Raw genomic sequence first — 72,089 nt, 5'->3', positions numbered from 1 at the left:
AGCTCTGAGCTCTGTGGCTTAGATATTTGGCAAAGCTCAACTGGGCTTCCTGCTTAGGGTCTCACAAGGCTGAGATCACGGCGCCAGCTGGGGAAAGCCCTTATCCGAGGCTTAAGGAAAGGATTTGCTCCCAATCTCGTTTAGGTTGTTGGTCAAATCAAGTTCCTTGTGGCTGTAGGTGGGAAGTCCCGTTTGGCCACTCAGAGTAGTTAGAGGCCACCTGCTTTCCTTCTCACGTGGTCCCTGCCACCTCCGAGCCAGAGGTGAGTGCTGAGTCTTTCTCAGGCTTTCAACACCTCTCTGCCTTCGGCCTCAGCCAGAGGAGTATTCGGGTCAGGATCACCCAAATAATCCCTCCATCTTAAAGGCACCACGGATGTTGTTATAAGGGAGAGATGACACTATTTTCACAGGTTCTGGGGATTTGAGCAAGACATCTTTGGGGATGCGTTTTAGAAATTCTGACCTCATCTGGGTGCGATGGCTCATGCCTGTAATCCCAGCACTTTGGGAGGCCAAGGCAGGCGGATCACGAAGTCAGGAGTTCGAGACCGGCCTGTCAATGTGGTGAAACCCTGTCTCTACTAAAAAAAAAAAAAATACAGAAATGGTGGCACATGCCTGTAGTCCCAGCTACTTAGGAGGCTGAGGCAGAAGAATCGCTTGAATCCGGGAGGCGGAGGTTGTGGTGAGCTGAGATTGTGCCACTGCACTCCAGCCTGGGCAACAGAGCGAGACACTGTCTTGAAGAAATTCCAACCTCCACCCACCGGGGATGTTTGCATGCTTTCAGTGCACAGGCTCCAGTGCCTCCACTGGTCAGGCCCTGTGCTGTGCACCACGAGTGCCAGGAGGCAGGGGACATTACCCTGAGCCCTGCCCCGAGGCCCACCGTCCAGTGGCATCCAAGAGGCTCCCGACAGCAAATGGGTGCTTCACCTTAGAGCAGCTGAGGCCCAGCCAGGGGAGGAAATCATTAGCCTGGGCCTGGAAAGCAGCCCTGGGGCTAGGCCTTGAGGGTGTTTGTCTGTACTGCACTGGAGCTAGAGTGGGCACACTTGGATGCCACGTGGGTGTGTGCAGCCAGCAGAGGGTGGGAGTTGAGGCTGGGAGCCCGCAGAGGCCAGAGTGTGAAGGCCTGGGGGCCAGGTGAGGGAGAGCAGGGGACCACAAGGAGGCTCAAGCATTCCCTGCTTGACACATAGCTGTGCAAAAGTACATCTGCACTGGAGGTTCCTACAGGCATCCTCCTACTTCACAGCTACGATCTGGAGGCCCTGAAACCCCAGCCCCCTTCCAAACCTCACTGGCAGAATGGGCTCTCGCTTCCCAGATCTGAGGAGTCCCTCTCTCAGCTTTTGTAGAACTTTGGTCTCCAAAGATGTCCACGTCCTAATCACAGAAGCTGTGGCCTCACATGGCTAAACAGACTTCGGATGTGGTTCACTTACAGATCTAGAGATGGGGAGACCCTTAGATGAAGGGGGGTGCCCAGTGTCATCAAAGGGGCCTTATAAGAGGGTCAGAGGGAGCTCAGGCTTTAGAAGAGAAGAAGGCCACGTGACATTAGAAGCGGGGAGAAACATGGAGACGCACGTGGTGGGCTTTGAGATGGGGATGGGGCTGGGAGCCAAAGAGTGCGAGAGCGCGGGTGCCTCTGGGAGCTGAAGGCAGGAAACGGGTGCTCCCTGGGAGCCTCCAGAAGGAGCCAGGGCTGCAAGCACCATGACTTCAGCCTGGTGAGACCAATTCTGGCTTCTGACCTCCAAAATCAGGAAGAGAATAAATGAGACTCACTAAAGCTACGAGGCTTATCCTTTGTGACAGCGGCCACAGGAAGCTCACATAGACCCCATTGCTTGCGGCGCCGGGGTGGAGCGAAGCCATCCTGGTGGATTTGGGATCCTAATTCTTGCTCTGCCCGTAGGAGAATGGCCTGATGCTGAGACAGACAATTCTGCAGAGGAGCAGAGGTGAAGGGTGTGTGGGCTGCGGGGTCACCTGGGGAGTCTGCACGAGGTGGTGGGAGATGCTCAGCCTCCCAGTGTGTGATCAGGAAGCCAGGAGGGTGGAAATGGGGAGAGTCACAGAGGAGGCACAGGCCAGAGGTGGGCAGGGGCTGGGGCAGGGAGAGTAAGGCTCTCGGGGCCACTGACCGGGCTGGAGAAAGGCCAGGCTGTACATGTATGCATGCGTGTATGGGCACGGCCCTGGAAGCTGAGTGTGAGGCATGTACTTGAGGGTTTGTCTATTCACCTAGCAAGTGTGTGTTTTGTCCAGGCCCTGGGCTGGTGCTGGGCTCAGAGATGAGCCCTGGGACACCCTCGCTTCCAATGGTTCAGGGGCCCTGGGGTGAGGTCGACTAACAGGGAGACCTTTGGGATCATGAGTCCTATGCTGTGGAAACTGAAGGTCAAGGGCGTCAGAATCTGTCTACACCTCTGTGCGCATACCTGTCCTCCTGCAAGCACACACTTGAGTGCACGAGCGTGACTGCAGGCTCTGGCTGGACATGCACAGGTGCAAGCTGAGTGTCAGGGGCCTTGGTGAAGGGCCTCCCACTGGTCTACCAGCCCCTCCTGCGATGAAGAACTGCTTTCATCTTACTGGAGGACTTCACATCAGCTAGAACCCCATTATAGAGATGGGGAAACTGAGGCTCAGAGAGGTGGCACAGCTTTGGCTGTGGTGGTTCGTCTCTCAGGGCTGGAGTCGGGAGCTGGAACCGAGGTCTGTGTGATGGCATGTCCAGGCGCCACAGTCCTCTCCTACCATCCAGGAAACATTCCCAGAAATCCCGTCTAGAGGCAAGCTGCACAAATGAATGCTCCATTTTTTGGGGTCAGATTTTCCAATAATCAACCACGTAAACAGACTAATGCATTAAACAAAAATCAATGTACTTCTGCCCCACAAAGAATGCTTAATGCCCTGCCATAACTCGCGCTATCTGTTTGGGCCAGGAGAGAGATGGCTGTATTTCCCCCATAACTCTTGATAGCACAATTCCGTTGTTTACTTTGTGACACAATGGGCCGTCATTAATCACCAGGGGAGAGGGATGGGAGTCTCTGGCTGGCTTGAAAAGCGGGCTGGGAACTCACTTGGGGCCTGGGCAGGGTGACGTTCCTGCAGCTGCATCTTGCTTTGTGGAGAGTTTGAGGACTTGGGGGATTTCCTGCGTCTGTTGCCTTTCTACCCCAGGCTTGGCGGTTTTCCAGGTCTCTCCAGCCCATGAGGAGTGTTCTGCAAACTTCTGACGGTCAGCTCAGAGCTACCCAGTCCTAACTCTAACCTTTGCCATGCTTGTCCTAGAAAACTAGAGACCATCAATTTGCAGTCGTCTCAAGTGTGGTGGAGACATTACTGCTAATTGGCAATAAGAAATGGTAAATGGAGCACAGTTTCATATTAATGAGCCATTTATCAATACTAAACGGGCCGGCTGCCTCCTTCGATCCCTTGATTGGCGTTGGCTTTGTTTACAGCGCAGATGTTTTCCAGCATATCGAGCGGTCCTCTGCTCTCAGCTGTCCTCGCCGTGGCCCTGGGCTCCCTTCCCCCTCTCCCTTGTTTCTGTTTGAAATCTCTGGCAATGACACAGGCTGCACATTGAGCATCTACTGCCTGTTAGGAGCAGTGTTAGCACTTTCAACTCCTAATCATGTTTAGGCCTCACAAAGCCCGTGTTCTGGGTTAGAGAGGTCAAAGGACTTGCTCAAGGTCAAAGAACCTGGCAAGGCAGGAACCAGGCCCTGTCCCCAGCTGCTTTTCTGCAGAGCCCCCAGCACTCAGGACATTGGGAAGGGCCGATGTTCTTGCACTGGCTTCTGGGAAGGCCCAGGCCAGCCAGTTTCTAGCTGGGGATGACTTCAAGCATCCCAGTGGCCCTGGGACGTTTGAGATGCTATATCAGCTTCCCACAACTGCCATAATAACTTACACAAATTGGGTGGCTTTCAACAGCTGAGATTCATTCTCCAACAGTTCTTGAGGCTGGAAGTCCTAACTTAAGGTATCATCAGAAGCTCACGCTCTCTGCAGGCTCTAGGGGGGGACTTCTTCCTGCCTCTCCCATCTCCTCGCCTTTCCCTGCATTCCTTGGCTTGTGGCTTGGCTGCATCTCTACTCCTGTGGTCACCTGGCCTCCTCCTCGGAGCCTGTCTTCTCCTCCTCTGTCTGTTATGAGGACACTTACCATTGGCTTTAGGCCCACCTGGAGAATACAGAATGATCTCATCTCAAGATCCTTAACTTCATTACATCTGCAAAGTCCCATTTTCCAAATAAGGTTACATCCACAGGTTCTGGGGCATGGACATAGCTTTTTTGGGGTCACCATCCAACCCGCTCCAGGTGGGGAAGGCAGGTTGACGCCCTGTGTCCCTCCCTGCTGGATAGTTGAGTCCAGGTGTCATGGCAGCAGGTGGTCCTTTCGGTGAGGCTTTCAGGAGGCCCATGACCTGATCTATATCCATTCAATTGCCATCTATTCAAGCAATGAACATTTACGAGGAGCTTTCTAGGACTTCCACAACCACAGCTGGCAGTGTCTGTCCCCCCCATGCCCGAGGGAGGGAGAGAGGATGAAGCCGGCAATTACAGATGTGGCTCTTTGCTGCCCCAATGCCAGGGGCTCCACCATGGGCAGCTTGCCAGCCTGATTTGCTTGACCCTTACATGAAATGAAGCCCCTTGCTTCTCCCCAGTCTCAACAAAGGAAGGATGCCAGGGACAGCCTGGAGAGAGTGTGGCTGTGTGGCAGCATGTTGGGGTCTAGAGAAACAAACACGGGTCTTAGAGAAGCCGCCCAGCTGGGCTTTCAGGACCAGATAGAGCTGCACACCCAGCCTGGCCTCTTGGTGACTGTCATTGACCTGTCGAGGCTTTGTGATTTGGATGTGATTTCCACATCTATTAAGTGAGAATCATGGCCTCTACTTGCTCCTGCCAGAGCCTGGTGGAGAGGCATGAGTTGGAGAACTGTGCCTACGGGGAGCCTGGAACATATATGGCAGGTGCCTGAGAGGTGCGACCTGTCTCCTTGGACAGAGGAGGGGTGGGGGTTGGGGGCAATTCCATCCTTGGAGGGGCTGCTCTGACTTTGGGAAGGGGTATGGATTGACAGCGGATTGGTGGATGGAAGATGCCACAGGTCCCTGACACGTCTCCCGAGGAGAGGGGCTCATTCCTCCCGGTGCGTGAGTCTGGGCTGGCCTCGGCCACTCTGTGCAGTGGGGACGGCAGGTGAGATGCTGAGCAGGTCCTGCACCTCATCTGTGAGTGGACTGGTGGCTCGGCCTTGGTCTCTTGGAGCCTTGCGAGCTGAAGCTGCCTGACACTGCCATGCTGTGAGGAGCCCAGGGTGGCTACACGCAGAGGCTGCTGTGGAATGGAGGCACCCCACTGATGGTGGAATGCAGCCCCAGCCCCAAGGCAAGAGTCCATGATGCCCCCATGCCTTCCACCTCCAGCTGTTCTTACCCCTCGGCTGAGGCTGCAGAGTGCTGGGCCCTGCTCCAGCCCCTGGTGCACAGGGTGATGAGCAATTAAACAGTTTTGCTTTGTGCTACTGAGTTGGGGTGGTTTATTTCACAGCAATGGGTACCCAGAGCCAAGGGGAAGGTGTTTGCAGGTCTCTGGCTCAGGACTGAGTGTGATCCCCCTGCTTTTCTGCCTGTCACCTGTGGTCCTGGCTCAGTCTCAGTCAGCATGGCTTGTGCTCATGTGAGCTACTGTCCTGGCTGGCATGCAACAGCCCACAGCTGCAACTGCAGCAGCAGCAATGCCAGCAGGTGTGTGTGAGAGTCCTGGGGCCAGGCCACAGAGGGCACCGGACACCCAGGAGCCCACCAGTCTCCCCACAGCCCGGGTACAGGCACACACTCCTCCCACTTACAGAGGAGGCTGGGGGCTGCCCGGTCACGGGCTCCATGTAGCCCACTGCAGAGCTTGAGCGCTGCACCCTGACCTGACGCTGACTCCCAGTGGACGGTTTCCCTCCCGGGGTCTGTCCCAGGAGGGAGCCAGTACCATGACCCTCACTGATGTCCCTAACCTGAGCCCCTCTCTGGAGGTGCTGCCTCGGGGGCCTACAGAGCACATGCACAAAGGGAGTGTGTGGTGTGTGTGATACCTGTGTATCGTGTGTGTGGGGGGGGGGTGTATGATGTGTTTGTGTGTGATTGTGTATGAGTGGCGTATACACACGTGTGTGGGGTACCTGTGTATCCTGTGTGTGTGGTGTATGATGTGTGTGATTGTGTATGTGAATGGTGTGTACACACGTGTGTGGTGTGCATATGTGTGCAGTGCTTATTGTGTGTGCATGTGTGGCCTGTGCTGTGTGCAGTGGGTGTGTGTCCAAGCCCCCATTCATGTGTGTGCAGTGTGTGTTGTGTGGTATGTAGAAGATGTGTTTGTGTGTGTGCATGTATGGTGTGGAGTGCGTGCGTGCGTGTTGTGGAGTGCGTGCGTGCGTGGTGTGGAGTGCGTGCGTGGTGTGGAGTGCGTGCGTGCGTGGTGTGGAGTGCATATGTGTGTTTGGCAGATTTGCAGGCAGGCCTGCACTTGTGCTGCAGGGCAGGGAGGAGAGAGGAAGGTAAGTCGGGTATTGATGAAGGAGGTGTCTGGGTTAATGGAGTTGGGGAGGTCAGGCCTGGGAATGAGTTGGGCCTTCTCCAGAAAGAGGAGAGCTCTCCTGCTCTCCTGCTTTCCTGCTTGTTGGCTGCCCCTGAGAAGCCTGTGACTGTGCCGTCTACACCAGCAGGCTGCCTGCTGCTCCTGCCCCAGTTGGGCAGAGCTGCCCCACCCACCCACATTGCACCACCCACCCCTGACAAGCCCTGGGCAGTGCTGAGGGTCACAGGTCACCCATGCAGGCAGCCCTGTATCTAGGTGCCACATTTCGGCCACTGTGAGATGGAGGAGCTGGCGAACAAAGCTGACCTGTTTGTTGCTCCGGTGTTTGGGAAGGTCGCCATGGCACAGTGTCACCATCGCCAACAGGGCCACAGGGGATCTGTCAGCATAGCCCAAGGCAGCTTTGCCTGGGTCATGGTGCAGAGACCCAGGTGTCCCCAGCACCCCAGCCCACAGTACCATTCAGGGTGGGAGCACCTGGCAGTGTACAGGTGGGGACATGAGGCTTCAAGAGAGGAAGAGCCCTCCCCTAAATCCCACAGTTGGTGTGGGCAGAGGTGGGCCAGAACCTGGGCTTCCCTAGCTCTCAGCCTCACACATGGTCCTCCGTCCTGCAGGGGTGGATGCAGCTGAGAGTCCCAGGCAGGCTGGGGTTCCGTGATCTTAAGCCAGCCCTTGTGAGATGGGTTTGTGACGAGCGTGTGTCCATGCCAGAAAGCCACGCGGATGGACTGGGACTGGCTCACTGCCCGCCTGGTGGTCAGTGGGTGTGTGTGGAGCTGGGTCCTCCGGGGGGAGGTGGCTGCACTTTACTCATCTTGGTGCACAGGACGCCCCGTGCAGGAAGATGGAGGTCGGCGTGGTGAAGCATATTTGATTGACAGCTGCATGTGTCCACCTTATCTTCCAAATGTTTCTCATCTCTGGATGTTGTATCGTGTTTGAGATTTTTTTATCTGGAGCTTACAAATTCATTTACTTGGGTGCTTACAAATTCGCTTACTTTGGGCTGTAATTAACAGCATTCTCCATTATTGTCAGGCATAGTACAGAATTTCTAGTAAATACTCAGTATATGAAGAATCGTTCCCACAAAACACCTGGTGAGGTTTCCATGCTGTTTCCCAGAGATAGGATGGATAGGGGATGCCTTAATGAAGTCTTCTGACCCTGTCACCCCAACTCTGTCCCAGGCCATGTGGTGAATTGGCTGCCCCGGGCCATGGGAGTGTCCCAAGGGCGTCTGCACACCTGGATTTCTAACTCTGGCCTGGAGCGTGACCTGCCTCCTCCCGCCTCCCGCTGCTTTCGTTCAGTTTGGTTCCATCTCATGGCCACTGCGTTGACCTGCTGAGCAGCAGGTGGAGGGAATGCGGCGCAGAGCGGGGCGCAGAGGGGGGTGCAGAGAAGGAGCAGGGAGAAGCCACCCAGGAGCAAGCCGGCATTGAAGAATCTGGAGGAGGAGGCGAGTTTAAGACTAGGTGGATGTTCAGGAAACGAGGAAAACAAAAATCATCAGGGCAGGCGAGTTGCATTTTTAATAAACCACTGACGCTGAGAAACGACGGAACGGCGTGTGGAGAGGCACATCCGCCCGCAGCGCCCTCTGCAGATCCCTCTGGGCCTTCATTACACCATTTGGAGGCGGGGATGCCCTCCAAGCTATTGAGCTTTGAACTATTCTTTGCTTGGCCTCACATTTATGGCAGAGGTGGAGGCAGCCCCCTAGCCCATCGCCCAAGGCATGCAGGCTGGACCACGCGGTACGGCCTGGCTTACGGCCCATCCCTCAGCGGTGTCCTTGAACCTCAGCCCAAGACTTGCCTGCATCCCTGCCGAGGGTGAAGAGGAGCCCGCCTCCACTAAGGGCCAGGCCCACGCATGGGAGGCTCCCCTGCTCCCTGGGGCCTTTACTGCCCCATTTTCCAGATGAGAAGGCCGAGGCTCGGTGAGGGGAAGGGCCTGCCTGCTGAATTTAGGACTCACGGTGAAGCCTTAGGCCTGCATCGTCCTCTTCTCCAGGATGCTGTCTTCTGCCTTGGGACTGGCTGCCTGCCCCCCCGGGCAGTCAGTGGGTGTGCGTGGAGCTGGGTCCTCCTGGGGTAGGTGGCTGTACTTTACTCATCTTGGTGCACAGGATGCCCGGTGCAGGAAGATGGAGGTCAACAGGGTGAAGAATATTTGATTGACAGCTGCAATCACGGGCCAGATGTAAACCTGGGGAAACAAAGCCCGTCCCTCCCGGAGCTGCTGGGAGGGTTCTGTGGGATCAGCCCAGCCTCTGCTCTTCCCTTCCCTACCCCTCCTGCCAGGCTTGGGCTGGGACAGTCACACTTCCCTTCCCCAGTGGCAACTCTGGGGTCTTCCTTCCACAGGCCTTGTCCTGGGTGGGGGAGGGGAGGGGGGAACGGCCTCAGGAAGGGACAGAGAAGGAGGCACACAGGCCCGTTGTTGCCCACTTAGCTCCAAGGGTCTGGGGATGGGAGTGGGGACTGCTGGTGTCTCTGGGGCGTCAGCATCCCCTTGGTTGCCCTGGCATCTCTGACGTTTCTCCAGGTGAGCTGGTGACTCCCCATCCCCAGATCCATTCCTGCCCTGCTCTGAGCCCCAGAAGCCTGGGCCCCGTGGGCAGCATCTCCCAGTTGGTGCAGCCCATGGAAACTTCTGGCAGGAGATGGAGGCAGGAGCAGAACGTGGCTGGTCTTCTTGCCCTTCCGTGGGCACCGGTTCTTGTGTATCCCTCCCTCGAGCTCCTGGGGCTCCTAGGGTCTCCCCTACTTGCCCCTACTCTCCGGGGGTGGCTGTGGCTGCTGCTAGCACGGTGGTCCTGTCTCCAGGGTGTTCCTCCGCCCTGCCCTTGCCGCTGGAAATAGCCTTCATTAATTCTCCGGCTCAGCCTCTGAGTGAAAATCTGGTTCCTGCTGGCAAACTGATTTTCCCAAAGTGGCATCATGATTAATTTGGTGCATTTAATTACTAAAAGGACATTGTCTCTCTTCCATTCTGCTCACCAGCCCTTCTGTCCTGGCCTGGTTTTGGATGCTCCTTCTGCAGAAAGTGTTTTTCCCACACCCATCCACACCCAGCCTTCCCAGGGCTCCCAAGCCACTGGCGGATGCCACACCGTGAGCCTCCCCAGGGCCCATCCCTCAGTGGGGGTCCTTGAGCCCCGGGCCTGCTGCCCTGGGGGCTCACCACCTGGCCTCACCTCAGTGTCAACCCTGGGTGCACTGGCCCTGCCCTAGATGGGATCATTGGAATGAAACCATTCTCTAACTTGGCATTGGAGTCATTAAGCCCAGTGTCTTATTAGCTTAAAGCTATAAAATCATCAGGACAATTGCTGGCCTGTGGGTCAGTATCTGGGAGCAGCAGCATCTGGGAGGGTTTCTGGGGGGTATTCACCATGGACCCCTTGGCTGAATGCCACGCTGTTGACCTTCTGACCTCCTGAATCCCTCTCCTCCCGAGATTTCCAACACATTTTCTCCTTTCACCCAGAATAGCAGGCTCTTAGGGGTGGATGGGAACCCTGAGGCTACCTCCCCTACTCCCGTCTCAGTGCCCACCCTGTCTGCATGCAGGAGTCCCATACACAGGGAGCTCATCCATGCTGAGCAGCCAACAGCTGCTTCTTCACATGGGGTCAAATTAAACTCTCTCCAAGTGGTGTTAGTGCCAAGTATTACAAGTCTGCCTTCCAAAATCACGAGACACCTTGTGGGGAGGGTGGGCAGGTCCTGGGCACCTTTGTCTTCTTTCTACCAGCCACAGGCTGTGGGGATGCTCAGCTGATGTGAAGCCCTGGGTCAGCGGCTGGTTCCATCTGTGAGGCTGACATTTCCACCTCCCTGATTTCTCTGCGCTGGAAAGAAACCCCCAGCAGGCTGCTCACTCATGGAAGGCAACCTTTCCTGGGTTGTTCAACACACAGGGCACCGCACCCTCTGCCATGCACTCAGGATGCAGAGGCAAGGGACCGTTGCTGGCCTTTGGAGACAGGAAAGAGGCTGACAAAAAGGCTCAGAGAATTCCCTTTCCAGCTTTTGAGCCCACACCTGAGGCTCAGCAGAGAGCTGAGGGCTTCGGCTCTCCATCCTCCCTTCCTGCAATGTGACAAGGTGGCACCATCGTCACTCCTACTTTATAGATGAGATAGGAGGCTCAAGGGGGTCTTATGCCCAGTAAGAGGAGAGGTAGAGATTGGAAACGTTTTTCTGCAAGCCCCAGGGCCCAGCCACAATGCTCTTCCAACCTCCACTACAGGACACAGAGGGACACAGCACTTCTGTCATGTAAGCGGCTGTGCACATGTGCATGTCAGGGCCCCACAGAGAACAGGGCTGCTCCATTAGAATAGACAACAAGAGGTGGATGAATTAGTGCCCACTTCCAAGTTAGAATTAATGTCTCTCTATTCTGGTTCTCCCAGAAAGTGGATCAGAGTCCTGATTATAGTTTATCCTGATAGATTGTCAGCCCTGGGTGGGGACAAATCTCCACCCCCTTCCTTCTGGTCCCCACGCCACATCCCAGCCCCAAACGGGGCTCCGTCCCTACTGGCTGGCGAGGATGCCTTGAGCAGCCCCTCCTTCGGAGTACATCCTACTGGCCAGGGCATGGCAATCGCTGCTTATTGCCTGAATTTTGGAGCATTGTGTGAGGCGCTTACAATGTATTGAGGAAATCTCATTCCCCAGTTCGAGCTCTCTGAGCAGAAGCACTGAGTGGAGCCCAGTGGTTCCCAAGTTTCTTCTGTAGCCTCGAGGGCCCATGGGATCGACTGGTCGTGGCTGTCCCCACCCAGGTCCCTGAGACGGGGGCTCCACAAGGATCTCCCTTCAACGTCACCTCCCCTTCCAGTGCAGTGACCTGGGAGCTTATTAAAACCACCAAATGCACCAGCCGGACATGCCCCTGGCTTTTGATTGAGCAGGATGCCTGGAACCCACATTTTCAGCCCTGTCCGTGGAAGATGCTGGGGGCACTGGACTCCTGCTGGCAACACAGTGTTGCTATTTCCAGCATGGCCTGGGAGCTCAGTGTTTGTGGGGTGGCTGTGCCCGCAGGGAGGGCTGTTTTGAGTCACACATATCCTGACTCCGTGGGCTTCAGTTCAATGAGAGAGAGTGGCTGTGAGTCCCTGGGGGAGGCCTCCCGCCCGGCAGAGTCCCTTGCCTGGCTCTGGCCCGTTTTTCTTCTGGCATCTGCGGTCATATGCCGCCTTCTTTCCAGGCAAACCGCAACAGAGAGTCTTGCAGAATGGAGAATCAATTTTAATAATAAGCTAAATGGGTTTTCTTTTGTTTCCAGAAAAACTCCCACTGGGAGAGGGATTTTTTTAAAAGACTACTGGGCTGCGTTTTACTTCTGAAGCTGGGTCTCCAGCTGCTTCTGAGCAAATTGAGTAGAGAGTGTGAATAAGGAGGGACGGGTGCCACTTCTTCACACCCACTGAACGAGCAGGGTTAGCAGCAGGTCAGAGGCTGCCTGGGAGCCACAGCACAGGCCCTAGTAGGTGCCTCCGGGGCCAGTGCTGCCCAGGACACACCGCAGCCTCAGTATCTCTCTGCCATGTGGGATCAAAAGTCATTTCAGAACCAGGCTGCGTGGCCTAGAAGAATCTTGCATAGCTTTTGAGACGTGGGGATGGTGTTTGTCAAACATGCTACAACACCATGAACCCCAAACACGCCAGACCATAGCCCCCCATGAGTGTTGCAAAGCCAAGCCCAGAAATGTACATCTGTGTGGCGCTGATTATGAGGTTGGTCGGCCAGCCTCTCCTGCTGCCAGCATGCATCTTGTTTATCTCTGCATCTCCAGGCTTAGAACAGGACACGGTATACAGTGTCCAATAGGTGTTTACTGGATGAATAAATGAAGGCATGAAGGAAGGAGGAAGGGAGTCATATCTGGGTCATTCCACTCTCCAGCTTGAGGATGTATTTCTCTGGGGAAGGCGGTGAGATCTTGGAGGGCGAGAGCACACTCTACACCCAGGTGCCATGATTTCATCAGCACCCTCACTCTGTGCCACACACACTCAATAAACACTGGCAGAGAGAAGATCAATCATACGCTGTAGTCAAGGTGCTTCTCAGGCGGGGTTTAAATTCTTTATGATGACAGAAGTCCTGAAAAAGCCACTTTTCCTTTGATAATTCCTCAAAGCGCCTATAAACATCTTTGCGGTGTGATCTCTCAGAGGGTTCACAGCATTGGAACGGGTGGATATTTCTTTGGTTGAAAACTAGATAAAGACATCGGCTTGCATTGAGGAGCCGTTTTGTGTTAAAACACAGTTTTAAAACATTGGTCTCACACGTGGCTGGCAAGGTGCTTGCACTGTAAGGACTGGAAGTGAGTGGGGAAAAAGGCCATTTTTGTCCTCTGTGTCTTGCTCACCAGTTGAGTGGAAAGGCAGGAAAAATAAACTACACTGCTTAAATTATTTTTTTTCTCTTTTGTACTAGAAAATAGAGTTGAATTGATATGAAATTCATCTAGGATAGGATTCCATCAGCAGTGCTCAATTTAGATCTAATTGGTACAGAAAAAGTTTTCTGTTGGCTGCAAGGAGCAACATTTTATCATTTAGGGAGAAGGCCGATGAACCAACTCACCCATCCACCCACCAACCAATCAACTGACCCACTAACCAACCAGCCAACCGACCAACGAAACAGTCCCCACGGCCTGACCTTGTCTGGAGAGGCTGACCCAGCTCCTCCATGCAGAGTCATGAAGAGGGAAGGCCATTTTGCAAATGGCAAGTGCCGTGGGTGAGCTGATGATAGCACATGACCTTAAAGAAGGGTCTGCGGCATTCGGAGCTGCCCACACCCTTGCTTCTTCTCCACCCTTGGCTTCTGTGATGGCATGTCCTCGCTTCCTTCTTAGTCCCCTGGGGCTGCTCCTCTTGTACACGCCCCATGGTGATAGCCACATCTCATGACAATTTGATTCATTTCTTTGGAGGCTGTAGCTTTTGCAGTGGAAGTGTTGCCATTGTCTGGCATGACAAGAATACAGGACAGGTAGGCTGAGGGGAACATTGATTCACTCAGGTAGGGGGATGGTGAACTTGCCGTGTCCTAGACACCCATGTGGGAATCCATGCCTGGACTGCCTGGTCCTCAGGGGTGACCACCATGATCTAGAACCAAGTAGACCTGGGTCTGAGTCCCAGAGGAAGACACACACGGTAGATGTGTGTGTCATTTTGGACATTTTCTTTGTCTTGGCTTCCTCATCTGTAAAAGAGGAATCATAATGCATACATTAAAGAGCATTATTTTGTAGATTCAATGAAAGTTTCATTTGGAAAGCACCAGAGGTGGTCATATGCCTGCCGATGGTCATCATTCCTGGCTCCTTCTCTTCACAATGCTCTGTTGAGTCTGCCCCTGTTTCAGTTCACTGACCTTTTGCATTTATTGAGCATCAAGCATACTCCTAGAATGTGCTAGGTGCTGCGGATATAGAGAAGAATGGGACACTTTCCCTAACAGGCAGACTGACAGATGGAAAATGTTCAGGAGACATGGCAAATAATAAGCCTCCTCCTCCTTCCTCCATCCCACTGTCTTTAACGCGCCCCATGCGTTCCTTGCTCTTATGGGGATGTTGCAATCTTCCCCAAACACCGAGACCCCCTCCTGTCTCGTAGGTCTACAGTTGACCGTGTTTGATGTTTTCCCATACAGTCGGCTTCCTTACCTGAGTGGACTAACTCTCCATGCTGCTCTCTACTCTCAGGTCACGCCCTGCTTGAACCACAATTAACCTCTCAGCATTATTTGGCTGCCCTCGAGTCTTCTGGGTCCATACATGCATAAACCATTCCTCTGCCTGGAATTCTCTTCTTACCACTCGTCTTTCCAGCCCTAGTTAGGTTGCTACCTCCTCCTGGAAGGCGTCTGGATGTCCACATGCAGTCAGCCTCCTGCTTCCTTCGTAAAACATGGAGATTCCTGCATATTTCTAAATCAGCTGTCTGTGACTCCTCTAAGGCAGGGACCACGTTTATTCATCTTTGGCAAATGTGGGAGGTCCAGGGAGGCTGGAGCCAATAATGCCTGAGGTTTCTGCCTGGATGGCCAGGTAGCTGGTGTCTGTCTTCTCCAGCTGTGTGTGAGTCCTTCAAGGACAAGGATGCGGTGCTGTACATTTCATGTTCTTGCCTAACACAAACCTTGTACAGGGAGGCTCAGGAACCACATGCCACATAATATATTCATCTGAATGACTGATCAAAATATTTTTTTCTTTTAACCATATTTGTCCCCCAACTTTTTTTTCATTTGAGTGCTGAAAATCTTTTCTACCTCTTGTGTGGCTCAGATGGCCAAGGGCAGACAGAAACATTCTCTCCAAAGGACCAGTTCCTGACCTTCTGCCATATCCTTCCACTAGTATCACTTTGTGGGCTTCTTGGAACAGCTTGGTAGGCACAATCCATTCTTGGCCGCCTTCTCCAGGTAGCACATGAGTTCCCCACCCTGAAAGATTTCAGCTGTTCCCATAGCCTTGGCGTATTAGTCTGTTCTCATGCTACTATGAAGAAAAATACCCAAGACTGGGCAATTTGTAAAGAAAAGAGGTTTAATTGACTCACAATTCCACATGGCTGGGGAGGCTCCAGGAAACTTACAATCATGGCAGAAGGCACCTCTTCACAGGGCGGCAAGAGAGAATGAGTGCCAGTAGCGGAAATGCCAGGTGTTTATAAAATCATCAGATCTCATGAGACTTATTATCACGAGAACAGCATGGGGGAAACCACTCCCATGATTCAGTGACCTTCCACTGGATCCCTCCCATGACATGTGGGGACTATGGGAACTATAATTCAAGATGAGATTTGGGTGGGGACACAGCCACATCATTACTCAGCTCTCCTGCAGATGGCTTACACATCTCTAGCTTCGACTTCTCTTGTAACTTTCACTTTATTCAGTAATCACATTACCTTCTGGGTATCCTGTAAACCCCTGGGTTAGTCAGGGGTCTTAGTTGCATGCAATGGAGGATCTGCTCAGGCCTTTTTAAACAGCAAGGGGACCATGAGCTGTGCTGCCCTGAGCTCTGCCCATTTGGGGTTTTCATTTCCTACTTCCTTTGGTGCTGCCTTGGAGGGGGCCGGCCATACTCCCAAAGTATTCTCTGGTCTTGTGAGGTGTGGGCTCAGAGCCAATGTGGGCTGGACTGGCACTGTCCGCCAGCCTGCTGCCAGGGACACCTGGTGAGGGTGCACTTCCCAGTCAAGAAATCCAGAGCATCCCTCCATGTCCTTCCTTGCACATCTGCTTCTGCACTCATTCAGCAGGGGCATGTTGGCCACTGCCAGGATCATGAGCTTGTCTTCTTAATGCTCAGCATAGAGAGGGGGGTGTCAAAGGTGTGGTCCCAGCCCTGGAGGAGCTAGAAAAAAAGACAATAAAAAAAAAAAGCACAGCTTTGTTTTTGTGATAGCTAAGGAGGTGGAGAGTGCAGGCTGCCCAAGCTGGTGAGTGGCCCCCTCTGCCCCTAGGATGTAAGGCCTTGGCCCCAGGTCCTCCTTCCTGTGCACCAGAGTCTGGCCACTCCCCAAGGTCACTGGTGCATGTGCTTCGCCTCTTCGACCATCCCTACCACCATGTCTGCGCTTTGGAGCCCAGCATGTCTCCCTAGACCATCAAAGCTGCTAATGTGTATCTCTGCTTCAAGTCTTGCCCTTTCAATAATTTTCTTTACCAGGCGGCCATAAAAATGTTTAAGGAATGCAAATCTGGTCACCCCCTTGCTCCCTCAGAAGCCTTCTGTTTCTCCGTGTGCCTCTGGAGGGGGCTGTCTGAACTCCTTGGCATGGCTGCATGGGGTTCTGCCTGCCCTCCTCTCCCACGGCTCTGCGCACACTTAATGTTCCATAAATACCGAGCCACCTCTGGTCCTGGCCACCCCTCGCAGCTTCCTGTTGGTGCTTTCAAAACTCTGTCCTTGGCCTGCAATGCATTCTCCTCCATTTCATTACCTAAAAAGCTTCTTTTCAGTTTTAAAACTCTATTCAGACCTCATCTTCTGTCTGAAGTCTCCCCTGAAAGCCCCAAACAGAGATAATCACCCCTCTTTATATTTCTTCTCTGCCTCCAACATCCTGTTGTCACCGATGTGTCATCCTGGTCAGTAATTACTTGTTTACAGTGGAGTTGTATCTTGTATAGAGTTTGGTTCTAAAGTCACCTAGGAGGTGAAAATTGCTAGCAATCAAAATTACCCCTGAAATTCCCTTAAATTCCCCATAAAGAGCAGTACATGAGGCTTTATGTCAATAACTGTGGACGGTTCAACAGTCGCTCTGACCTGGGTTGGTGAGTTGTTTGCTAAGACCCTAGAATATTTTTCTGTCTCCTTGTGGATGTTGAGGAAGCTACGGCGTGCCTCCTCCACGAAGGCATTTGTCCCCCTGCTGGGTCACTGGTCAGGGGACACTGGAGAGCCCAGGGGTCTTGCTGGTGGCCTCGGCCATCTCAGGCTTGCCTGTGCCATGTTCTGTGGCACGCACTCTTCATGTGCATGGCGGATGGGGCTTCTCTCTCCCTGGCTCCCCACCTCTCCTCGGCTCCCCCTCTCTCCCCGGCTCCCCCTCTCTCCCCGGCTCCCCCTCTCTCCCCGGCTCCCCCTCTCTCCCTCGCTCCCCCTCTCTCCCTGGCTCCCCACCTCTCCCCGGCTCCCCCTCTCTCCCCGGCTCCCCCCCTCTCCCTGGCTCACCCTGTCTCCCTGACTCCCTCTCTGCAGCAAATAGAATTGAATTCACATACACTAGATGAGCATCTCTGCGCTTCGCTTCCCCATCAGAGTGTATGTTTCACAGAGTAGAGACAACACACCACTTATTTCCAGTGACCTTTGCTGTTGGGAAAACAATTTCAAAGTCCAGGCTTGTCTTCCACCGGACAGCAACACATGGCGGCCCTGGCAAGTCATCGCTGCATCTCCCGTCCGCAGAGCTGCTGCAGAACTGTCCAGGATGCTGACCTGGAGCAAGGCAGGGCTTCTCTCCCTTTCCATCCACTCTTGACAGCAGTGTTCTATTCCTCTAGGCAGTTATGATTGGCATGCACTGTCTTTATTACCCCAAAGTCTAACTTTTTTGTTTTTGTTTTCAGACAGGGTCTGGCTCTACCTCCCAGGCTGGAGTGCAGTGGTGGGATCTCGGCTTACTGTGGTCTGTGCCTCCCAGACTCAAGTGATCCTCTCACCTCAGCCTCTGGATTAGTTGGGACTACAGGTGCACACCACCACATCCAGCTAACTTTTGAATTTTTTTATGTAGAGAAGGCGTTTTGCCATGTTGCCTAGCCTCGTCCCAAACTCCTAGCCTCAAGTGACCTGCCTGCCTCAGCCTCCCAAAGTGCTGGAATTACAGGTATGGGCCACCACGCCTGGCCTCCAAAGTTTAACTTGTAAAAGACCACGTGCTGCTCAGGGATTAAACAGTAAATTTCATCATAGTAACCTTCTTTAATTTTGTTATAAATTAATATTTCCTGATACATGTTTGAAGACATGTGCTTAAATATTTTTTTTTTTTTTTACATTTTCAATCCAGTCTCCTGGGCCTCTTAGAAAATGATCCTAAAACCCTGGGGAAAATGATCTTGACCCAGGGAACAGTAGGAGGGAAGGGTCTGCCGAGTCCTTAGTAACCGGGGTGTTAGCTCCAAAGGCAATAATCTCCTAAAGTGCTGGAATTGCAGGTATGAGCCACCGTGCCCCACTTCCAAAATCTAACTTGCAGAAGATGTGCACTGCTCCGGGGTTAAATAATACATTTTCACCATAGTACCCTTATTTACTTTTTGTTATAATTGGTATTTCCTGATAAATGTTTGAGGACATGTGCTATAAACATTCTTTTTATACAGACTTCTATTCAGCACTTTATTGTTAGTAATGGCAGCCGCTAAAATAGAGGGAGCCATTTTGCTTTCATGGTTCCAGTGCTAGGAGAAAAGCTGCTCCTGGACTCACAGATGTATTAGCCTGCCCACATTTTATTATATTTTATTTTTGAGTCAGAATCTCACTCCATAGCCCAGGCTGGAGTGCAGTGGTGTGATCTTGGCTCACTGCAACCTCCCCCTTCCAGGTTCAAGCGATTCTCCTCCCTCAGCTGCCCAAGTAGCTGGGATTACAGGTGCCTGCCACCACACCTGGCTAATTTTTGTATTTTTGGTAGAGATGGGGTTTCACCATGTTGGTCAGGCTGGTCTTGAACTCCTGACCTCTAGTGATCTGCCCGCCTCCAACTCCCAAAGTGCTGGGATTACAGGCGTGAGCCACCGTGCCCGGCTGGCTGCCCACATTTTTATCCATTCAACAGAACCATCTTGTCATAACTTGTGCTCCGTTTCTCTGAATTTCTTGCATTAGACTTAAAGGGTGTTCATTGGTTTTAGTTTGGTAGAGGATTCTAGCCTTCATTATTTTCCTTCAGAAGTCTGAGGATATTACAAAGCTGGCTTTCAGCCAGTTATTGTTGCTATTGTCAGGCCGCCGCCGCCGCCTCCTCCTCCTCCTCCTCCTCCTCCTCCTCCTCCTCCGCCTCCGCCTCCTCCTCCTCCTCCTCCGCCTCCGCCTCCGCCTCCGCCGCCTCCGCCTCCGCCTCCGCCGCCTCCGCCTCCGCCTCCTCCGCCTCCTCCGCCTCCTCCTCCTCCTCCTCCTCCTCCGCCTCCTCCTCCTCCTCCTCCTCCTCCTCCTCCTCCGCCACCTCCTCCTCCGCCACCTCCTCCTCCGCCACCTCCTCCTCCGCCACCTCCTCCTCTGCTGCTGCCTCTGCCGCCGCCTCCCCCGCCTCGCCCGCCTCCCCCGCCTCCCCCGCCTCCCCCTCCTCCCCCTCCCGCGCCTCTGCCCCCGCCTCCTCCTCCGCCTTCTCCTCCTCTGCCTCCTCCTCTTGTTCTGCTCCCTCCTCTTTTTCCTCCTCCTCTTCCTTTTCTTCTTCCTCCTCTTCCTTTGCTTCCTCCTCATCCTCTTCCTTCTTCTCTTCTTCCTCCTCCTCTTAAATTTTTTCTTCCTTCTCTTCCTATTCTTCCTTCCTGCCCCCTTTCTTTATTGTAGTACTTTGTATTTCCTCTGTGTTTGCTTTAAAAATGCTTTGCCTTTTTGTTGTCCAACATTGGGCCCAGGTGTGCATTTCTATTTAATGATCCTATTTAGGACTCAGTGAACATCTTCAGCTGGAGAACTTGGGCCTTTCTTCAATTCTGGAAATCACTTAGCCATTACTGTCTGCCTCATTCTCTTTATTCTTGCCATCTGGAATTCAAAATTGACCTATGTTCAGGATTATGTGAGCCTATTCTCAGTTTTCTTGAACTCTTTGTGGACGTATAAAGACTCTGTCTAAGATGATGCCCCCAGATTCTAGCCTGCAGCTCTCGCCCCAAGTCTTGGTATGTGCCAGTCCCCATCAGGGATGCTCTTCCACTCCCTCCCCCTCCCTGGGTCCACCTGATAAACTCTCATAGTCTCACTCTAGTCTCCACTCAGGTCAAAGTGCCACCTCCTCCAGGAAGCCTTCCTGGGCTTACCCTACCTCACTCCCTCTAACTTTCCTGCCCTGCCCATCACAGAGTGGGGAGGCTGTGACTGCCTGTCTACATATCCCTTATCCACAGCACCATGAGCTCCCACGGGGAGGGGCCACACCTTGCTCTGGCTGCCATGGAAACAAAGGAAAGGAAAGCCCCAGGCCAGCTCCCAAAATGTGCACCCGAACAGAGCCTCACAGCAAAGAGCAGCCCTCCTCCCCTCGAGGCACTTTCCAATCCTCCATCATTCCATGCTGTGAATCCCAAACATTTGAGACAGGTCTCAGTCAATTTAGAAAGTTTATTTTGCCAAAGATAAGGGTACCTGCCCGTGACACAGCCTCAGGAGGTCCTGACCACATGTGCCCAGTGTGGTTGGGGCACAGCTTGGTTTTATGTATTTTAGGGAGACATGAGACATCAATCAATATATGTAAAATGTACATTGCTTCTGTCCAGAAAGGTGGGACAACTAGAAGCGGGGAGGGGCTTCCAGGTCATAGGTAGATAAGACACAAATGGTCGCATTCTTTTCCGTTTCTGATAAGCCTCTCCAAAGGAGGCAGATATGCATTCATCTCAGTGAACAGAGGGATGACTTTGAGTTCTGTCTGTCCTTGGTCCACAAGGAAATTTCTTGTGAGGGAGGTATGTGGCTTTTTATCTTAGTAGCCATCTTTTTTAGGACTACAATGGGAGGCAGGTTTGCTCTAAGCAGTTCCCAGCTTGACTTTTCCCTTTGTGGACCTTAGTGATTTTAGGGTCCCAAGACTGATTTTCCTTTCACACTGCACAAACCAATTCTGTAAGAGCCCAGGTGTCCAGGAGGGGATGAAGAAACAGAATCAGGAAGCAGAGAAGCCACCAGCCCCTTGCATGGATCCTCTCCTACCTTCTTCTTTAAATTTTGATTGATTCATTCAATTCCTCCATATTTGTGGAGCACCTCTGTGTTCCAGGCACCGTTTTGTGCACTGAGGAATGATGCAACATAGGAGGGCGTGAGACCCTATCTCAAAAAATAAATATTCTCTTTTCAGAAGCAGCACATTCACCCAGCGTGTAGGAAGAGAGAGTGACTTATCAAGCAGCCACTGGAGAGGGATGAGGAACTCCTCTCTTGGGAGACAGGTGGACTCCAGATGTCCCTAGAACTTTCCAGGCTCACTGACTCAGGCTGCCCCCACACACACCAGCAGTGGAGCCTTTTGGGAAAGTGGTCCTCAGGGTCTGGGAAACGGAGGCTGGCTCTGGGCAGACATGGGCTTCAGCCTCATGGAGCTCTGTGGCCGCGGTGCCCTCACTAGACTGGAACCGAGGTGCCTTCCCTCCCAGGGGGCTCTTTTAATGGCCATAGAGCACTGGACGTGCTTAGTGATCAACGGTGCTCAGAGCCCTGGTGGTTGTTACTGTTGATAACATCTTGAGCCAGATTCCTCCTTTTTTATTCTGAACTAATCCATCCATGTTTTATTTATTTTACCCAAACCCATCTGTGAGGAGGCAGGCAGAGGCCACGGGCTCCCTGAAGGGGCTCCCGGGGGCAGGGATGCCGCTCTCAGGTTTGGGAGAGAGGTCCTTGCAGACTAAGCTTCAAAGTCCACTGAGATTCCCCCTCAACCCCAGGAGATGAGCCACGGGGTCTCACAGGCTGGGAAGGAGGTCGGAAGGAGCTTGGAATCATCGAGTGCATACTCAATTTATTAACTTTGACTTGTAAATTAAAACCCCCAGTGGTACAAATCAGGAATAAGCCAAGTGAAAATGAGAATCTGCCTTTCCTTTCTGCAGCCTGGAATCAGAACTCTAACAACTCAAAAAAAAATTGGAAAAACATTTCAATTACTATGCAAATGGGTTTTCGGTGTCTCGCCTTTCTGTCTTCTTGGTTCTACATCTGGCGCGAGGAGCCTCAGCTGCTTCCCTGCGGATGGACCCTGCCGGTGGCTGGGTACCCCAACGGGAAAAAAGGCAAAGATGCTGAAAGAAAAAGATTTTCCTTGATGAGCTCAGGGGCCATGCACACCTTCCTCCCGAGAGATGACAGTCCCTGGGCTGCAGGGCAGGGGCTGGTCAGGGAGACCCCTGCCCTCTCAGACCTGACTCCATGTTCCATGGTTTGTAACTCAGAGCCTGGCCCCTGGGATGAGCCACAGCCATGCTCCTGAGCCAGGCTCGCCAAACACTCACAGGCAGGGTTGCACGCGGGGGCTGAGGTTCACCAGCAACCCAGAGTAGCCGAGGGGTGCAGTGGGAAGCCCAGGCTGCTCGGGCTGGGAGCCCACCCTCAGGTGGGCATGCCAAGACCAGACAGTAGGCGCCGAGAAGGTTCTGGGGTCGGCCTGGGGCTACTGAGGTCCCTCCCATCTCTATCACATGTTGAGGTGCTCCACGTTGTGTGTGTATGTGTGTGTGTGTGTGTGTGCACATGTGTGTTTGGGGAGTCCATTTTGCAGGTGGCTAACTTCGTTTACTGTGATTTCAGAGCTTCTTCCTCCACTGGCCGATCCTGTGCTGTGAGGAACAGGTTCAGGATGAATCTAAGACCCCTCTGTAAGCAGCGCCCCCGGCCCCTTGGGCACTTCAGTCCTCCCCATCTGTGAGTGTCTTAGGATCCAGATAGGATGTGACGCTCCTAGGTCAGTCTCTGCCATTCCTCCAAAATAGGCGCTAAGATTTTAAATGAGACTTCCCCACAGGACTGGTCGCATTGATTAGGATCACAGTGGCCCGGAGAACCACAACCTCCAGGGAGCACCCTCTGTTCTTTCCCTAAAGGGTTCCAGTGTGGTGGGGGGTGCTGAGCAAAGTCCGTTCAGGGGACTGGCATGTGGCTCTGCTGGCGTTTAGTACGCGTGCTCCCCTGCTGCTAGGTAGCCACGACCCGGACAGTGGGTGGGCTTTGTCCAGGTGTGTTTGGGGCACAGAGCCCAGGGTGACAAAAGTCTGAAGTCCTGCAGAGGACTGGGCTGCTGGTGGCCTGGCTGCTGGGGCTTTATTAGCGGGCAAGCTCTCTGAGGGTGGAAACTGCCTCTTTATCACTCTCCCAGGGGTTCCCTGCCAGGTGCCCCTGATAAAGTTAAATCACACCAAACAATGCTGGCCACTCTGGCCCCAGGGCGAGGCACAAGAAAAAAGGTGACGAGTCCTGTCCACGCTGCTCCGGGGCCTCTGTGGGGCCGTCTTTACCCTTGACTGCCATGGCCTGGTCTCTGGTTGGGTCAGAGCCCAGATGCCTGGAGGGGGCTTCCCTGTATCCCAGCGTTGTGGCCGGGGCTGGGGTGGGTGCAGTGGGGTCTCTGCAGCCTGAAGGTCGTTCACCTGCTTCAGAAACAGGACAGAGGGCTGGACTGGGTGTAAGAGGATAGCACTTTGAGCCAGATTTGCTCCTTTATAAGCAGGGGGTGAGGCGAGCCTAGGGTGGGCCTCAGTTTCCCCAGTCATCCCCCATTCCCACCTAGCTCTAGGAGACCAGACACACACCTGGTCTCTGCATCCCATATCAAATGCTCTGGGTGCCCTGGTCCCACTATTGCACTGCCCTGTTCCTACAGAGGGTGGAGGAGCCAGGCCTGCATCATGTTCCGTGCAGGCTTGAGGACAGGCCTTCCCATTCCACGCATGCAGCAGGTATCCACTGAGCACCTGCTCTGCGCTGACTTGGGTCTCAGGAGTCTGGGATGTAGGGAAGCTTCTGTCTGTGGGGAGGTACAGGATGGACGTGAACGCGTTGAAGGAGTGGTGTGTGTTCAGAGAGAACCAAGAGTGAGCGAGAAGGTGCTGAGGAGGCCCCTGCCAGGGCTGCAGGCACCAAGGGCTGGAGCTCTGAGGAGGCGGGGGCTGAGGGAGGGCATCCCGCCGGGGGAAGATGCAGCCTCTGCTGCGCAGCTTTCTGTTCACTGATTCATTCATTTCATTAACATGGAACGAGTGTCCTTCAAATGTCCCAAACTCCCTGGTGCCTCAGAACATCCAGCAGAAAGGCCCCAGCTCTGCACTCACCCTCTAGGCAGGAGACAGTGCAGGGCAACGCACTTTGTGTGTGCGTGTGTGGAGGGGGTTGGGGGTCTCTAACCCAGAGAGGTGGGGACCAGCAGCTCTTGAAATTGGAGCAGGGGCTTGATGAAAAGTTGGGGGGCATCTCAGAGAGCAGACACCAGGTAGACGGACGAAGACCCAGGAGGAGGGTGTCGCCAGGAATGGCTGCATGGGGCCAGGGGGTGGCAGGTGCAGGCAGAGGCAGGTGGGGCATGAGGGGCTTAGTGCTTTGACCACCAGAAACCCTGAGTCTGTCTGCATTGAGACACTGGCCATGTATCCAAAGCAGTGGGAGGCGATTAAGAGTTTTCCAGAAGGCTCACTGCAATAGCCACTCGAGTGGGACAGACGGCAGGGGATGGGGTGATGCCCAGACTGGAAGGGGAGTGCACCGCATTTGTGAAGGGCACACGTGGGGAGGTCCTGAGGGCATAGGAAGGGCCATGGGCGCCATGGCCCAGGGCAGGACTGTGGGGCCCAGGGCTTCCCATTCATTGTTGAGACCCCCCCCAACCCTGGGCCACACCCCTGCCCACACCCCTGCCCACACGGAGATTGTGCCCTCATTGTGGGTAACAGATCACCAAGAGGTCAAAGCAAAGAAAAAGGGGGAGTGTCCCTCCTCCAGGAAGCTCCCAGCCTAGCTGGCGAGCATGGCCTCCCTTCTCCTCCTGGCCTCCCTTCCTTCTCCTCCTGGCTCCACGCCTTCTCTTTGCTTCCTCCCATTGCCGTTTCTCCTGACGATCTAGGAAAGAGCAGAAGCCTGAAATTGGGACCTGGGGGGACGTCTCTAATCAATGTGAGCCTGAGGTTTAAGTGGCTTGGACTTATTCACCCCAAATGGCAGCGATGTGTAAACTGAAATGTCACCAGTGGAACCAGAACTGGGGGCTCATTAGCACCCAACTGGTAGCAGTGATTAGGAAAATAAAATCATTTCCCCGCATGCTGCAACACTCCACAATGAGGCTGGCACCCCTGCTGCTGGGGGGTCAGACCATGGACTTGGTGGCTGTCACATCACTGTCCCCTCCATACCGAGGTCTCCTCTCTACTCGGGGGCACATGCTCAGCCGTGGGTGCCGGGTGCTGCGTGCTGGTGGTCTGAGTCCTGGCTGAGAGGCATCTCCTGCTCTCTTTCATCTGGGGCGGGGGGGGGGTCAGTGGGCCGGGCTCACACAGGCCACCTCACAGTGACACTTGCACTCAGCTTTGTCCTGGACGTGGGGATGCCGGCGCTGTGGTGCCTGCCCAGCACATTCTGGGATGACGCCACTGCTCCTCTTTGGCCCTGCTGAACTGTGTTCCATGCTGGCTGTCTTTTTCCTGCATGTATGTTAAAGAGATTGAAAAGTGAAGATACCAGTGGGGTGATGTAAGTGGCAAGATTGATCGGGGCTGGGCTTCATGATTCTGGGGAGAGGAATAAAGGAGGTGTTCAAGGGAAATGGACCGATCCCTGCAAATGACTGCAGAGACCGTTTCGGTGGAGATGGAGTCGCAAAGCGGGCAGGTGTCTTTCGACAACAGAACGTGAGGCCGGTGGGGTCTGGGTGGCGAGGATGGCCTTTCCTGTCACAGCCCCACTGCTGCCTGCCTTGGCCACCTGGCAAAATTTAGATCTATTTCAGAAAGTCTGGGCACAGTCCCATCCTTCTCTGGTACTTTGCGGCCGCAGCAGTTATTTATTTGCTCAATCAATCGACGTGCGTTCAGCATCCATGATGCATCTGGAGGTTATGGTTACGTGCCTTCTGCCCCATGACGCCAGGTCTCACGAGAGTCCTTGAGGCTCAGCCTGGCAGCAGGTGAGGAACTGGGGGGACTTCGGGTCAAGGCGACAGCTGTGAGGGCGGCTGGCTGTGTCAGGGAACACACCCACCCACAGGTGACATTCACGGCCCGGCTCCACTGAGCTCAGCAAGGATTTGTGCTCCCCCAGAAGCTTTCCACTTGCAGCCCCCACGTCCTCCTCAGGGCTTCCCAGGTGCTCCACAGGCCCACGAGCCCTGGCTCTGTCCCCCGGGAGCTCCACCTCCTGGCCTCCTGGGCCTTTTCTGGGGACACCGGGAGGATGTCTCAGTAAACCCTGAGGGTGTGTGGGATTGTGTGTGCAGCCACAAGGCCTGGCACGCAGCTCACAGCAGGGCCCCGTCAATGGCAGTTGCCTCTTCTGGCACCAGGGTCTCCAGTGTGCGAGGCCACTCACATGCCTGTTTGGGGCTCCACACACTAATCTAGTTTCATTCCCGCTTGCTGGGACCCCCCGTCATATCTTTGCCAGCTCAGCTTCTCATTCACCTAGAAATGCCCTTTCTGCTGTGTCCTCCCTGCCGGGTGCCTGCCCATTAGCTAAGATCTGGGCCAGGGCCAAGCCCCGCATCCCCTGGCCCCTTTCTCCCCTCCCTGTGCCACATGGTGCTTGATGTTCCAGCACGCATGCACTTTCTCCTGTCCCCCCCGACTGTGGGGAGGGCGTGTCCTGGCCTCTGGGGGCTCCTGGGAGCATGAGTTCAGCTTGAGTGTGTAGCTTTCTGGTTGAACACAGATCTTGAACCTATCATGTGCTCTCTATGCAATGTGATAAACCAAGTGTTTGGAGGAAGGCTTGATTCCTACCGGTGGGGTGGACACTTTGGGGCTCAGAACTCCTGTAGGCCTGCAGCAAGCTGACTGCAGTGACCGGACCCTACGCCGCGGAGGGACCTGCTTTGAGGTTCCATTACAGCTGTAGATTTCTGTGGACCAGGCTTCCTCAGAAGCCAGAGTCCTGGGAGGGTGCAGTGCTGGGGCCAGCTAGTACTGCTCCAGAGAGCCTGTTGTTAAATATCCTGGAATCCTGCAACAGTTGATGTCACATTTGTAGCTTGGAATCAGCCATGGTGGGAGCAATTGCACCAGGGCTATTGGTGACGACTGCACGACCATCCACCCCTCACCACAGGAGCTGGTTGTTAGCCATGTCTCAGCACACTGTGGCCTGGCCCACGGCTGGCTCCCTGTGTTCTCTCCCAGACTCTAGAGATCCTCTTTCCTAATAGTCTTCAGCGAGTCATTTTCTCAGCACTTGGTGTCCTAAGAAGCTTGCCCCCTGTGGCCACACCTCCATTCACACTGGCCCTAGCCAGTGGACAGAGGGCGGAAGGCACAGTCATCTTGCTCTGTGGTGGCCCTGTGAGGGACAGTAGGTGAGTGGGTGGAGGCGGCCTTGTCATCCTATGAAAGGCAGGCACAAGGTTTAGCCCCACAGCGAGTTCTGAGCCCCTGTTGTGACTTCCCAGAGAGTCGGCTCCTGAGTGTCTGGGGAGCTCCAGGGCAGATGCCCCTCGGCTGAACACACCCTTCTGTTTCCAGGCACCATGTTGTTTGGTGGTTTCCATAGCCTGGTTTGAATCTGCTCGTCCACTGAACCCAGACACAGTTGACACTAGCTCTGGAGGCAGACTACCTGGCACCTGCCCCCACAGCAGCCACACCTGACACTGCTCGTGGGTGCAGCCTGACACAGGTGTCTTTGAATCACAGGTGTGGCTTTTGTTGTTAGAGTCCACCTCTCTCTAGGTGGCAAAACAACCTGGGCAGCAACCTGTGTCTGCTTTGCTCTTCATTAGATCATCAGATGTGAGCCCAGCAACCGGCACCTGGAGGTCTTCTAACGTGCTGTGTGCGTCACCTCCACTGTGACGGTTGTGTGAGTGCAGTCACTCCATGCTGTGTGCATCACCTCCGCTGTGACGGTTGTGTATTGTCACTCCATGCTGTGTGCGTCACCTCCGCTGTGACGGTTGTGTGAGTGCCATCACTCCATGCTGTGTGCATCACCTCCGCTGTGACGGTTGTGTATTGTCACTCCATGCTGTGTGCGTCACCTCCGCTGTGACGGTTGTGTGAGTGCCATCACTCCATGCTGTGTGCATCACCTCCGCTGTGACGGTTGTGTATTGTCACTCCATGCTGTGTGCGTCACCTCCACTGTGACGGTTGTGTGAGTGCCGTCACTCCATGCTGTGTGCGTCACCTCCGCTGTGACGGCTGTGTGAGTGCCGTCACTCCATGCTGTGTGCGTCACCTCCGCTGTGACGGCTGTGTGAGTGCCGTCACTCCATGCTGTGTGCGTCACCTCCGCTGTGACGGCTGTGTGAGTGCCGTCACTCCATGCTGTGTGCGTCACCTCCGCTGTGACGGCTGTGTGAGTGCCGTCACTCCATGCTGTGTGCGTCACCTCCGCTGTGACGGCTGTGTGAGTGCCGTCACTCCATGCTGTGTGCGTCACCTCCGCTGTGACGGCTGTGTGAGTGCCGTCACTCCATGCTGTGTGCGTCACCTCCGCTGTGACGGCTGTGTGAGTGCCGTCACTCCATGCTGTGTGCGTCACCTCCGCTGTGACGGCTGTGTGAGTGCCGTCACTCCATGCTGTGTGCGTCACCTCCGCTGTGACGGCTGTGTGAGTGCTGTCACTCCATGCTGTGTGCGTCACCTCCGCTGTGACGGCTGTGTGAGTGCTGTCACTCCATGCTGTGTGCGTCACCTCCGCTGTGACGGCTGTGTGAGTGCTGTCACTCCATGCTGTGTGCGTCACCTCCGCTGTGACGGCTGTGTGAGTGCTGTCACTCCATGCTGTGTGCATCACCTCCACTGTGACGGTTGAGTATTGTCACTTCATGCTGTGTGCGTCACCTCCGCTGTGACGGTTGTGTATTGTCACTTCATGCTGTGTGCGTCACCTCCGCTGTGACGGTTGTGTATTGTCACTTCATGCTGTGTGCGTCACCTCCGCTGTGACGGTTGAGTATTGTCACTCCATGCTGTGTGTGTCACCTCCACTGTGACGGTTGTGTGAGTGCTGTCACTCCATGCTGTGTGCGTCACCTCCACTGTGATGGTTGTGTATTGTCACTTCATGCTGTGTGTGTCACCTCTGCTGTGACGGTTGTGTGAGTTCAGTCACTTCATGCTGCGTGTGTCACCTCTGCTGTGATGGTTGTGTGAGTATGGTCACTTCATGCTGTGTCACCTCCACTGTGATGGTTGTGCACATGCTGTCACTCCATTGTGTGTCACCTCTGCTGTGATGGTTGTGTGAGTATTGTCACTTCATGCTGTGTGTCACCTCCACTGTGATGGTGGTGTGAGTATGGTCACTCCACAGTGTGTGTCACCTGTGTTGTGATGGTTGAGTATGGTCACTCCATGCTGTGTCACCTCCGCTGTGAAGGTTGTGTGAGTATGGTCACTCCATGCTGTGTGTGTCACCTCCTCTGTGATGGTCGTGTGAGTGCCATCACTCCACAGTGTGTGACACCTCCGCTGTGATGGTGGTGTAAGTATGGTCACTCCATGGTGTGTGTGTCATCTCCGCTGTGACGATTGTGTGCCATCACTCCATGCTGTGTCACCTCCGCTGTGATGGTTGTGTATGGTCACTCCACGGTGTGTGTCACCTGTGCTGTGATGGTTGAGTATGGTCACTCCATGCTGTGTGTGTCATCTCTGCTGTGACGATTGTGTGCCATCACTCCTTGCTGTGTCACCTCCGCTGTGATGGTTGTGTATGGTTACTCCATGGTGTGTGTCACCTGCACTATGATGGTTGTGTGAGTATGGTCACTCCATGCTGTGTGTGTCATCTCTGCTGTGATGATTGTGTGAGTGTCACCTCCACTGCAATGGTTCCTGAATTCTTGCAATGATCATCTTGGCTCAGGTCACCTCGGATCTGGCATTTTTCCATCATGACTAGTTTATATTCTTACCCTGAGGTTTGGCAAAAATATTGAATCGATTGTTCTTAATTATGACCATCTTGTACACTTTGCATTGCAGGAACAGTTCAATAATGCTTTTATAGTCCAAAGAGCCCTGGGAGCACTGCTCAATATCCCAGAGTGGAAGACTAGAGTTTTCCTTTTGTTCAACTCATAAACTATTCTTAAAAGTGCCGTATTTTCTTGATTCCATTGTTGTTCTCCCTGTTTATGGCTCTGTTCATTGTCCTGTGTCTATGAAATGAAGCCATAATAAATGCTAATCATGTGTTTAGTGCGTTACCCGCAGTCCTGGCTGCATGAAGGTGGCGGGCTGTGGGGTTGGGGTGGAGAGGCCCTGGACAGAAGGCAGCAGTTGAGGTGAGCTCCCTCCTTGCCTGGCTGTGTGTCCCTGGGGACCTGGGGATCCTCTCTGAACTCTGGCTTCTGTCCACGAAGGTAAGGGTGGACAGGGAGAAGGAGGGTAGTGAGCAAACACCCAACAAGTAGGCTTGGACCAGCCCTTCAGTCAGGGTGTGGGTTGGTGTTCTCAGTGAGACACGTGTGAATGGAAGCCAGCTCCGACTCCTCCCAGCTGGGCAGGCACGGGCAGGCCAGTCAATTTCTCTGAATTTGGGTTTCACCCTTTGTACAGTGGGCAAAATTAACTCTGTTCTGCGCTGTCGATGGATGAGATGAAAGGACCTGAGTTTGTGTCTTGCACGATGTGGACCTCCTGGGAGGCCTCTGCCGCCGGGGCCCTGGTTCTGCTGAACAGAATCAAGAACCTCCAGGAATTGCCTGCCTCTGTTAGATGTGCTCTGTTTCCCTAACAAACAAACCAGGAACGTGCTTTGACCTCAACTCTGGGCACACAATTCATGGGGCCTGCTGCAGAGATAAGGCTGCTGCCATGGCAGATGGGGCAGAAGCCCCAATTCTCCCACTGCTTTAGAGGTGATGGTAGGGGTTGGGGCAGCCTTCCCCCGTGTCTCTCATCTCTCCCTCTGCAGGGACTGGAGTGCCGTCAACCCTCCTGTCCCCCATAGGCAGCTGACTCCCGCAGCCCTGCAGACCCCAGCAGGGGAACCCACAGCCCAGGTTGGGGACTCCACTCCTTGTCTGTGTAGCCTCGGCTGGAGGACAGGCCCGAGGACGGCAGATCTGCCTGGAAGTGCTCTTTCCAACAGCCTTGGCAGCTCCCAGAGATGCGCCGGCCAGGCCCTCATTTCAGGGAAGAAAAATGCCCCTGCAGCTTATAAAAAGGCCCAGCAGACCCCTTCCAGGAGAGCCAGGCCGTTCAAAGGGAAGAAAGATGCTTCCTGAGGGCACCGGGTGTGCTGACTAGTTTAAAAACTCACCACTGCAGATATATGCTTGCAATAAGCACAGATATTGGGCACAGGGCAAAGAAAATCATCCATTTCAGCTGCAGGAGCAGGCCGGTGGGGAGCAGCAGCTTTATTTATTTACTTCATTGGGAAAAGAGGCCGTGCAGTGAAATGGTAAATTCATGGCCTGCGAGCGCCTTCCCCGGCCGTGGGCACAGATGCCATGCAGTGTTCTTTGTGGGCAGTACATGAGAGGGGTGCCACTCTCACCACCTCCCTTGTTGGGAGATGGGCAGGGGGCTCAAAGGGCATGGGCAGCCTGGGAAGTTCTCGGAACTGGGGTGCTGAGGACCTGTGGCAGGCATGGAGGGAAAGGGGCGAGGGCCACAGTGCAGGCCATCTATGCCTGAGCCGCACGGGTCTTCCCAGTGGGAATCCAGAGGTCTCCCAGAGCTCCTCTGACAGGGCCAGCCCGGGGGTGGCTGCAGAAATGGTGGGTGCCTGGGATGGACATATCCTGGAGTGGTCAGAAGCGCTCAGCTCAGCCTCAGAACACCTGTCTTTAGGGCCTGGCTCTGCCACGTACCAGCTGGGGTCTTTGGGATTGTTATTTGTCCTTTCTGAGCCTCCCTCTTCTGCTTGAACAAGAGAGTGGTAACATCTGTCGCCAACCTCCCAAGTGAGGGTGAACCACAGAGGAGGCTGTGGAAAGTTCTGTGATGCCCACAGTAGGGACCACTCCACGTGGCCAGCACCTGCCAAGCCAGGCTCTGTACAGGCTATGTCCTCCCAAACAAGGCTGCCGTGGGCAGTGACATCACTGCCAAGGGAAGTGGAGTCCAGGAATAAACAGGTGAGGCCTTGCAGGGTCGCTGACTGATGTGGTTTGGCTCTGACCCCACCCCAATCTTGAATTGTAGTTCGTCTAATCCCCACATGCCGTGGGAGGTAACTGCATCATGGGGGCAGTTAACCTCATGCTGTTCTACTGAGAGTGAGTTCTCATGAGATCTGATGGCTTTATAAGGGGCTTTCCCCCGTTTTGCTCTGCACTTCTCTCAGCTGCTGCCATGTGAAGAACATGTTTGCTTCTCCATCCACCATGATTTTAAGTTTCCTGAGGCCTCCCCAGCCCTGCAGAACTGTGAGTCAATTAAACTCACAGTTTAATTGAGAGAGAGAGAGACACTGCCATCCTTTCTTTACTGAACAGACCTCCCTCAGTGCTTCTTGCTTCCTGGGAGGATAGCATGAGTCTGGGCTAGGGATCAGTGGGGGCCCACCCTGCCACCAGTGATCCCCAGCCCCGGACTCATGGTCTCCTCCCAGGATGGTGGTTGTGAGTGGCTTGGTCAGATTGGCATTTTAGAAAGTTTAAGCAGATTGTTCCTCTGCTGATGGGAGCAGGAAGGTGGGGAGGAGGGAGGCTAGGAGGTGGCAGTGGCCACGGGCTCATTCAGCAGTGTTTTAGGGGACCTGCTCTGGGTCACCCCCTTCACCAGGCACAGGGGTGGGTGGACAGCAGGGCAAATGTGGCCCCTGCCTGCCTGGAGTGTGTCACCCAGCAGGGGAGGAGGACAGAGAGCAGGTGCCAGACAAACTCGGTTGTCACTGCAGAGGAAGCCCAGTGGATGCCTGGGAGCCATAGTGGCTATCCCAGCATCCCGGGCCAAGAGTGAGTGCTGATGGCACTCCCATCCACCGACTCCACCTGCCCACAGGCAAGAGTACAGGGAAGGATGAGGGCTCTGGGCAGGGGGTCAGGGAAGGTCTCCCAGTGGTGGGATTGAAGCTGCCCTGGGAGAAATGGAACCCATCAATCCTCCTACCATCAATGTAGCAGGTGCCCTCTGCTTTCTACACATGTGAGTTCCCACCCACCTAGGCTTCTGCCCAAGTGGGAAAAATGCGAATGGAAGTTGTTCTCCGGGCAAGGAGATGCGTGCACTGGGACACAGATATTAGCAAAACACAGGATCTGCGTCTCCTCCTGCAGCAGTGCTGGCCTTGCCATTGGTAAAAAAGACTTGGAAAGATAATTTGAATTTATAAATCCCATTCCAATGGGGTTATTGATGTGCAAAGAAAAGGATACATATAAACGTGTGGCAAGGTGCACACTCGATTAGCTCCCTGATTATTTATTTATCCGTAAGAAGTGCTTACCGGAGGATGACAAACATTTGTTTTATAGATGGAGCCCACAGGACTGACCTGCTGAGAGAAATCGGATTATTAGTGCTCTGACAATTGAGTTTACACAAACTTTTACTTCCAGTTATTAAGAAATGTAGAGAATTTATATTCATGAGGTGCCTAAGTGCTCCAGGAGCCACCTGCTCCGTCCTCTGGCCCAGCCTGCCTACCCCATGTGGGCCCGTCTGGTTGCTGCCATGCTGGGACTGGGCAGGGGCAGCTAAGCCCACCCTCGAGGGGTGCGTCTTCACCTCCATGGTGCACTGCCTCATGTAGGTCACCATGGCAGCCTGTCCCCCTGGGACTCCCCCAACCCCATGAGCACTGCTCTTTTGAAGATCTGCCTGCTAGGGCGGCAGTCCCCCACACTCTGAGCAAGACAGCCAAGAACAAGGTAAAATCTCTGTCCTCCCCAGCATAGAAATGGCTGCCCCACTACAGGGCGGGCACCCACAACAACCAGCCAAGTCCAAGGGCACAGAGGAGAGAGGTGGAGTGCATCTATCTGCAAACCTCCATTCTACCCACTCCACCCAGACGTCCACCCCACCGCCTTCCCCACACCCCAGTTGCTTTTTACTCCTGACTCACTCAGTCTTTCATCCCTGCCAGCCTGCCTGTGTGTTTCCCTCCTGTCACTCACAGACCAAAATGAGGAACACCTTTCAGGGCTCACCGGTAAACTGGACACAGCTGAGGAAAGAATCACTGAGTTCACAGACATGTGAATGATACGAAGAGGAAAAAAAGGGTGTAAAGATGAACAGAACATCCAAAAAGTGTGGGACAATTCCAAAAGTTGTAACACATGTAATGAAAATACCAGAAGGATAAGAAGGAAAGAAAAGCCAAAGAAATATTGGAAACAATAATGGCTGAGGGTTTTCCGAAATTATTAACAAACAAACATATTCAGGAAGTTCAGAAAATGCCAAGCAGGATAAATGTTGACAAACATTGATATAAATATAATTTATATGATCTATCTCAAAAATACTCTGGTATAAATATCAAAAATATCTATACCTGAACATATGATATTCAAACTACCAAAAAAGAAAAACCAAGACGAGGAGAAAATTTGTGAAAGAAAGCAGAGTAAATATACCTACCCTGTAGAAGAACATGAATAATAATTACCTTGGAGTTCTCACCAGAAACCATGCAAGCAGAGAATGAAATATTTAAAGCATTGAAAGAATAAAACATTAACCTATAATTCTGTATACAGTGAAGTTGTTCTTCAGAAATAAAGGCTTTCTCAGACAAACAGAAACTGAGGGAATTTGTTGCCAATAGACCCATCTTGCAAGAAATATTAAAGAAGTTCTTCACCAAGGAGAATTATATAGGCCATATATTTGGATCATATAAAGAAAGAAAGAGCTTCAGAGAAGGAATAAATGAAAGTAAAATAAAATCTGTATTTTTCTTAATCTTACCTAGGCTAAAAAAATAACTGTTTGAAATAATAATAGCAAAAATGTATGGGGTAATTATAGCATATGGATAATTTAAGTGGATGACAGCAATTTTATAAGGGATGGGAAGAAGTAATTCAAAAGATTCTGTTAAAATGTACCTGAACTACCCATGAAGTAGTCTAGTGTAATTGAGAGTAGACATAGATTAGTTGCAAATGAGTATTGCAAACTCATAGGCAACCACCTCAAAAATTTCAAACAAGTGTAATTGCTATATGAAAGAAGGAAACAAAATTGAGTGATATAAAATTTAAATTAAAACGAGAGAATGTAGAAAAAAGGGGAAAAAAGAAAGTACAAGTGAAAGTAGAAAACAGTTTAAAAAATGGTAGATATTCATCCAAGTGTGTCACTAATCACTTCAAAAATGAATGGTCTCAATATACCAATTAAAAGACAGACTTTCAGAGTGTAAAAAACCCCACTTACATGTTATCTACAAGAAGTGCACTTTAAATATAAAGACATTGATAGATTACAAATAAATGGGTGGAGAAGGATATCCCATTCTAACACTGATATGGTTTGGATCTGTGTCCCTGCCCAAATCTCATGTCATATTGTAATCCCTAATGTTGGAGGTGGGGCCTGGTGGGAGGTGGTTGGATCATGGCGGCAGTTTCTCATGTTTTAACACCATCCCCCTTGGTGCTGTCATCACCATAGTGAGTTCTCGTGAAGTCTGGTTGTTTAAAGGCGTGTAGCATCTACCCCATCTCTCTCTTCCTCCTTCTCTGACCATGTGAAGTGCTGGCTCCCTCTTCGCCTTCTGCAAATTGTGATTGTAAGCTTCCTGAGGCCTCCCTAGAAGCTGATCAGATGCCCGCGTCATGCTTCCTGTACAGCCTGTGCAACCATGAGCCAATTAAACCTCTTTTCCTTATAAACTACCCAGTCTCAGGTATTTCTTTATAGCAATGCAAGAATGGACTAATACAAACACTAATCAAAAGAAAACTGGAGTAACTATATAATTTCAGACAAAGGCAACTTCAGAACATGGAAAATATCAGGGATAAATAGGGAGACTACATAATGATAAAGAGATCAATTTTCCAAGGAGACATAACAAGCCTTTACATGTATGCACCTAACAACAAAGCTTCAAATTATGTGAAGCAAAAACTGATAGAACTGCAAGGAGAAATGGATGAATCCACTACTAGAGTTGGAAAATCCAGTGCTCTTGTGTCATTAATGGGACAGATCCAGCAGGCAGAAAATCAGTAAGAATACAGTCGAACTGAGCAGCATCATCAATCAACTGGATCTAATTGGCATTTGTACAATATGTCAACCAACAACAGCCAAATACACACTCTACTTATACTCACATGAAGTATTCACCAAGATAGACAACATATTGGGCCATAAAATACATCTCAAGAAATTTAAAAGAATAGAAATTGCCCAGGCACAGTGATTCACACCTATAATTCCAGCACTTTCGGGGGCAAAGGCAGGCAGATCACTTGAGGTCAGGAGTTCAAGACCAGCCTGGGCAAAATGGTGAGACCCCCCCCCCGCCCATCTCTACTAAAACAAAATAGAAAAATTAGCCAGGCATGGTGGCACACACCTGTAGTCCCAGCTACTCCAGATGCTGAGGTGGAAGGATTGTGTGAGCCCAGGAGGTGGAGGTTGCAGCGAGCTGAGATCACACCACTGCACTCCAGCCTGGGTGGCAGAGCAAGACCCTGTCTCAAAAAGAAAAAAAAAAAGGATAGAAATCTGAAAAATATAATCAAACTAGAAATCAATGTCTGAAAGCTGAAACATCTCAAAATATTTGGAGATTAATTTAAATAAAACACCTCTATATAACACATGGGACATAGAAGAAGTCTGAAGAGAAATTTAAAACAATTTGAACTAAATGAAAATACAACTTATCAAACATTTATGGGATGCAACAAAAGCAGTGCTTAGAAGGAAATTTATAATACTGAATGTACATATTAGGAAGAAAAATCTAAAAATCAATCATCTACGCTTCCACCTTAAGGACCTAGGGAGTGAAGAGCAATATAGACCTAGAGTAAGCAAAAGAAAAAAAAAATAATAGAGAATATAACAATGAAATTGCTTAAAATTTTCCATAGATATAAAAAGAAAAAGTCAATGAAATCAAAAGTTGGTTATTTTAAAATATTATTACAACTAAAAAGCCTCTAGTGAGGCTAACAAAGTAAAAAAGATACAAATTATTAATATCAATAATGAAAGAGAAGCCATCACTACTGATACCATGAATAATAAAAGAATAATACGGGGATATTATGAATAACTCTGTGCTCCAAAATTTAATAACTTATATGAAATGGAAAAATTCTTTGGGGGAAAAAAACTATCAAAACTCACACAACGGGGAAATAAACAGTCTGGATCTATATCTATTAAATAAACTGAATCTATAATTAATAACCTTTGAAAAACAGAAGGCACTAGGCCCAGATGACTTCACTGGTGAAGTCTACCAAACAAAGCAAATATAATACCTGTTCTCTCCCATTTATTTCCAAAAGTAGAGCAGAAGAATAATTTCCTAATTTGTTCTAGGGGTTATCATTACTAATACTAAAACCAGATAAATTACAAGAAAGGAAAACTATGAGCCAATATTTCTTATTAATGAAGATGCAAAGATCCTCAACAAAATATTAGCAAATTGAGTTCAACAATCTATAAAAATAAATATACACCACAATAAAGTGGGATTTGTTCCAGGTATACATTCAATTAATGAAATCTATCAAATTAGCAGGCTAAAGAAGACAAATTACAATGATCTTATCAATAAATACAGAAAAATAATTTGACAAAATTCAACACCTATTTATGAGAAAAACTTTCAGAAAAGTAAGAGTAAAAAGAAACGTTTTCAACATGTTAAAGTTGAAAACATTTACAAAAATATTTGTACATATCTACAAAAAACCTACAGCTGACATATTAATGATGAGAAACCAGATGCTTTCCCCTTAAGATAAAAAAATAGGTAAGACTGTTCCCTCTCACAGGAGACAGTCAATATTGTGCTAGAAGTCCTAGCTTATGCAATAAGACAGGAAAAGGAAATGAAAAGTATACAAAATTTCTTCCTAGAAATAAAACCGTCTTTGTTTGCAGATGATATAATTTCTATGTAGAAAATTCCAAAGAATCAACAAAAATCTCCTGGAACTGAGTGATTATAGCAAGATTGGGCCAGGTGTGGTGGCTCACACCTATAATCCCAACACTTTGGGAGGCTGAAGTGGGGCAAATCACTTGAGGTCAGGAGTTTGAGATCAGCCTGGCCAGCATGGTGAAACCCCATCTCTATTAAAAGTACAAAAATTAGCCTGGCGTGGTGGGCGCCTATAATCCCAGCTACTCAGGAGGCTGAGGCATGAGAATCTCTTGAACCTGGGAAGTGGAGGTTGCAGTGAGCTGAGATTGCACCACTGCACTCCAGCCTGGGCAACAGAGTGAGATTCTGTCTAAATAAATAAATAGATAAAGCAAGATTGCAGGCTACAAGGTTAATATGTAAAAGTCTATTGCTTTCTTATATGCCAGCAATAAACAATTTTATTTAAAATTAAAGACATAATATTATTTACATTAGCACCAAAAAAGTAAACACTATAGATCTCACAATGTATGTACAGGATCTATATGAGATAAACAACAAAACTCAGATGAAAGAAATCAAAGAAAATATAATTACATAGGGAAGTATTCCTTGTTCATGAATAAGAAGATTCAATGTTGTTAAGATGTCAGTTCTTCTCAATGTTATCTATAGGTTCAACACAATCTCAACTAAAATCCCAGCAAGTTATTTTAAGGATATGGACAAACCAATTATAAAGTTTCTATGCAACGGCGAAAGATGCAGAAGAAGTGATGCAATAATGAAGAGGAACAAAGTGGGAAGACTGACTTATAAAGCTACGGTAATCAAGACAGCATGGTACTGATGAAAGAATACACAAATAGACCAATGGAACAGAACAGTGATCCCAGAAGTAGACCCATACAAGCATAGTCAGCGATCTTTGACAAAGAAAATTCAATGGAGAAAGGATAGTCTTTTCAACAAATGGCTGGAACAAGTGGACACACACATGCAAAAGAAAAAGAAAACATATTCTAGACGCAGGCCTTGCACCTTTCACAAAAATTACCTCAAAATGGATCATAGATCTAAATGTAAAATGCAAAACTATAAAACTCCTAGAAGCAACATAGGGGAAAATCTAGGTGACCTTGAATTTGAAAAGAGTTTTAGATACAACATCAAAAGAATGACCCATAAAAATTGATGAGTTGGACTTCATTAAAATTGAAAATTTCTGCTCTGTGAAAGATACCGTTTAGAGAATCACAAGACAAGCCACAGATGTGAATAAAATACTTTCAAAAGACATATTTGGTAAAGGACTTGTATCCAAACTGTACAAAGAACTCTTAAAAATCAACAACAATAGACAAAAAACTCAATTTTTAAATGGGCAGAAGAACAGACACTTCACCAAAGAAGATATACAAATAGCACAGAAGCTTATGGAGATATACACAACACCATAAAACATCATCAAAATGATCATGAGATATCACTACGCACCTACCAGAATCATGAACATCCAAAACATCGATACTACCAAATGCTGGTGAAAATGTGGAACCACAAAAATTCTCATTCATTGCTGGCGGGAATGCAACTGTGGAAGACAGTGTGGCAGTTTCATAGAAAGCTAACCACACTCTTACCATACAATCTAACCATTGTGATCCTAGTATTTCCCCAACTGAGTTGAAAATTTATATCCACACAAAAGCTTATGCAAGAATGTTTATAGCAGCTTTATTTATAATCACCAAAAAACTGGAAGTGACCAATTTTAGTAGGTTAATGTTTTTAAAAAAAAACTGTGGGACCTCCATACAATGGAATCTTACTTGGTAATAAAAATAAATGAGCTATCAAGCCACAAAATGACATGAAAGAGACTTAAGTGCATATTGCTAAGTGAAGGAAGCCAGTCTGAAAAAGCAGTGTGTTGAGTGATTCCTACTATATACCATTCCACAAAAGGCAAAACCAGAAAACCAGAAAAACGATCAGTGGTTGCCAGGGGTTGGGGAAGAGGGTGAAAGGATAAATAGGGGGAGTGTGGGGGTATTTCAGGGTGGTGAAACTATTCTGCATGATTCTGAAACGGGAGATGCACAACATTATGCATTTGTCAAAACCCAGAGAATGTACAACGCCCAGAGTGAACCTTTAATGTAAACTATGGGCTTTAGCTAATGATAATGTATCAATATTAGTTCATACATTATAACAAAGGTACCACACTAATACAAGATGTTAATAAGAGAAGTGAGGAGAGGGATATATGGGAAATCTGTTTTCTGCTCAACTATTCTGTAAGTCTAAAACTGCTCTAAAAAATAAAGTCTATTAATAGAAAAGGAAGATACATGCAGAATACATATGAAGATGTGATCAAACTGGGAAGTATTCCACGGTCCTGCAAGGGAAGAGCCAACCTCGTGAAAATGCCATTGCTCCAAAGCCAATCTATGCTTTTATCAAAATTCCAGCCAAACCCCAACAGCATGCCTTGTGAAGCCTGATAAGCTCATCCTAAATCCATCTAGAAGAGCAAAGGCTCAGAAATGGCTAGGAAAATACTGAAGTAAAAACAAAGGGATGGAACTTATTCCACCTAAAGGCAGAAGCAGTTCAATGAGTGTGATACTAGCACAGAGACAGAAAAGTAAGCCGATGGAGCAGGACACAGAGCGCAGATACAGATCCACCCATCAACAAAAGCCTGTTATTCACAGAGTGGTATTAATTCCGCAAGAATCAGCTCCTTCCCGCCCATCCCTGAGAGTAAAGAAGGCTGAGCCCTCACAGGGTCAAAGGCCAGCTCTGAGCCTCTCAGTCTCCAGAGTGGATTAAGGTGATCCTGGACTCTTCGTGCGCCTGGTTCCAGCTAGATACTAAATAAACCTTCCCCAGAGGAAGATAACAAGACCCTAGGCTTAAAGTTATTTCTGCAATTTCTCATATACAATTTCCAACATCCAATCCATATCAGCCAAGCACGCAGAGAGGCAGAACAAAAATGGACAGAGAACGAATGAATTATTCTCTGAATGCTGCTGGAATGAATATCCATGTACAAAAAACTAAAATAAAATTTGATCTCTGATGTTGTCCTGCAGAATACTGGGCTGGAGCTACAGCTAAAATATTCTATGGCAGTAACAGGATGTTCTCTTAAGTTCAAATGCTGTACTCTCAGCTGAGCCTACTAGCCAGTCAGGTTGTAATGTGTGTGCTAAGCACAACTTCTCCAGTCTCCAGCTTCCTGGATGCTTTGGGGCCAGTGGTGATGGGAGCAGATTGCATTTTTCTGGGTCAGGGTAAGACCTACCATGTTGTCAAGTCCTTTGAAGGCTTCTTGTATCTCCCATCATGTCACATTGAAACTCCAGCATAAATACTTCATATGGTTGAAAAAAATCTGTAATAAGTCACATACCTGAATCTAATATGCTGTTATTGGTACAGCATTTTTCCTATACCACCATGCCTACCTGGCTGCATTCTCTACAGAATATGTAATAACAACCACAAATCTACAGTGTCCAGCCTCAATTCAATGGCTAACTCTGGACATGTGGAATGGGTCACCTATTACACTGGGGAGGGGCTGCACCCAGCACCCAGCACTCCCCTTACCCCATTTGACACACACTTGTATTGAATAAAAGGCGTATGTGGCGAAAATAAAATTACGGACTATTTAAAAGAAAACACAGGAGAATATCTTTCAGGCTTCAAAGCAGAGAGAGATTTCTTAACACACACGCATGCACACACATGCATCCACACATACACATGCATGCACATATGCACACACACGCACACAGGCATACACACAAGCAATAAAGGAAGAGAGTTTTGTTTATGAAAAAGATAGCAGAGAGGTAAACCACAGCATGGAGGGAAGATATTTTAAGCAACGTAACTAAGTATCAGTGTGTGAACTATTTAAATATATCTAAAGGCAAGCACAGAAGAGAAAACATAAGTGACCATTGTATCAGCCAGAGTCCTCCGGAGAAACAGAACCAAAGGGAAACAGATATGATTTATTTTAAGAAAGTGGCTCATACAATTGAGGAGGCTGGTGAGTCTGCAATCCATTGGGCATGCCAGCAGGATGGAAACTCAGGCAGGAGTCGGTGCTGCCGTCTTGAAGCAAAATTTCTTCTTTTCCAGGAAACCTCCGTCTTGCTCATGTCTTCACCTGAGTGGGTGAGGCCCACCCACCCTAGTGTGGGTCGTCTTCTTTACTTAAAGCCAACTGATTGTAGATGTTAACCACATCCACGAAACACCTTTGCAGCAACACCTAGGTTAGGATGTGATTACATAACTGGTGCTACAGCATAGCCCTGTAAAACTGGCCAGCACAGCCACCAAGCATGGAAACACATTTGCCATCACCAAGTCGGGGAAATGCACTCCGAATCCACCGTGACATAGCATCGGATGAGCAGAGGGTGAGTCTGCCCACACCGCCTGTTGTTGAAGGTATCCAGGGATTGGACTTTGCGTTCTTGGCCAGTGGCACAGAAAATGGGTCCGAGACCCTGGAGAGCTCCCAGGAGGGTGATGCTGTTGCTTATCACTTCAGCCTTTGAGCCAGATTGGCAGGGTTTTGCATATTGGCTCTGCCGCCTCTCAGCTGTGTGACCTCAGGCCAGGTGCTTAGCCTCCATGGGCCTCAACTGCCTCATCCATAAAATGGGGAGAATCACTGTCTATACATCTATACGTCATGGGACCACTGGGAGGTTAATGAGCTGGGGCACGTCATACGTGTCAAGAGGACCCAGTGAGTGTGAGCTGGGATCATCCTGCAGTCTCTAGCAAAGAGGCACAGACCTGACAGGCAACCATTCCATTTCCAGATGTTCCCATGGCTGAACTCCACTGCATACATTCACAGGGACAGGGGCGGCCACATGCATGGCAGGCATGGCCCACAGTGGTCCAGCATTTGGACAGCCTAAGCGGACCCCAGCACAGCACCTAGCCATAGGGCGGGCACATACATGTAAACTCCAGGGGAGCAGAGCCCAGCCACAGGGCCAGCACATGCACATAAGCTCCAGGGGAGCAGAGCCCAGCCTGGACCAACAAGATGGCACCTGCCAGCCACACTACAGGCACTCAGCAAACATTTGCTGAATTAATCACCCCTACTTATGAAAGTCTATGGATCAAAATTTCATGGGCCCACAATAAATACTTCCAGAGCACGGATGAATGGGCCCGCTCCTCTTACCTGAGTACTCTGCAGAGGAAGAACAAGAGATCCAGAGGGGAACCAACACTGAAGGTTACAGGGTGGGTCTCCTAAACCCCAGGCCAGGAACGGTGCACAACCTATCCTTTCCCTAAGTGTTTTCCCTGAACTGCAGCCCTGCTGGGTGCAATGAGGGCCAGGAATCCCCAAGAGAAGGCCAGAGGACCGTGGATGTCAGCAGCAGTGGACATTCCACAAGCTCACCACCCCCAGAGCCCGCCATGGGAAAGCCCCCTTCTCCCAGGGCCTAGCAGCATCTTAGCCCTCAGCTCAAGCTTAGGTTTGGAAGAGGGCTCAGAAACAAACACTGCCCCACCTTGGTGGTGTTTTATCCAAAGCAGCTCCACTCTTGTGCAGAAAGGGGTGGAGAAAAGGGGGCTTTGCTGAGGCAGGAGGGGGCAGATGGGATGGGTCGCTCCCAGGCCTGAGATTCGTGCTGCATATTGAGCACAGACGGAGCAGGCAGTATCTCGGTGACAGGGGCACACACTGTGGAATGACAGTCAGAGGTGAGGGCTCGGAGCAGGGAGAATCTTAATGCTGGCAAGACTTATCAGCCTGTCACGCACCAAATGTACTTACAGTCAAACTTGACATCACTAGTGTTTGTGGAACAAATATTTATTTGTTGTGTACTCTGGCTTTGGGGCCAATCCATCTCTGAGTGGCGCCATATGCAGGGACAAATGGCAGCCTCAGAAAGTGGCAGCTGGCGGGGCGGGGTCTGTCCCCGGCAGGTCCAGGAGCCATGGGGTTAGAGCAGCCAGGGAGTGACACTCCCATTTCCACTCTGCTGCTCGCGGGTGGGGCAGCAATGCCCACAAGGTGCTTTTGAGGTAGGAGCCTGAGGAAGGACACCTGGGCACAGGGCTTGGGTCCCAGCACTGCTGGCCCCCGGCTCTGTGCCTTCGCAGGGGCAATGGACCTCTCTGAGTCTCCGAGTCCACAGCACTCGGGTGTACTCATGGCAGGGGCATCTGTCATGGCCTCAAATGAGAAAAAAAGTGAGCACAAGCCTGCAGGAGCATCATGGCCACCACGTCAACACAGAGGGATGCAGCAGATGGTTTAGGAAGCTCCAGAGTGGTGATGCAGGGGCCGGGCTGTGTCTGTCCTGACGATCTGGGGACCACAAGACAGTCTGGGTCTCACTGTATAAAGGGGAGTGACAGAGGTACAGAGGGCACAGGGAGGAAATGCTTGTTTCTGAGCACTTAGACTGTTTGAGGAACTCAGCCTGGGGCTTTACACACACCACTCCTTTCAATTTTCACAATAATCTACAGAGAACTCTTAACCCCATGCCATAGATGACAATGCTGAGACTCAGGAAAGGTGAAATACCTGTCCACGGCAAGCAGACAGGAACTAGTAGAGACTTGCAGCCAGGTCCACCTGTCCCCACGCCCCCCAGTGACATGCTCCTGCCATCATATCAGTGACTCCCAGGACAACTTGCATCAGGAAAGCTGATGGACACAGGCACTTGGCCTGACCCAGTGTCCCTGCGGCCCATCAGAGTGTCACACTGTCCTCGACCATCCCTGCCACACCTCAGAGCTGCCAAGAAGCCACTGCCTCCCTTCTCCCGAGAAGTCTCCACCCCCTCTCAGCCCACACACTCCCTCTCCCCCTCCCCCAAATGCCATCTGTGGCTACTCTGCAGCCCCAGGCTCGACCTGCCTAATCCCAGAGTGACTGACTCAGGTGTTGACCACCGAGGTCCCCGAGGAGGGCAGGCAGACCAGGGAGCCCGGCGTAGCGACCGGCCCAGGTCCAGGAGTGCAGAGAGCAGTGGGATTGTGAAGGGCAGGAGACCACCAGCTCCTTCTGGGAAGGGCCTGCTTATTTCCAATGGAATGTTGCCCCATGGAAATCCAGGCCAAGTGTGGCCAACTCTTAATGTTTCCAAGAAAAAAAACATAAATACAGAGTTCAGAGGATTTCTCTTAGGTTTTAGAAATTGCTTTGAGATTTTGTTACAACACTTTGCAAGTCACACAAAGTCGTCTGTAGGGGAGCCGCCCGTGCAGCCTCCATGGTACACAGGTCAGTCGGCCAACAACATGGAGGGTGATGTGCAGAACTGAGTGGCGGCCATGCCTGAGCAAGCCGGACCTGAAGGTGCCATCTCTCTAAAGGATGTTTTGCCAGGGAAAGGTGCTCCAGGGAGGCAGGCAGATGCTGGCCGTGCCCAGGCCAGGGGGTGCACAGGCAGGCCCTGACCCAGGTCCCCAAGCGGAGGGATGCCATTGGATCACTGCATCTATGCTGTGAGCACACACGGGCCTCGCAAGACAGGGGCTCAGTGACTGCTGGCCAGAGCGAACATCTCACCTGCCCTTTCCTTCTCCTGTATATTTTTTAAAAGTCTTTTCCCCAGGCTCCCCATCTACTTTCTAGCATCACATTCAGTTTTAAGGGCAAAGCTCATGTTTTCTAGAGAAGAATGCATGAGATGCCCTCCCGGCTTGGACAAAGACAGGATGGAGCTTCGAGATAAAGCTGTTAATTACTGAAGCACTTCTGGGCCTTAGCTGGGGGGGGCCTCGGAGCTGGCAAGAATCCTTTGGATAATAAGTTTACAGGAAATCAGCTCAGCTCCATCAGGGAGGCTCTGGGGGCCACTCCAGTCTGCCAGGGGAGACGTGATTCCTGAGACGCATTTGCTCCCTTCTCCCTCCTCAATATGCCTTGAAGTCTGTCTCACAATCAATCAGGCAATAAACAACGAGCAGAGGGAAGGCAGGAGGCAGCATCTCCTGGAAGTGCAGGTGCTGCCGAGAGATGGGTCTGCAGTCACCTCCCCATCCTGAAACACCCTGTGTGCTCAGCACCTGAGGCCCAGACACCCTGCTAGGCACCAGGGACACTCCGTAGAGGAAAAATGTCATCCCTTTGCCTCTTAACAGGCAGGGAGAAAACAGCAGCTCAGGGAACTGTGGGGGCCACGGGGAAAACCCACCACTATCTGCCTGGGGTGGAAAGGAGGTGGGGACCCTGGGACCAGGATGGCATTGGAGGGAGGCTTAAGGCTGAGGGGAGATACCCACTGTATTAATTCATTCTCACACTGCTATCAAGATATTACCCAAGACTAGGTAATTTATCAATGAAAGAGGTTTAACGGACTCACAGTTCCACATGGCTGGGGAGGCCTCAGGAAACTTACAGTCATGGCAGAAGGTATAGGGGGGAGCAAGGATCTTGACATGGTGGCAGGCCAAAAAGAGTAGGCAGGGGAAATGCCAGGCACTTATAAAACCATCAGATCTCGTGAGAACGCACTGTCACAAGCCCAGGATAGGGGAAACCACGCCCATGATCCAATCACCTCCCACCAGGTCTCTCCCTCAAAGTCTGGGGATCATGATTCAAGATGAGATTTGCGTGGGGACACAAAGCCTAACCATATCACCCACCCAGCAGGGGAATCCACTGGTGGATGTGACAGGAGAACTTCTTGGCCAGGCCGGCTGTTCCGGTCAACATTGCAAATCCAGGACTCAGATAATGCACTGAGGAGCTCCTGCTGCGGCAGGAAGGACACTGGCCGTGGAGCCCAGAGCCCTGGGCTTGGGTGTGATGTCCCCAGCTCATGCTGCCATGGTGTGGCCTCTGAGCCTGGCTCATCTCCAGAGAACCACATAAAGATGAGATGATGGCAGATGGTCCTAGAGGTCCCTTCAGGGTCTCACATTCCTCATCTACCAACTCTTCTCTGCATCCGTGAAAGCCATGATCCCCACTGACCTGTGGCAGGTACAGTGAATACTCCACATCACAGATGGCGGAAGCACAAATGGTCCCTCCCACCCAAATGCCCATAGGCACTTGGTAACGACTCCTCTCGTCCCAAAAGCTGCTGATCTGCTTCTCGCCAGTGCTGCGTGTCTTGCTTCTGCAACAAGCCCAAGGCCGGCCCTCTTTCCCACATCCCACATGGAGCTGGGAGCCCACAGGCCCTCTGTTGACCTCCACACTTCCGGGCTTGACCCTCCGAGGCCCTGCAGAGTCAGAGAACGGACAGAGGCATGGCTCTGTCACCGTCAGCATTTCAGAAGACGCACTTAAATAAAACAAATCCTTCTATTAGAAATAAACCTCAAAAACATCTTTAACAAATGGGTGTTAACATCTCTCCAGGAGATGGGAAATGTGGATCTCTTAGCAAAGTTTCGGTGATAATTCAGGTGCATTTTCCTGCCTCGCCTGGCAACAATTCTCGGCAGATTCCCTCGGAATAATCGGCCCATTCCAGTTGTTAGGACATGGTCTTTAAAGCTGAGTTATTCCTCAATATCTTGGAAAATAGGGGCTCTTCATTTCACCAATTATGAAATACTGCAGACATCGTTTGCCGTCGGAGAGAAAGATTTATCTCCAAAGATAATGGTGAGATAGGGCTGCTCGGGCTCCTGGGACCCTTTGCTGGAGTTATTCATCATTTTGCAGGGAACACGGGGAGGGGATTTAACTGCTCTGCAGTGGGGGGAGGATGCTGCCCTGTCAGGGAAGGGAGTGACTGGAGGGGGCTTCACGAGTCCTCATGAGGGACAGGGTGAGGATTTACGGTCTGGCTGGGCCCTGGGGCCACTCGCCCCTCCCTCATTCACTCCCTCCACAGTCAGACCCCAGAGGCTGAGATGGGAGATCAGGCAACCAGAGAGACCAACCCTGAACAGGTAACTCAGGCCAGCATCAGCAGTGCTACGTAGGGGCAGACGTGTTTCCACAGATGAGGCCAGGCAGGGATGAGAAGCAGACTTTGCAGAGGGGATGAGCAGAGGCTGGAGGATGCACCAGAGCCTATGAAGGAGGGGCTTTCCAGATAGAGGAAGAGGATGGCCTGCAGCCTGCAGCCTGAGAAAGGCATCCTCCAAGAGGCTATACACCAGGGGTGAGAGAGGTCACCAGCTGGGTGGGGGTGTGGTGCATCGCCCATCCACTGGGCACAAAGGACCTGGCCCACCACAGTGGCACACACAGGCTCTATCCAGGGGACAGGGGGGTCTCGGGCGATTTCAAGACAGAGGGTGACATGCCCAGGTTCTCCCTGACCAGGAGGAAGCTGGCCTGGAGGAGACAGGCTGGAGGCGAGGAGGTTGTCGTGGAGGCTGTGGTGGGTACCAGAGGGGATGCCAGGCCCTGGAATGCGGGCAGAGGCAGCAGGAATGAGGGGAATCAGAGTCACATCTGAGGACTTGATAGGTGCAAAGCCCAGAGCTCAAAGGGATAAAATATTGTCCCCCAAAAAGTTCATGTCCAGTTGGAAACTTGGAAGGTGGCTTTATGAGGGAATAGTGTGTTCCAGAGGTAATTAAGATAAGGATCAGAGAGGCGGTTCCAAAATGGCCAAATAGGAACAGCTCTAGTCTACAGCCCCCAGCGTGAGTGACGCAGAAGACGGATGATTTCTGCATTTCCAACTGAGGTACGAGTTTCATCTCACAGGGGATTGTTGGACAGTGGGTGCAGCGCACCGAGCATGAGCTGAAGCAGGGCGAGGCATTGCCTCACCTGGGAAGCACAAGGGGTCAGGGAATTCCCTTTCCTAAGTCAAAGAAAGGGGTGACAGATGGCACCTGGAAAATCGGGTCACTCCCACCCTAATACTACGCTTTTCCAAAAGTCTTAGCAAATGGCACACCAGAAGATTATATCCTGCACCTGGCTCAGAGGGTCCTACGCCCACGGAGCCTCACTCATTGCTAGCACAGCAGTCTGAGATCAAACTGCAAGGTGGCAGCAAGGCTGGGGGAGGGGCACCCGCCATTGCTGAGGCTTGAGCAGGTAAACAAAGCAGCCGGGAAGCTCGAACTGGGTGGAGCCCACCACAGCTCAAGGAGGCCTGCCTGCCTCTGTAGACTCCACCTCTGGGGGCAGGGCATAGCCAAACAAAAGGCAGCAGAAACCTCTGCAGACTTAAATGTCCCTGTCTGACTGATTGGAAGACAGTAGTGGTTCTCCCAGCACACAGCTTGAGATCTGAGAATGGACAGACTGCCTCCTCAAGTGGGTCCCTGACCCCCAAGTTAGCCTAACTGGGAGGCACCCCCCCCAGTAGTGGCAGACTGACACCTCACATGGCCGGGTACCCCACTAAGACAAAACTTCCAGAGGAACGATCAGGCAGCAACATTTGCTGTTCAGCAATATTCACTGTTCTGCAGCCTCCGCTGCTGATACCCAGGCAAAAGGGTCTGGAGTGGACCTCCGGCAAACTCCAACAGACCTGCAGCTGAGGGTCCTGACTGTTAGAAGGAAAACTAACAAACAGAAAGGACATCCACACCAAAACCCCATTTGTACATCACCATCATCAAAGACCAAAGGTAGATAAAACCACAAATATGGGGAAAAAACAGAGCAGAAAAACTCAAAATTCTAAAAATCAGAGCACCTCTCCTCCTCCAAAGGAAAGCAGCTCCTCACCAGCAACAGAACAAAGCTGGACAGAGAATGACTTTGACGAGTTGAGAGAAGGCGGCTTCAGAAGATCAAACTACTCCGAGCTAAAGGAGGAAGTTTGAACCCATGGCAAAGAAGTTAAAAACCTTGAAAAAAAGATTAGACGAATGGCTAATTAGAATAACCAATGTAGAAAAGTCCTTAAAGGACCTGATGGAGCTGAAAACCATGGCAAGAGAACTACGTGACGAATGCACTAGCTTCAGTAGCCGATTCAGCCAACTGGAAGAAAGGGTATCAGTGATGGAAGATCAAATGAATGAAGGAAGTGAGAAGAGAAGTTTAGAGAAAAACAAATAAAAAGAAACGAACAAAGCCTCCAAGAAATATGGGACTATGTGAGAAGACCAAATCTACATCTGATTGGTGTACCTGAAAGTGATGGGGAGAATGGAACCAAGTTGGAAAACACTCTGCAGGATATTATCCAGAACTTCCCCAATCTAGCAAGGCAGGCCAACATTCAAATTCAGGAAATACAGAGAACGCCACAAAGATACTCCTTGAGAAGAGCAACTCCAAGACACATAATTGTCAGATTCACCAAAGTTGAAATGAAGGAAAAAATGTTAAGGGCAGCCAGAGACAAAGGTTGGGTTCCCCACAAAGGGAAGCCCATCAGACTAACAGCTGATCTCTCAGCAGAAACTCTACAAGCCAGAAGAGAGTGGGGGCCAATATTCAACATTCTTAAAGAAAAGAATTTTCAACCCAGAATCTCATATCCAGTCAAACTAAGCTTCATAAGTGAAGGAGAAATAAAATACTTTACAGACAAGCAAATGCTGAGAGATTCTGTCACCACCAGGCCTGCCCTACAAGAGCTCCTGAAGGAAGCACTAAACATGGAAAGGAACAACCAGTACCAGCCACTGCAAAAACATGCCAAATTGTAAAGACCACCAAGGCTAGGAAGAAACTGCATCAACTAACGAGCAAAATAACCAGCTAACATCATAATGACAGGATCAAATTCACACATAACAATATTAACCTTAAATGTAAATGGGCTAAATTCTCCAATTAAAAGACACAGACTGGCAAATTGGATAAAGAGTCAAGACCCATCAGTGTGCTGTATTCAGGAAACCCGTCTCACATGCACAGACACACATAGGCTCAAAATAAAGGGATGGAGGAAGATCTACCAAGCAAATGGAAAACAAAAAAAGGCAGGGTTGCAATCCTAGTCTCTGATAAAACAGATTTTAAACCAACAAAGATCAAAAGAGACAAAGAAGGCCATTACATAATGGTAAAGGGATCAACAAGAAGAGCTAACTATCCTAAATATATATGCACCCAATAAAGGAGCACCCAGATTCATAAAGCAAGTCCTTAGAGGCCTAGAAAGAGACTTAGACTCCCACACAATAATAATGGGACTTTAACACCCCACTGTCAACATTAGACAGATCAACAAGACAGAAAGTTAACAAGGATATCCAGGAATTGAACTCAGTTCTGCACCAAGCGGACCTAATAGACAGCTACAGAACTCTCCACCCCAAATCAACAGAATATACATTATTCTCAGCACCATACCGCACTTATTCCAAAATTGACCACATAGTTGGAAGTAAAGCACTCCTCAGCAAGTGTAAAAGAACAGAAATTATAACAAACTGTCTCTCAGACCACAGTGCAATCAAACTAGAACTCAGGATTAAGAAACTCACTCAAAACGGCTCAACTACATGGAAACTGAACAACCTGCTCCTGAATGACTACTGAGTACATAACGAAATAAAGGCAGAAATAAAGATGTTCTTTGAAAACAATGAGAACAAAGACACAGCATACCAGAATCTCTGGGACACATTCAAAGCAGTATGTAGAGGGAAATTTATAGCACTAAATGCCCACAAGAGAAAGCAGGAAAGGTCTAAAATTGACACCCTAACATCACAATTAAAAGAACTAGAGAAGCAAGAGCAAACACATTCAAAAGCTAGCAGAAAGCAAGAACTAAGATCAGAGAAGAACTGAAGGAGATAGAGACACAAATATCCTTCAAAAAATCATGAATCCAGGAGCTGGTTTTTTGAAAAGATCAACAAAATTGATAGACCACTAGCAAGAATAATAAAGAAGAAAAGAGAGAAGAATCAAAGACACAATAAAAAATGATAAAGGGGATATCACCACCGATCCCACAGAAATACAAACTACCGTCAGAGAATACTATAAACACCTCTACACAAATAAACTAGAAAATCTAGAAGAAATGGATAAATTCCTGGACACATACACCCTCCCAAGACTAAACCAGGAAGAAGTTGAATCCCTGAATAGACCAATAACAGGCTCTGAAATTGAGGCAATAATTAATAGCTTACCAACCAAAAAAAGTCCAGGACCAGACAGATTCACAGCCGAATTCTACCAGAGGTACAAGGAGGAGCTGGTACCAATCCTTCTGAAACTATTAGAATCAATAGAAAAAGAGGGAATCCTCCCTAACTCAGTTTATGAGGCCAGCATCATCCTGATACCAAAGCCTGGCAGAGACACAACAAAAAAAGAGAATTTTAGACCAATACCCCTGATGAACATCGATGCAAAAATCCTCAATAAAATACTGGCAAACTGAATCCAGCAACACATCAAAAAGCTTATCCACCATGATCAAGTGGGCTTCATCCCTGGGATGCAAGGCTGGTTCAACATATACAAATCAATAAATGTAATCCAGCATATAAACAGAACCAATCACAAAAACCACATGATTATCTCAATAGATGCAGAAAAGGCCTTTGACAAAATTCAACAGCCCTTCATGCTAAAAACTCTCAATAAATTAGGTATTGATGGGACGAATCTCAAAATAATAAGAGCTATATATGACAAACCCACAGCCAATATCATACTGAATGGGCAAAAACTGGAAGCATTCCCTTTGAAAACGGGCACAACACAGGGATGCCGTCTCTCACCACTCCTATTCAACATAGTGTTGAAAGTTCTGGCCAGGGCAATCAGGCAGGAGAAGAAAATAAAGGGTATTCAATTAGGAAGAGAGGAAGTTAAATTGTCCCTGTTTGCAGATGACATGACTGTATATCTAGAAAACCCCATTGTCTCAGCCCAAAATCTCCTTAAGCTGATAAGCAACTTCAGCAAAGTCTCAGGATACAAAATCAATGTGCAAAAACCACAAGCATTCTTATACACCAATAACAGACAAACAGAGAGCCAAATCATGAGTGAACTCCCATTCACAATTGCTTCAAAGAGAATAAAATACCTAGGAATCCAACTTACAAGGGATGTGAAGGACCTCTTCAAGGAGAACTACAAACCACTGCTCAAGGAAATAAAACAGGATACAAACAAATTGAAGAACATTCCATGCTCACAGGTAGGAAGAATCAATATCATGAAAATGGCCATACTGCCCAAGGTAATTTATAGATTCAATACCATCCCCATCAAGCTACCAATGACTTTCTTCACAGAATTGGAAAAAACTACTTTAAAGTTCATATAGAACCAAAAAAGAGCCCACATTGCCAAGTCAATCCTAAGCCAAAAGAACAAAGCTGGAGGCATCATGCTACCTGACTTCAAACTATACTACATAGCTACAGTAACCAAAACAGCATGGTACTGGTACCAAAACAGAGATACAGACCAATAGAACAGAACAGAGCCCTCAGAAATAATGCCACACATCTACAACTATCTGATCTTTGACAAACCTGACAAAAACAAGAAATGGGGAAAGGATTCCCTATTTAATAAATGGTGCTGGGAAAACTGGCTAGCCATATGCAGAAAGCTGAAACTGGATCCCTTCCTTACACCTTATACAAAAATTATTCAAAATGGATTAAAGACTTAAATGTTAGACCTGAAACCATAAAAACCCTGGAAGAAAACCTAGGCAATACCACTCAGGACATAGGCATGGGCAAGAACTTCATGTCTAAAACACCAAAAGCAATGGCAACAAAAGCCAAAATTGACAAATGGGATCTAATTAAACAAAAGAGTTTCTGCACAGCAAAAGTAACTACCATCAGAGTGAACAGGCAACTTACAGAATGGGAGAAAATTTTTGCAATCTACTCATCTGACAAACAGCTAATATCCAGAATCTACAAAGAACTCAAACAAATTTACAAGAAAAAAACAACCCCATCAACAAGTGGGTGAAGGATATGAACAGACACTTCTCAAAAGAAGACATTTATGCAGCCAAAAGACACATGAAAAAATGCTCATCATCACTGGCCATCAGAGAAATGCAAATCAAAACCACAATGAGATCACCATCTCACACCAGTTAGAATGGCGATCATTAAAAAGTCAGGAAACAACAGGTGCTGGAGAGGATGTGGAGAAATAGGAACACTTTTACACTATTGGTGGGACTGTAAACTAGTTCAACCATTGTAGAAGTCAGTGTGGTGATTCCTCAGGGATCTAGAACTAGAAATACCATTTGACCCAGCCATCCCATTACTGGGTATATACCCAAAGGATTATAAATCATGCTGCTATAAAGACACATGCACACGTATGTTTATTGCAGCACTATTCACAATAGCAAAGACTTGGAACCAACCCAAATGTCCAACAATGATAGACTGGATCAAGAAAATGTGGCACATATACACCATGGAATACTATGCAGCCATAAAAAAGGATGAGTTCATGTCCTTTGTAGGGACATGGATGAAGCTGGAAACCATCATTCTCAGCAAACTATCACAAGGACAAAAAACCAAACACCACATGTTCTCACTCATAGGTGGGAAATGAACAATGAGAACACTTGGACACAGGAAGGGGAACATCACACACCAGGGCCTGTTGTGGGGTGGGGGAAGGGGGGAGGGATAGCATTAGGAGATATACCTAATGTAAATGACGAGTTAATGGGTGCAGCACACCAACATGGCACATGTATACCTATGTAACAAACCTGCACGTTGTGCACATGTACTTAAAACTTAAAGTATAATAGAAAAAAAAAGATAAGGATCGCAGATGAAACCCTTGTGGGTCAGGGGTGGGCCCTAAATCCAATGACTGACCTTTTATAAGTGGAAGAGAGAGTAGAGGAGAAGGCTGTGTGCACAGAAGGCAGAGGATGGCATGGTGCCGTCACCAGCCAAGGAACCCCTGGAGCCCCTGGGAGCTGGAAGAGGCAGGAAGGATCCTCCCTGGTGCTTCTGAGAGAGCAGCCCTGCCGACACCCTGCTTTTGGACTTCTTGTCTCTGAACTGTGACAGAATCAATGTGTGTTGTTCTAAGCCGCCATTGTGTGGTCATTTGTTAGAGAAGCAAAAGTCCACTCACCCAGCCCCTGAAGCCCTGCAGCCCCAGCTCCCTCCTCATGCAGGACACCCTCCCCCACAGGCTGTGCCCACCTCTCCTGCATGCCTCCAAGGTGGGGGCCTCCCCAGCTGTTTAGCATCTGGCTCTCACGTGGATGGCTGAGACGTGAGAGTTGTCTCCAGAGTGCTCCAGAATCTGCCTGTCTCCTCCCCACAGACCCCGCTGGCCCCACATCCCAGATGTGGCCAACCTGGCCCTGGGGCCCGTGCCTCTGCCTTGAGTCCCTCCCTAGCACACCCACTTCCCTCTGGAATCTGCCTGTCTCCTCCCCATGGACCCCGCTGGGCCACCTCTGGAATATGCCTCCTCCCCGAAGACCCTGCTGGGTTCACACTCCCACATCCCTCTGGAATCTGCCTCTTCCTCGTGGACCCCACTGGGCCCACACCCCCTACTTCCCTCCGGAATCTGCCTCTGTCTCCTCCCCGCAGACCCTGCTGGGCCCCATACCCCAACTTCCCTCCAGAATCTGCCTCTCTCTCCTGCCCATGGACCCCATTGAGCCCCCCACCCCCACTTCCTGTCACCAGTGCTGTGCTAAGGGCCAGATGCAGCCAACTTGGCCTTGGGCCCCCCACCTCTGCATGGAGCTCCCCCCAGCACTGGTGATGGAGGGTCCCTTCTGAAAAGGCTCCAGTTTCCAGGGAGAAGTTTTCCAGGAGGATTTAGTGATTGGCTTAGAGCTAGGTGAGCACCACTGCTTCCCTTTAGCAAAGCCTCTCTGCGTCCCTTGGCCACGTACCCCTGCAGCCATGCCCACTCATCAGCACACAGCCTCAGAGGTCCTCATCCCAGAGGGAGCATCCCTGGGCACAAGCTGGGACAGTAGAAGCAAGGCAGAGCCTGCAGTTGTGGACAGGGCTCTCCCAGCCACCCCGCTGCTGTCTCCCCATGTGGCTCTGGGCACGACCTCTTCTTTCTGTGTGACTCAGGTTCTCCCTCTGTAAAGTCCCCGAGGTCCGAGATGATGGCCGAAGCCTGGGTGAAGATTCTGGCATCCTGTGGTCTTCAGTTACACATGTGTCCCTAGACATTCATAGATTCGGAGGGCTTATCACTGAAGGGGCTGCAAATGTCTGCGAGGACAGGGATGGTGGCCAATCTGTCTTTTTAAATACAAAGTAAAAAAAATTCTAAATGACAACAGAATAAATACATGGGCGAATCAAAGTGGAATGTGAGCCACTCGGGAGCAGCTGTGACCCTGGCATCTAGGACAGAGGGTATCTGCTCAGCACGTGTCTGCTGGGGAGACTCCAGGCCCCTCTCCCAGCCTCACACACACACGATCTACCTCTTGGGCCCAGGCAACAGCCTCCCTTTCCCTGCAGACCCAGGTGCCCGCGGTGCCTCCCCCTGCTTTCCCCGTGCCCTCCAGTGAAGTGATATGCTCACCTCTTTTGCTCATGCTCCCCATCAGTGAAAGCCATTCCAAGTCAGGGGTCTCGAGGTCATCCTTGACCCTCTTCCCAATGCTCCGTGGGCCCCTATCACCTTTCCTCGTGGGGTTTCTCAATGCAGAGCCCACTTAGGGTTTAGGACAGAAAACTTGCTCGAACGTCACTCGTATCTCTGGCCCATGCACTAATCGTCAAGTGCACCTGTAGCCCCCCATGTAGCATCCTCCCCTCTCCAAATGCCCTTTGGAGGGCGGGTCCTGCTGAGGGCAGAGCCCCTGGGGCCTGGTCCTCCTGCCTTCATTCTTTCCTGGGCAGCCTGGCTTGGCCTCAAGCAACTCTTCCTGCATGCAGGGACTGAGTAGGGCAGGGATTGGGTATGGCAGGGAGTGGGTAGGGCAGGGACTGGGTTGGGTAGGGTAGGGATTGGGTAGGGCAGGGACTGGGAAGAGCATAGATTTTGAGTAGGGCAGAGATTGGGTAGGACAGGGACTGGGTAAGGAAGGGATCGGGTAGGGCAGGGATCGGGTAGGGCAGGGATCAGGTAGGGCAGGGATCAGGTAGGGCAGGGATCAGGTAGGGCAGGGATCTGGTAGGGCAGGGATCTGGTAGGGCAGGGATCCGGTAGGAAAGGAATTGGATAGGGCATAGGTTGAGTAGAACAGAGATTGGTAGGGCAGGGATTGGGTAGGGCAGGGATTGGGTAGGGCATAGATTGAGTAGGGCAGGGATTGGGTAGGACAGGGACTGGGCAGGGATCGGGTAGGGCAGTGATTGGGTAGGGAGGGGATTGAGTAGGGCAGGGACTGGGTAGGGCAGGGATCAGGTAGGGCAGGGATTGAATAGGGCATAGATTGGGTAGGGCATAGATTGGGTAGGACAGGGATAGAGTAGGATAGGGATTGGGTAGGGCAGGAATTGGGTAGGGCATAGATTGGGTAGGACGGATTGAGTAGGGCAGGAATTGGGTAGGGCATAGATTGGGTAGGACAGGATTGGGTAGGACAGGGATTGGGTAGGGAGGGGATTGGGTAGGGCAAGGATTGAGATATTTCTTTTCAGTCCCCTCCATAACACAGACATAACATGCAGCTGGTGAATAAGCAAGTGGAAGAATGTAGTCCACACAATTCCTGATACCAACGAGGACAGCCAGGCCCGGCGGATGGCGTGGCCTGACCACAGCCATACAGGGGCTCCTCTGAAGCCCCAGGCCCGGAACCTACAGCTGCGTGATTAGAGCCAGGCTCGGAGAATGAGCAGGATCAGGACGTCAGCAGGTGTGGTCACCAGCGGGGACAGAAGCCATCAGGTGCCACTACTTTCCATCCTGGGCTCCCCTATGCAGGCAGTTGCTGCCGAGCCTTAAATCTCACATGTGTGAGAACTGACGCAGTCCCTCTAATTGTAATAAATTAGGTTGAAGGCTCTGCAGTGATGGAAAAATGAGTTTCTTTTACTCAAAGAGCTCAATTGACATCTTCCTAATCCTCCCTTTGTTTTCATTAATATCAAGCCCCACATGACCTCTCCCCCACCTGCCCTGCTCCCCAATAGACGGGGCTCGGCACAAGGATGTGAATGGGGTGTTTCTTTTACCCTCTTCATCCTGGTTTACAGTAAATCTGTGGAATCTCTCCCTGCTAACGACATTTATAATGCAAAGGGCGAAGTTTCCAGCTTGTTCTGTCAGATCATTACCACCTAACGGAAGACTGAGGTCCTCAAATCTGTCCACTGTAAAGTTAGCAGAGTTTCCCATGTGCACCATCTTGGTGGAGCAAGCTAGAGAGGATGCTGGGGGCTCAGATCCTTGTCTGTTACTCAAAGCCTGGGGCTGGGAGGAAATGGAAGGAATCTGTTACACCTGATTCCCTCCCCCTTCAGCCAAGGGTGAGATCTGCCAACTTGGGTCCTCAGCACTGCCGCCCCCAACCCCTCCACATCTCCAGTGGAGTCTCCCTGACTCAAGTTTCCATTTCTGCAAACACTGCTGAAAACCAGCTCCCTCCTGCCTGCTCCCTCCAGTTCCTTCTCCAGAAGCCCAGCTGTGTCACCAGCAACAGCGACCGCCCCATAATCTTGCCTCCTCTCAAAACTCCGGGTGGCTTCTTGCATCACCTGGGATAGATCCCGGGTCCATAGATGCCCGCAAGGCTGCACAGTGTCATGTAACTAGGAGCCTCTTTAGTCATCTTTCTGATATCAGCCTCCCTTGCTGGATGGAGCTCTCCCCAACAGCAGGTACCCCTTGTCCACTGGGCCTGTGACTCTTAGTCCTACATCTCAGCCTCCAGCACAACCAGCTCTTGAATTCTGCTCTGAGCACAGGTGGGCTCCAAATCCTGAAAGCATCCTGCAAAATAGTGTCTGCATCATGCTTTCTGGACTTCTACGGAAGATGATTTTTGACACTTGCATTTGGGATGGGAGGAAAGCATGGAACTACTTAGCTTTGCCTAATTATACTTAGGGCAGGTGTTGGAAACCAAGAGGCAGTTAGGTGATGTAGCAGCCGATAACTAGTGAGGCTCACATCTCAAGACAAGGTGGATAAGTGACCAACCCCATGGCTGCAACCCGGGGCAGTGAAGACCATGAGACACATGAATGCCATGAGGAGGCAGCATCCACGCTGAGGCTTGTCAGGAAATGTAAAGGCGGGACACTAGGATTCACCTGCCAAGACAAAGCTAGGGAAGATTAAAAGCCCTTCCCACAGCTGCAGCAGAGATCTGAGAAGCATGCATGGGCTCAGAAGAGCAGTGCCAGACATTGGCTGAGCCTGCGGTGGAGGGAAGCTGTGACTCAGAGTCAAGGTGGGGTCAGGGAAACAGCAAAACAGGACAAAGATGCAGAATTGTGCCTGTAGCCTCATAATTCCTCGATGAGAAGGAACAGAGGAAATACCCTGAATGTTGTTGAGGCTGCCACATGTATAGATGTGAGAAATCGTTGTCTTTCTCTTGCCATGTAAAAACTGCTCTGATTGTTTCTATTTGTATTCCTTTATTAGTGAAGTTGAATATTGAAAAGTATCCTAAATAAGGAATCTATAATAAATCCAGGATAATGCACTGTGTGGCTGGATACTGACCTTGTTTATGGCCTTGTTTATGTCTCACATATATATGTGACAAGCTCGACAACATTCAAGGTATCACTTGTTTCTTCACATCTAGGAATTAGGAGGTTCCAGGCACAATTCTGCATCTTTGTCCTGTTTTGCTATTTGTGTATGTAATTATGTAAATATACACAAATTAATTGTGTGCATATAAATACACAATTATCTATGTGTGTATATATGCACAATTATATACGTGTGTGTGTATATTTATATACACAATTATGTTAAGTTACTGCTAGAACATTGTATTTAATTCATTCAAGTGTGGCTTAGTCACTGTTACAAAGCCCAGTGTTGTTCACTTTATAAATTCCCCATTAAATGAACCCTATTTCTTGTTATAAGTAATCACATGGTCTGAGTAGACCCACTAGAATTCTGTTTCCCTAAGCAGGCAGGGTCAGAATTTCAGGACTTGCATAATGGGCATAAACAAGGTCAATCTCTATCCGGCTACACTGTGCATTATATTGCATTATAAATTCCTTATTTAGGATATATTTTCAATATTCAGCTTCACTAATAAAGAAATGCCAATTAAAACAATTAGAGCAGTTTTTACATGGCAAGAGAAAGGCAGTGATTTCTCCCTCCTCCTATTTGACATTAACTAAAAGCAGAAAAGAAAATAACAAGAAAGGTATCCGTAGCCCTGAACATCAATGTATGAGGAATGGCTACCATACAAAATAAAAGCCAGACAAAGGTGTGAAAGGGGCCACGGGACCATGCCCCGTGGTGGAGACATCAAGGGGAAAAAGACAAAACCAGAATGAAAACTGACAATCTCTGATTAAGACCAGAGAAATGGTACACAGATGTGCGACAAAAGCAACCATGGACCGAGTCTACAGTGTCCAGAGAGGAAAGGTGGGGCTGAACCAGGAGCTACAGAGGAGCCATATTTGCAGGAAGCAGTTTCATAAGGGGTCACACAGAGGACAGAGGCTGCATTGTGAATTCAGCGATGACCTAGCGTGAGCAGGAAGAAGGAAAACCAAAATAACACAACCGCAAACACAGCCAGTGTCACACACCAAACATTTCATCATGATTAGAAAAATTTAGAACTCAAAGTGGAGAAAAAAGCATTGAGTGAAAATGGAGATAGAACAAAAAGTGACAAAGCTCAGGAAAAAATATGAGGAAACCAGAAAATCCTATCTGAAAGGTATACCCAACTGAAAGCAGGACGGAGACAGATACAAGCACCAATGAAACCCAGTGTATTGGTCAGCGTTCTCTAGAAGGACAGGACTAATAGGATAGATGTAGATATGAAAGGGAGTTTATTAAGCAATATTGACTCACACGATCACAAGATGAAGTCCCACAACAGGCCATCTGCAAGCTGAGGAGCAAGGAAGCCAGTCTGAGGAAGTTGAGATAGACTTGCACTGCCGTTGTTCAATGTGTGGAGTCAGTAGAGGATTGAGTAGGGTGTATAAAGTTAGAGTTAGAAGACGGGCACTAAAGCAAACTTCCAGTCCTGCCAAATGACAAAAATAAACAAACGGATGAAACAAAGTAAAGGATACACAGAATCTATAGTGAAAGATGTTCTTGAAGGACAATTAAAAGTAGAAAGTATAGGCCAGGCGTGGTGGCTCACGCCTGTAATCCCAACAGTTTGGGAGGCCGAAGTAGGCGGATCACCTGAGGTCAGGAGTTCAAGACCAGCCTGGCCAACATGGTGAAACCCCATGTCTACTAAAAATACAAAAATTAGCTGGGCATGGTGGTGCATGCCTGTAATCCCAGCTACTCAGGAATCTGAGGCAGGAAAAGTGCTTGAACCAGGGAGGTGGAGGTTGCAGTGACCCAAGATGGAGCCACTGCACTCCAGCCTGAGTGACACAGCGAGACTCCATCTCAAAAAAAAAAAAAAAAGTAGCAAGTAGTATAGTAATAACAGGACTAACTTCAAACATATCTGTACTTCACTAAGGAGTTAAACTTATTCAGGAGGCAGAGACCAATTGTGAACTGTATCCCAGAGGTATATCAAAAACAAAGCGACTCAGAGAGGTTAAAGATAAAAGCACGAAAGGCAAATGCATTTTTAAAATGCAGGGCCAACAATCAATATCAGACAGGCTGTATTTTGGGACAAAAGGCATTCTATAGAACAAAAGTCACTTTAGAATGATAAAGGGTGCAATCCACAAAGTCTAGCAATTATAGATATTAGCACAACGTAATGTAACATCAACTTTGATAGTGCTCAAGTTCAGAAAACACAAGAAGCAGCAGGGATACTTTAGAGTAGGAAATTTTAATTCATCTTTCTCAGGCCATGATGGATCAAGGTAGAAAAATGAGAAGAACACAGAAGCCTAAAAATAGAATTTAAAGACTCACAGGTTGCCAAGGGAGACTGGGAAGCAGAGGGAAGCCCGCGGAATAATTGCGAGTGGTAACTGCCCCACCAAGGTAAGTACAGCTCAAAACACAGAATCCATAAAACAGGCTGGGCGCAGTGGCTCACGCCTGCAATCCCAACACTTTGGGAGGCTGAGGTAGGCGGATCACTTGAGGTCAGGAGTTCGAGACCAGCCTGGGCAACATAGCGAAACCCCATCTCTACTAAAAATACAAAAATTAGCGGGGCATGGTGGCACATGCCTGTAATCCCAGCTACCCAGAGGCTGAGACATGAGAATCGCTTGAACCTGGGAAGTAGAGGTTGCAGTGAGCCGAGATCATACCACTGCACTCCAGCCTGGGCCACAGGGTGAGACTCTGTCTCCAAAAAAAAAAAAAAAATCCATAAAAGAAAAAACGTTGGATTACATTAAAATGTCTTAATCTTCATGTCAAGAAGTACATATAAAGTAAGTCAAAAGACAAACTGAAAACCAGAGAAAAGTTTTGCCATTTATGTCATACAGTGCTATTTCTTATTAATTTTTTAAAAAGATATTTTTAAAAAAAATTTTTAAGTGTGCTAACAGGTATGATCCATGTAGGTGACAACACCCATCAATAACACAACAGAAAAATAATCAAAGGATATGAACCCGGTTTATAAAAAAGAAAATACAAATGGCTGTTAAACATACAAACAAAACATCAATTCTACACGCACAATTCTGAAACTAAAACTACAATGAGATACTATTGTTCACTTCCGCAACTGACCAAAGGGTTGACAAGCACTGTGTGGTGAGGAGGTGGGGCCCTGGGAGCTCTTATGCAGTGCTAGTGGGGATACGTCTCAGACAGGGTTCGCCTGGGAAAATGGAAACCCTCCAGGTCCTTCAATGGAGAGGAGATTAATGCGGGAGATTACAGGCTTATGAAGCTGTTGGGGAGAGTCAAGGTCAGGGAAGCTTCGGAAGCATTCAGGAATCCAGGAAGTGGAGACTGCAGGGACAGCCACTGCAGATCTCAACTGTGTGAACAGATGACTCACGCCTGAAAGCCACTGGCAGAGCTCACCCAGCCTTTATTGACGCCCATGTCTCACGCCATTGCCAAAAGTCAGCTTCTTTTTGTCTGGTTTCCAAATTTTACACCAGTGGCCCTCACTGGCAGAAACTAAACAAGATCCCTGCTGGCAAAGGATTGAAGGAACATTGTTTCCAGGCTCTGACCCCTGCAATACAGAAGGACACAGCAAAGGGAGAAGGAATAATGAAGAGAAGATCGTAACAGATCATCTAGAAAAGTGGGCTACTAGGTACGATCCATGTAGGTAATGACATCCATCAGATTTACCCTTGTACCCAGGAATTACACAGCCAGGAATAGGAATTTATCTGACAGGTATTTAGCACATGTGCAAAATGACATGTGCACCAGAATATTCATAGCACTGTTTGCCATATTAAAAGATTGGAAATACCATAAATGTCCATTAATATAGGACTGGCAAAGTCAGTTACGACGCATGCATATAATGGAATGCTAGGCATGCACTGAAAACAATGAGGCAGTTTTGTATGTCAGCTATGGTCCCATTTCTAAGATATATTGTCAAGTGAATAAAGCAAAACAGTATGTACATGTTACCATTCTTAGGAAAAGCATTTACTTGTGTAAAAGCTAAAATTAACCATGTATAAATAAGCTTGTTTGTGCAGGGTTCACTTTCCAAGATCCATAAGAAACTGCAAGTAGAGTTGCTTCTGAGAAGGAAAACGGGTCAGGGCTGGTCAGGACGGCCTCCCTTCTCTGTATGCATTATTTGGTTTTCTACATATTAGCTAATCACAAATAAGTGATACTCATATCAGTGAAGGTTCAATCAGAGTAGAAACAACTGGTATAAATAAATACAGAGATGGAGGTGCTAGAGATTGTGATGGACATGATGAAGGTGATAGAGATGGTGATGAAGATAATGGAGATGGAGATGAAGTTGAGGATAGAGGGATGGAGGTGATAGAAATGGCAGTGATGAAGATGATGGAGGTGATGAAGGTGATAGTGATGGAGATAAAGAAGGAGATGATGGAGATGGTGACGGAGGTGATAGAGATGATGAAGATGATGGAAATGGCAGAGGTAATGAAGGTGGAAGTGATGGAGGCAATAGAAATGGAGGTGATGAAGATAATGGAGATGGTGATGGAAATGATGGAGATGATGAAGATGATGGAGGTGATAGAGATGGAGATAAAAAAGATGATGATTAAGGTGATGGAGACAGAGATGATGAAGATGATGGAGATAATGCAGGTGGTGAAAGTGATGGAGATGGAGATGATGGAGGTGGAGGAGATAATGGAGATGAAGGTGGAGATAAATGTGTTACAGGGGTTTAACCTCACTCACTTTGGGGAGCTTGTTAAGCAGTCTCCCAAGGCTGTTGTCTTTCCATCTGGCACTGGAGCTTAAAGTCCACAGGGCTGTCAGTGGGGCCAGGAAGATGGCTGCCAGGTGGGAAAGCAAGAATAGGCTGGAGCTCCAGGATGAATGGAGCCCATGAGGATGGACAAACCCCTGTCCATCTGGCCTTGAGGTGTTGTGTGTCCTCAAAGCCAGCTCCTCTTCATGGACTTAAAAGCACACTCCCTACCTAGAAGTAGGAGGATCCAGGGGAACAAGTTGCAATTTGAGGCCCGGCCCTGCCTCACACCCCTGAGACAGGCCAGGAACTGAGGACAACACACGTGTGTGGCCAAGGGCTGTGGCTTCACTTCTGCCCTCTGAGGCCCACACAGGAACCCCTCCCGTGGCCACAAGAGCCAGAAACACACAGAGGGAATCCTGGGAAGTACAGTCCACCGACCACTCTGACACATCACAGAGGCACCACGCTTTCTAAAAAAGAATAATGTAGCCACATTTTATATCCCCTTTAAAAATATTGAGAAGTGATTCTTAATTCTGGCAAGAGTTTGATAACAATCGATGCAGTCATATGTTGTTGGTGACAGTATGAATGGTACAGACACCTGAAGAGCAATGTGGACAAATAAGTCAAGAACTGGGGGGATCTTCATCCCACTTCTGGAAATAGGATAAAAAATAATCATAACCTAAAATACTGGAGGAGGGGAGGGCTCCATTGCCCCACTGTAACATTGTCTCTACCAATAAACAACCAGAAGCAACCTAAATATCAAAAAAATGACCTGACATGTACATCTTACTGTTCACAACGATCACACATTTTAATTATGCAGGCTCTGGCAATGTGGAACATGTACATCTTACTGTTCACAACGATCACACATTTTAATTATGCAGGCTCTGGCAATGTGGAAAATACCTACGGCATTAAGTAAAATAAAGGAGGTCACCCAAATATCTGTACACTCTGTATCTATGAATAAGATGAGTTTTACATGAGACCAAAGGTCGATATGCAACACCCATGGGAATATGCCCCTTGTCCCTGGAAAAGCTGGCCCAGGGGCCCTGAGAGTGCCTCAAATATGACAGCAGCCCTTTTCCAGGAGGTAGGTGCCTGTAGCCGCTGTTTATCCATCCCCACTCTGTGTGAGATGCTTCACATCTGCTGTCACTAATGCTCCCAGCAGTCCAGCAAGGCAGGCGTTGTCATCCCTACCCCGGAATTAAGGAAACAGAGGTTCAGGCAGGATGAGGCACGTGGCCAAAGTTCACAACTGTTAAGTGGCAGACCCAGGACGCAAAGTGCAGTCTGTTTAACTCTAAAGACCTGCTCTTTCTGCTACACCGTGCTGCAATTTTCCCAGTCCTCCCAGATATCTAAAACAGGGTAAGTAACTGCCTGCTGACTGCTTTTTTCAGATTAATCTAATTTTTCATCCTATTCAAGGTAGGGATTTGGCAGGGATTTCTATTCCCTTACCAAGTCCATTCATAATACATGGAAACGATTTCCAAATTGATTTAAGAGCCTCACTCCTGGGTGGTGGGTCCCAGCAGGTTGAATGTGCTTCCAGCTTGGCTTCTAAGTGACTCCGATTTATTTTAGAATTGGTGCTGACGAGGAAAGGAGCTTCTCTGCAGGGCCTGTGGAAAGATAGTGCCATGGAGACGACTAGCAGGCAAGCACAGAAAGACTTCAGGACAGTTCCCCCTTTCCTCATAGAAAAAATGCCCAGAATATTTTATAGGAAGGGGTAGAAACAGTGCCCGCCAGTCTCTTGCATGGGCTGCCCTTTTTAATATCTTTCATCTCACAGAGAAGAACAAGTTGCTAGTCTGACTGCTCAGATTCAAAGCCATATATTAGGCCATATGGCAGACCATCTACAAAAAGAGCCACAATTATTCCCCTTCCTGTATCCCTGCTCCTTTGCAATGTCACTTGGCAGCTGCAGCTCCTCTCAACAGGAAGTGGAGTCTACTTCCCCACCCCTTAAATCTGGGCTGGACTTATGATTTGCTTTGACCAAACAGAATGTGGTAGAAATGGCATGAAAGTGTGCCTGCCTGAGCCTAGGCCTCAAAAGATCATGTGTTCTCCTGGAAACCTGCCCAGCATCAGACAAACAAAGCCAGGCCAGCCTGTTGCATGAGGAGTCGCTGCCTGCTCCTGCTGACAGCCAGCCAACCCCCAGAAGCAGAGCTGCCTAGCTGACCTAAGGCCAGCCACAAATACATGAGGGAGTCCCATCAAGGCCAGAAGAACCTCCCAGCTGAGCCCAGCACAAATTGCTGGCCCTTCCTGTCATGAACTAAACATCTGGGTGTTGTTTTAAGCCACCGAGTTCTGGGGTAGTTTGCAACCCTGAAAAAGCTAACTGATTCATGTGGAATTACTAGTGGGGAAAGTCACTGCTTCTAAAGAACATTTACCTATGCTGACTCCGCCTCTCCTTCTTCTTCTCCAGGCATAGAAAAGAAAGCAGAGCCCACACTGGCCCCAGGGTCAGGCTGGCCATCTTCTTTATCTCCCATCCCCTCTTCCTCCGTGCCCTACAGTGGCTGTGTCTAAGAAGTCACCTCTTTAGCCCAGTTTATAACCAACAAGTCCACACCCAACACATGCCTGCAGCATGCAGGCCACTGCCTCTAGTTCATCTGTCTAGCAGCCAGACCGTGGATGGTAAGACCCTAAGATCCAAACAGTGACTGAAAAGGGACAGAGAGCCCTGCCTGAGCTCTAGCACTGGTACATCAGGCACCGGCCATTTTAAGACATTTCCTGTTTGGCTGGAGCTCCTGAGTTATCTCCACAGAATGGAGGAGTGATGGACCAGGCAGAACTGTAGGCATGTCTCGGTTCTTAGCCACAACACTACCAAACACTGCCAAAATCCTAACTTGATCCCTTAGGAAAACATTTAATCCTGTTTACATGTGTCTGGGATTCTATTTTAAGAACATAATCAGAGAAGTGCATCAAGATTAATATTCAAGGGTGTTCACTGCAGCCTTATCGCCATTGAAAAACAAAACAGGGACAGATTATTAAATACTCGATGTCATCTACTAGGCAGGAACATCACCAGGGCACCAGCAGTCAGGCTCACGAAGGCTTCCCATTCCAGTGCTCAGTGCACAGTCACACCAGGCCCATCGGAGTCCGACCCATGGAAAGGGTCCCGAACCAGGGAGTCAGTAGACCCAGTGATCCATTGACCTAGTTACTTAATTGCTCATTCATTGGCAAATAGCTCCCAAGCCCCTTTTGTGTGCCAGACACCTGCTGACTTGCTGAGACTGGAACTCGATCTGCTCTAGTCCAGCTGCCAGGGGAGGGGCTCCTGTACTCTCAGAAATAACTGCAGTGGGGCAGGGCATGGACAGGCACTAGGAGAGAGAGAACGGTGCCAGAGCACCCAGAGGATGAGGGAGCGGCTCTATCATCCCTTCCCCATGGACCCCTAGACTCCCACCCACTCCCAAGCCCATCTACATGCCACCCAGCCCTCCCACGATGCCTGGCGCCCCAGCCTCCAGGAGCCCCTCCTTGAGCACCCCACCATCTGGCAGCCCTGCCTGCCCTTCCCCTTGGGGCATCACCAACGCCACTGCCATGGCCCTCTCCGTGGCCTCTGTAGACCTGCCTTGGCTTCTCTCTCCTCCACCAGGGTCAGAGCCAGGGCTGGAATCAGGCTTCCTGACTCTCGCTTCTCTGCTCCCTCCCTGGACTTTGCCCCTTCACCCACAAACACACTCATGTGGCCCGGACCCCCGTCCCAAAAACTCTCCCAGTTACCATCCAGGGCAGTTCGTTTTATGTGTCAACTTAGCCATGGCCTCTGATGCCCAGTTTGGTCAAACACCATCCTAGATGTTTCTGTGATGGTGTTTTTTGGATGAGATCAACATTAAAATCAGTGGACTTTGAGTAAAGCTGATGACATTCTTGATGTGGCCTCATCCAAGCAGATGCAGGCCTGCACAGGACCAAGGCTGACATCTGAGGAAGAGCGAGTTCGGCCAGCACCCTGCCTTCAGACTCAGGGCCACAGCATCAGCTTTTCCCGCGTCTCCAGCCTGCCCGCCTGCTCTGCAGAGTTCAAACGGGCCAGTCTCCACAATCAAATGAGCCAATCGCTTAACATAAATACATATAGAGAGAGAGAGAGCCAGGGCTGGAATGGAGCGTGTGTGTGTGTGTGTGTGTGTGTATGCGTATGTGTCTATGTATATGTGGCATACACATATGTACTTATCTATGTACACTTACACATATTCCATTGGTTGTTTCTCTGAGAACCCTGACTAACACAACTCCAGCACCCATGTGCATTTCAGGACTGGGTCGAGCGTCACTCCCTGCAGAAGCTGCCCCCAGTCCCCAGGTTGAGCTCACTCTCCCTCCCCCGGCTTCCATGGTGCTTAATGAACAGCCATGACGGAGCACACTTGTCACTGGGAGCCGGCCAGCCTTATGCTCCCAGACCTGAGGGTCTCTGTGGGTTTCTACTCTGGGTCTCTGTCCCCAGTCCTGGGCTGGGACCTGCCTGGCCTCCAAGATGCGGATGGGGGTGCAGGCACAAAGGTGCTGGTCTCACTGAAACTTACATGAAGTAGCTTTTATTCCTCGAACTTAATGAAGGTTTGGCTCTAGTATTAAATTCTTATTTTCAAATCTTACCTTGAAAGAGTCTGCATTATCAGGCTGAATGTGGGATCTGCCGAAAAAAAATGTGAAAGTTATCTTCCTTCTGGGATTTCTCTTTTAAACAAATCGATAAATCATTTCTGGTGGCTTTAACATAGATTAGCCAACTAAATAAGTCAAGTCAGGGCTTACTCAGCTTCTTGGAAGTGAAAGATTTTAACACTGAAGTCTAAGGAAGTAACAAGGGCCCTGAAAGCCACAGTGGTCTGGAGTCTTTACAAAGACTGGAGACCTCTGGAGGAGGTCCAGGGATGACCCAGGGGGCCTTCACTTCAGTGGCCACCATCTCTGCATTTCCAGGGGCTCGCCCTTCCCCAACCCATGTAAAGCCAGAGTCCGGGGAAGTCAGCCAGCTGCCAACATCAGGACCAGGCCATATTCCTGAGAGTTTATTATTATGGATCTCTGCCCGTCAGTCTGATGTTTGGGGAAGAAGAGGGAGAAAAGGAGGGGATGGAAGGGAGAAAAGCAAGGTAAACATATCAGAGCAGGAAGACCACGCAGCAGGTGAGTAAGCTGCTCCAGAGAGCCCCCGTTCCTGAGCTGTGCTGGGAGCAGGGGCAATAGAAGGAGGAAACAGGGCAGCCTAGAACTGGCTGGTGCTGCCCTCCAAGAACCTGCTTGAAAGTGCTCAGTTGTGCACTCTGACCACCTTTCTAGCACACAAGCACATGCACCCACACATGCATGCACACACATGAATACACATGCACAGTGCACAGTCATGCACGTGCAGGCACACAAGCGTGCGCACACACACGCACAGTGCATACACACATGAACACACAAGGCACATATGCACACACAATGCACACACGTGCAGACACACATGCACACACAATGCACACACGTGCGTACACCCATATGCACAGATGCACACACAAACTCTTGAGTACTCCCAGCAGCCTCAGCAGCCTCAGCACACCCTCCCTTTTAAGAACAGGCTGCTTACCTTGTCCCAAAGCCACTGAAAACAATCGCCTCAATCACTCCTCCTCGAAGCCAGCCTGGCTTGGCAAGGACTCAACTGACCACTGTCTTCCTGAGGAGCCCAGGCACTGCCAGGATGGAAGTCCCCAGTGAGGCAGCCGACTGAACTGTCCCTGTGGAAGTTCTTGGCCGCAAACCCCAACCACGTGAGAAACTCTAGTAAAAGGCTGCAAAAAACCTCCCCACCGCCATTTCACCCCCCATTACCCCCAGCAACCAAACAAGGGAAGGGCTTTATCCTAAAGCCGTAAACCACACCAAATGAAGATCAAAGAAAGACTCAAAAGATCTTGGAGTACCCATGCCACCGAGGCTCCTCCTCCCAGAGACTGGGCTGGGAGGTGACAAAATCCTGTGCTTTCTCACAGACACCAAGAGGAGAGGAAAGCAAGTGGGGTGGGTGCTCTGGCAGGGGATGGCCATGGTGATGGTTGTTCTGCCCCTCCCCTTCCTCCTCCTGCTCCTCTTCCTCCTCCTTTCCTCCTCCACCCTTTCCTCCTCATCCTTCTCTTCCTCCTCCTTCTCCTTCTTCTGTCTGACAACAAAACAACGGAGACTGATGCTCAGAGAAGCGGGTGAACCAGGGAACCTGAAGCATTGGCAGAATCCATCTGATGGAAGCAAAGTCTCTAAGACAATATTCTGAATTACAGGAGCAGTCAAAATCCCAGGGGAATCTCCCACTGAGCAGTACCCACACTCTCAACCCTGGAGAAGGGTATCCTAGAGCAGGACTTCCGATAAAATCTCAGGGAAGAGAGACTTCCTCATTCTCCACCCAGAGACGTTCCTTCGGGCTGCAGAAAAGTAGAGACAACATAAGATAGCTCAGCTTCTCACCTAAGCTCGGGCCCGAAATAGCCTGGTCACAAATTGTTGGGAAGAGATCAAGAAGTTACCTGTCAGAATGGTGCAGGCATAAACAATATGAAAACAATAAAAGCACAACTAGGCAAACATGTTATACAAGAGAAAAGAAGTAATGAATAGAAAAGAGAACGATCCCAACCTAGAGAAAAATAGTCACTCATGGAAAGAAGGAAAGTCCCCAGGCCGTTGTGTGCTACAGAAAAACTTAATTAAGCCATGACTCAAGTGAAATGAGTCAGAATGAACTGAGGACCAACTGAGGAACTGAGGACCAATGGGATGTCATTGTGGAAATAATAATGAAATTATAAGCACCGAGGAACAGAATCAAAGGCACATTTCCCTGAACAGATAATGTGCTGACTCCAGGCTGAGTCACGCCAGAGGAAGGCCAGACGTGGTCAACACACACTGCCTGAGCTGTCCCTCCAGGCCCACGGCCTGTGCGCCAGGCAGGGGGGAAGACTAACTCCCAGCCCACACTCCCAGGGAGCTGCCTACCCAGGAGGTGAGAGCAACAGTGAAGGGGCTTTGGCCACAAGTCACAGAAATAGAACTAAGCTAGTTTGAGCAGAAGGGAGAAAAAGGAAAAGAAAAAAGGTAGGAGGGGAGAAGGGAGAGAAGGGGAGGGGAGGGGAAATAAAGAAAAAAAATGTAACGGCTGGGGTGGAGCCACTGAAGATGTTGGAAGAATTCACAGGCTTCAAGAAGAACTGAACAAGTACCTCCCTCAGGAAGCAGAAAAGCAGGATCACCTTCCAACACCTCAGTAGCCAGGATTATGACAGTCTATGGACTGTGCCTCCATGTACCACGTCAAAATCACCTGGAAACTTTTAAAAATTGTGGCAAAATACACATAACATAAAACTTACCATCGTAGCCATTTTTAAGTGTACAGGTCAGTGGCATTAATAAAATTCACGTGATTGTGCAACCATCGCCACCATCCATCTCCGCAATCTTTTCATCATCTCAAAC

Source organism: Pan troglodytes, chromosome 23 (assembly GCF_028858775.2).
Source record: "Pan troglodytes isolate AG18354 chromosome 23, NHGRI_mPanTro3-v2.0_pri, whole genome shotgun sequence".
Lineage (NCBI taxonomy): Eukaryota > Metazoa > Chordata > Mammalia > Primates > Hominidae > Pan > Pan troglodytes.
The sequence above is the reverse complement of the archived record's forward strand: the minus strand, read 5'-3'. Positions refer to the sequence as shown.